The 68,878-nt window shown below is 42.7% G+C and overlaps 1 protein-coding gene across 2 annotated transcripts; it reads right to left on the reverse strand.

Moving 5' to 3' along the window:
- Positions 1-36,319: 36,319 nt before the first annotated feature.
- Positions 36,320-60,476, reverse strand: LOC127636695 (MAM domain-containing protein 2-like). 2 transcript variants are annotated; one of them, XM_052117369.1, is made up of 14 exons: positions 60,353-60,476; positions 59,959-60,078; positions 53,040-53,290; positions 52,399-52,483; positions 50,532-50,669; positions 50,065-50,321; positions 45,104-45,197; positions 42,391-42,537; positions 41,862-42,124; positions 41,085-41,181; positions 40,333-40,488; positions 39,944-40,197; positions 39,064-39,148; positions 36,320-37,161 (listed from the first exon to the last, which is right to left on the reverse strand). In XM_052117369.1, the coding sequence occupies exons 1-14, from the start codon at positions 60,381-60,383 to the stop codon at positions 37,100-37,102; spliced, it is 2,040 nt and encodes a 679-aa protein (XP_051973329.1). In that variant the 5' UTR covers positions 60,384-60,476; the 3' UTR covers positions 36,320-37,099. The 2 variants fall into 2 exon arrangements, with proteins under 2 accessions (XP_051973329.1, XP_051973337.1); XM_052117377.1 differs by lacking the exons at positions 36,320-37,161; positions 39,064-39,148 and having other exon boundaries at positions 40,005-40,197; positions 40,337-40,488.
- Positions 60,477-68,878: the final 8,402 nt, after the last annotated feature.

Genomic DNA, 68,878 nt, shown 5'->3' on the forward strand with positions numbered 1-68,878 from the left:
CATGCTTGCCCGGGCCGCCTTGAGCGTGAGGTTGGATTGGAACCCTCCATCCTCCCCACAGCCTTCTCGGTTGGATGATTGGTTCCTGGGGGCAGCGCGCCGTTCGCGGCCTCGTATCCCCCCGGTCCCTTTCTTCCCGGAGGTGCATGATGAGCTGACGTCTACGTGGAGAGCCCCGCTCTCCGCTCGTCTAGGTGCCACCCGCTCCACTCTCTCCACCCTCGACGGCGGAGAGCGCCACGGGTACGACACGATTCCCCAGGTCGATAGGGCAGTTGCGCACCATCTATGTCCCGGTAGCCCTACCTCCTGGCGGGGTCGCCCCGTACTCCCATCCAAGCCCTGTAGGACAACATCCTCGCTCAACGCGAAGGCCTACACTACGGCTGGACGCGCTGCCTCCGCCCTGCATGCGATGGCCCTCCTGCAAGTCCACCAGGCCAAAGCTCTCAGAAACATGCACGGGGTGGACCTGATCCTGATGTGCTGCAGGAACTGCGCTCAGCGACCGACCTCGCCCTGAGAGCGACGAAGGCCACAGCGCAGGCACTCGGACAGACGATGGCCACCCTAGTGGTCCAGGAACGCCATCTTTGGCTCAACCTGGTCGAGATGCGTAAGGCTGACAAAAACCGCTTCCTGGACGCACCTGTCTCCCAGATTGGCCTTTTCGGTGACACCGTCGAGGACTTCGCCCAACAGTTCTCCGCAGTGAAGAAGCAGACGGAGGCCATTTCGCACATCATGCCCCGCCGCAGACCTGCCGCTACAGGCCCTGCCCCGTCTGCCCACCGAGGGCGTCCCCCTGTGAGGAAACCAGCTCCTGCTCCGCCTCAACCCGGGCCCAGCTCTCAGCCCCAGCGTCAAGCACTCCGCAGGCAGCGCACGCCCCCTGTCTCACGAACCCCCTCCAGGACCCGGAAGGCTCCCAAGCGTTCCTGAGACAGCCGACCCAGAGCCGAAGACGTTAGCTCCGAGGTGGTAAGACCGCTCCGTCCCCGGTGGAGGGCCGGGAGGAGAATCCTTTGTTTTTTCATTTGCCACACCCCTGACGGGGCTGTGGTACCCACATTCTCAATAAAAGAGCTATTTCCTTTGCCTCTGGGTCACCTGGCCCGCAAATGCCATTTTCACGGCAATGTGCTTTCAGATCACAACAGTCCCGGTACACCGGACGCGGCGATCCCGCCTTCCGCCTGCCCACGACTGTCCCCCGGCCGGCCGGTTCAGACGAGTCCAGAGGACGCCAACATCAGACCTCCTCCTCAGTCAAGAACCCGGCCCCTGCCGGGCGCGCGGAGCAAGGTAAGTGCTTTGAGTCTATTCTCAGCACCTCAGCCTCAGGCCGCAACGAAGCCACCCGACGCTGCATTACCTGTTCCGCCCCGCTGTGAGGCCCCGCCGGGTACGTCCAAAATACTCGTCCCTTCGGTGCCCCTAGCGCAGAGCTGGGAAGCGTGGCTTTCGCTTCCCAACGCATCACGCTGGCTGCACCGGACCATTCGACTCGGTTACGCAATTCAGTTTGCCCGGCTCCCGCCCCCCTTCAGGGGCGTCCACTTTTCCGCAGTACACGGCGAGCAGGCCAGTTCCCTGCGCACGGAAATCGCGACCCTCTTAGCCAAGGGCGCGGTAGAGCCCGTCCCTCCAACCGAAATGAGGAAGGGTTTCTACAGCCCTTACTTCATTGTACCCAAGAAAGGCGGCGGCTTACGACCAATCCTGGACTTGCGAGTTTTCAATCGGGCCTTGTTAAAACTCCCGTTCAAAATGCTCACGCAGAGAAATATTCTGGCTGGCGTTCAGCATCTAGATTGGTTCGCAGCGGTAGACCTGAAGGACGCGTACTTCCACGTCTCAATTCTGCCACGACACCGACCCTTCTTACGGTTCGCGTTCGACGGCCAGGCGTTTCAGTACAAAGTCCTCCCCTTCGGCCTGTCTCTGTCCTCTCGCGTCTTCACGAAAGTCGCAGAGGCAGCCCTTGCCCCGCTACGAGTAGCTGGCATCCGCATTCTCAACTAACTCGACGACTGGCTCATCCTAGCACACTCTCGAGAGTTACTATGCACACACAGAGACCAGGTGCTCCGGCACCTCAGCCGCTTGGGGCTTCAGGTCAACTGGGAAAAGAGCAAGCTCACTCCGGTTCAGAGCATCTCTTTTCTCGGGTTGGAGTTAGACTGAGTCTCAATGACAGCACGTCTCATGAGCGAGCATGCTCAGTCGGTGCTGGACTGCCTCACTTCCTTCAAGCCAGGCACAGTGGTCCCTTTAAAACTTTTCCAGAGGCTCCTGGGGCATATGGTGTCCTCTGCGGCGGTTGCGCCGTTGGGGTTGATGCATATGAGACCACTCCAGCACTGGCTCCAGACTCGAGTCCCGAGACAAGCATGGCACCACGGCACGCATCGGGTAAGGATCACCCCCGCCTGCCTCAAAACACTCCGACCCTGGACAGACCTCTGCTTTCTACGGGCAGGAGTGCCCCTGCAGCAGGTGTCCCGATGCGTTCTGGTCACAACCGACACCTCCCGGTCCAGGTGGGGTGCCGTATGCAGCGGGCACGCAGCAGCGGGCCGTTGGAAAGGGGCCCCGCTGCGTTGGCACATCAATTGCCTGGAGTTGTTGACCGTCCTTCTTGCTCTCAGGAAGTTCCTCCCGTTAGTTCGGGACAAACATGTCCTCGTGAGATCGGACAGCACCACGGTGGTGGCGTACATAAATCGCCAAGGTGGCGTACGCTCCCGCCACATGTCACAACTCGCCCGCCGTCTCCTCCTATGGAGCCAGCAGCGACTCAAGTCACTGCGTGCCACTCACATCCCCGGCAAGCTCAACGTTGTAGCGGACGCGCTATCACGACAACGCCTGCCCGGCGGGGAGTGGAGGCTTCACCCCCAGTCGGTCTAGCTGATTTGGGAACGGTTTGGCAAGGCCCAGGTAGACCTGTTCGCTGCCCAGGAAACCTCCCACTGCCCGCTCTGGTACGCCCTAACAGAGGCTCCCCTCGGGACAGACGCGCTGGCACACAGCTGGCCCTCGGGGCTGCGCAAGTATGCATTTCCCCCAGTGAGCCTTCTTGCACCGGTGCTGTGCAAGGTCAGGGAGGACGAGGAGCAAGTCACGTTGGTGGCCCCCTACTGGCCCACTCGGACTTGGTTCTCGGAACTCAGGCTCCTCGCGACAGCTCCTCCCTGGCGAATTCCCCTGAGAAAGGACCTCCTCTCTCAGGGACGGGGCACGCTCTGGCACCCGTGCCCAGACCTCTGGAACCTCCACGTCTGGTACCTGGACGGGACGTGGAAGAGCTAGCCAGCTTACCGCGACCGTTGTGAATATAATCAACCAAGCCAGAGCCCCCTCTACCAGGCACATTTACGCCCTAAAGTGGCGCTTGTTCACAGATTGGTGTTCTTCCCGAGCCAAAGACCTGCAGAGATGTGCGATTAGGTCAGTGCTTCTGTTCCTACAGGAGAGGCTGGACAGGAGGCTGTCCCCGTCCACCCTCAAGGTGTATGTTGCCGCTATCGCCGCCCACCACGATCCTGTAGACGGCAAGTCTTTGGGTAAGCACGACCTGATCCTCAGGTTCCTGAGAGGTGCCCGGAGGTTGAATCCCTCCCGGCCAGGCCTAGTTCCCTCCTGGGATCTCTCAGTAGTCTTGGCAGGACTCCAGAGACTCAGTTGGACTCAGGGCCCTCTCTCTTAAGACGGCCCTGCTGATCGTGCTCACCTCTATCAAGAGGGTCGGGGACCTGCAAGCGTTCTCTGTCAGCGACACTTGCCTGGAGTTCGGTCCAGCATATATGTATGTGATCCTAAGACCGCGACCGGGCTATGTGCCCAAGGTTCCTACCACACCATTCTGAGATCAGGTAGTGAACCTGCAAGCGCTGCCCCGGGAGGAGGCAGACCCAGCCCTTTCGTTGCTATGTCCAGTGCGCGCCCTGCGCATTTACCTGGACCGCACACAGAGCACCAGGCGCTCTGAGCAGCTCTTTGTCTGCTTTGGGGGATGGCAGAAAGGGAATGCCGTCTCCAAACAGAGGCTCGCCCACTGGGTTGTCGACACCATCACACTGGCTTATCACACCCAGGCCGTGCCCCTACCCTTGCGGGTCCGAGCTCACTCAACAAGGGGTGTTGCGTCCTCGTGGGCACTGGCCAAGGGCACCTCCCTAGCAGACATCTGTAGAGCCGCGGGTTGGGCAACACCCAACACCTTCGCGAGGTTTAACAACCTCCGGGTTGAGTCGGTTGCGTCTTGTGTTTTGTCAGGTCCGAGCCAGTAGAACTCGGTAACACGTAGACCGACCAGCTGGGTGGATCGCTTGCGCCCAGCGCCCTTTTCCTGACGTCAAGGTTAAGTAGTGCGCCTTTTTTCCCAGGGCGCCCCACTCCGAGTCGGGACCCTGGTTGATTCCTCCCCAGCCCTCCGTGTCCGTGGTTCAGCGGAGGAACTCGCCGACCCAAGCCACTGCGGGTACCCTGATGGCTACCCTGTACTGGTATAGGTGCTCCACAGGTAAGGCCTCCTGCTCGGACTCCCCCTGTGTGTATTTCCACAGTTCTGTCCCCTTACGAGCGGACCCCCGTGTCTCCCTTAGGCAGTTACAGCTGCCCCGGTCGCCGTGCTGTAGCAACTCCCCCCTTTCGAGGCTGGATCTACCACCACACCATACTTTCCACACGAGCCCTAAGACGGCCGTGTGACGTGTCTACCACTTTTCCTCCCCAAGAAAAAGGGCAGGTGTGGTCTCCGCAGGGTCTGGGTAAGACCCCCTTCCCTATATGCGTGTAAGGGCCCCGGCCGTGATTGCTCTATGCGAGAAACATAGAGAGAAAAGAGGCCCAGCCAGGCTGGCCCGTTCCCATGTTGGCAAACATCGCCTTGTTCCCCTCTCAGGGTAACTAGAAGGATCCCGATGTTCGTATGGGGCATTGGGGAAGGGTACGTGCAGCCGGGTACAGACGACGCATGGCACTGGATGAATCCCTGCCTGCCTCTGTATCGGCAGTTCACGTACAAGTTTCAGCACATGGCAAGATTGGAATGGGTCCCCTAGTGTCGCTTCTCCGACACAACGTGGAGAGAGCGACAGAAGGGGAACGTTTGGTTACGTATGTAACCTCCGTTCCCCGAGGGAGGGAACGACACGTTGTGTCTTTCCTCTGCCATGTCGCTGAACCGAGCCACTGTTGTGGCCGGACCATTTCCGGCTCCTCAGAAAAATCCTGACTAAACTTCTGTATTTGCCCCGCTTAAATACCTGTATGTCCGGGGGCGGGGTATGCAAATACTCACTGCCAACTCCCGTTGGCCCTTTTCAATAGGTCAGAGGTGAATATCGGCGCTCAAGAGAGACCCCTAGTGTCGCTTCTCCGACACAACGTGTCGTTCCCTCCCTCGGGGAACAGAGGTTACATACGTAACCAAACGTTTTTTACATTTCTAGGGTTTGCATATATATTCATATTTAGGCTTAAATCTTTCTTTTTAAACAAAAACTAGAATGATAGAAGTGACAAGTGATTACCTGGTTTATGTTTTGAATATTATACCCCAGAATGAATTTGTGACTGTGTTAACTTAATTTGAACTGTAAGGAGGGGGTGGGGGGGCTCTTCAGCTCCAGCAGAACAGACAGTCTCAGACTTGTTTTAATATTAGAAACCGGTTGTGGTTCATTATTTCATTTAGGTCTCAAAATGCATCTGATAAATGTAGAATAAAAAAAGCCAGCAATCTATTAAATTTGTTTCACGAACCACGCTGCAATCCCACTCTTCGTATGGAAAAAGAGAAAGACCAAGAGATGAGAAAGCAAGAGATATAAGGGGTGGAGTCAGTTGGAGATGCCAATAAATGTTAATTTATGGGCAGAATATCCTGCGATGACTTCAACCCTCTGCACTTCTCCTCTCAGCACCAAGCCCCCAACCCCAATTCTAAACCTCATTCCTATTTCGCAATAGCTTAATAGCCTATCAGGCCCACACAGCTCAACTTTTTTCAACATGGCCACCAAAACTTAGATTTAGGGAGGAGTGGAAAATGACCACCGCTTTTCTGCTTGATGCCAGATTCCCTCCAAACAAAAAGATGAAACAGCTGAAAATGAGAGCATAGTGTGATTACAAATTTTCACAGGCACATCTGGCCAGGGCTGTGCACTGCGTGTGAGCTGTGGGAAAGACTTTTTTAGCTAATCAATGCAAAGTCATGGTGTTCTCAGATAAAATGTTAGAAGTCTGGTAGTGGGCCAGAATGGCAGACACTGCCTTGGTCTACAACTGGTTTCCTGGCTTTTCTAGAACAACACCTGACTTACTCTGACTCTTGAGTGGAGGACTTAGAAATAGACTGGCATAAAGATCTTTGCTAACTTCTGTGAACTGTCTCTTCCATATGAGGAAGACTGAAAGAATATACTAAGAGAGTATTGAGAGACAGATGCAGGAGGTAAGCTAGTCAGTGTTAAATATCTAATATGTGGAGGCAAACCAATTTTGGGGAATCAAAATTGGATACATTCTCCTTTGTGTAATTTTAACCAAATATTTACTACACTCTTAGGTTTAATAAAAATTTTAAGTAGAGTTTATAACAGCTTCTAGCACTACAAATGGGCCTAGGCCCTCAGCTGTTTTCCACGTAGCAGAACAATTTAATTGGAAATTTTGTTTACACAAAATCAGTGTAGATACATAAAGAAGCCAAAGCAACACTCTCATAATTTACATAATGAGAGAAATGGGAATTTAAAACCATGAGAACACAAGGGCATGAGTAAGACAGCCTCGAGCCCTAACCTTGATAGAAATAGATATCATGGGGTAACATCTCTAGGGAGAGTCTCCTAAACTAAAAAAAAAAAAAAAAAAAAAAGTAGGAGTAGGAGTAGGAGTAGAAGAAAAACATTGCATGACTGAATTCATGACAACATTTGGCTGAGATTCACTCATAAAAATGTAAATATAATCATCTTCCTTGTCATAAAAATAAAGGTTAGACAAGTGATGAGAGGCAAAGGGAGTTAGGCATGCCTGCCTTGCTTACATGAAAAGAGTCTGTGTCTGGAGTCCTACAAATTATACCAAACTGACTTTAGTATGGTTTTGGCTTGATCCAAATTCGAAAATGATCTGGAAACAAAATGCCAATTTAATGGACAATTTAGGGGATGAGTGCCATCTTGGCACCGCATGACAAAATAGCATGCACCAATCTAAACAGTGCTTGTTTAAAAAAAATATTTCAGAAATAATTGGGGCGTATCAAATACCACAGGCAATACTCCCATAGTCTTTTTGCTACTGCAGAAAGTTTTTCATGCATTAAACACATTACAGTAGATACATAAATCCTGAGGCCTGCTGTCATAGATTATTTTGTTTTTGGGCCATCATTTGTCTCCTCACTATAACCACTGCCTCAACCATGCATAAGAATCTGCTATAAATCTGTTTTGGGGGGCCCCAATTACACACCAAACACAGTGAATAAACATTAAAATCAGGCCTCTGAAATCCTTTTCAGATTGAGCATAAAGCCTGTGAAATCCTTTTCAGCATTAAATGCAAGGTTTCCCAATCAGGACAACAGTTCAGTTTTTGGAGCGATAAGCCATGCTTACTTTCTCCATTACAAACTGAGTTCTTCTACTACCCACACCTGTATTGTACCTGAGAGTACTACTCTATAGTACACTCTCAGGGTGAGTAGTAGAATTAAGATAGCAAAAAAGTTAAATGTAAACAGGTTTGTGACTGTTACATATTTATCCCCTCACTTGAAGTCTTGACATGTCCATGGCAAGGCTTTAGATTCTGCACATGGTAAGTATTAATATATTCCGGGTCAGTAAGCAAAGAAACATAGTAATTCACAGGTCCTAAACATTTAATAACTTTGGCTGGTCCCTTCCACCTACCAGACAGTTTAGCCATGAAACCCTTCACTGCTCTGGACAATTGATGAGCCAGCAGCTAGACCACATCTCCCACCTGATATTGGGTTTGTTTGCAGCGTAGGTTGTAATATTGCTGCTGTTTGCTTTGTGCTCTTTCCACATTCTCTTTTACAAGGCGGATGAGGTTATGATGTCTGCAAAGGGCTGAATAGATGGGGTTATTTGAACCTGGCATGTTGTGGAGTTGTATGACTCTTTCTAGTGGTCCTTTTAGGTTTCTGCCTAATGCAATCTGTGCTGGGGTATGACTGGTACTTTTCTGCCTAGCAATGTTTATTGCAAAATGGAATTCAGGCAGCCACCGTTCCCACTGACGATGCTGATCCTTCACATAAGATGCCATCATTGTTTTCAAAGTACGGTTGATGTGCTCATTGAGATTGGTTTGTGGATGGTAGGCTGTGGTATGCTTTTGGACAACTCCCCATTGCTTGCATACCTGGCAAAGCAAGTTGGAAGTAAATTGAGCCCCCTGGTCAGAGGCCAGGTAGGCAGGAGTGCTCCATCTATTAAAAACCTCCTCTACTAGAATCTTGGCAATATGTGGTGCCTTGGCCTGCCTCAATGGATATAATGCCACCCACTTAGAGCAATAGTCAACAATGACTAATAGGTGTTGGTTCTGCCTAATGCTTTTTGGAAAGGGTCCCATGAGATCTATTCCAAGCATATTACCTGGTTCAATAACATATGTGAATTGGACCAGATGATTTTCAGAGAGATGGTTTGTATTGTTGACGTGAGATATTCTTTGCTGTGCCTCCATATGTCCAATCTTACGCTTGGCCAGTATAAAATTTCTGGTAGTCTGAGCAATATTTTGAGTCTGCCTAAATGTCCACTCAAAGGATTTTCATGGGCATAATGCAGGAATACTTTGCACAGATATGAGGGAATGATGAGGTCGAGTTTCTGACGTATTTGTTTGTCTGGTGTGCTATGGAACAAAAGACCATATTCAATAATATAATGAACATGGGAAATGTCCTGACACGTGTGTGGTTTACCTTCAGCATGAGCTCTTGGATTTCTGGGTCCTTTTGCGGTGCTGAGGAGATGTTGGATATGTCAACAGGTAGGTTGGTAAGTAGAATGCTGGATTTTGAAGCTCACATTAATGTAGTGATGTCTGATAAGAGGTGTTCTGATGACCTGGATAATAGATCTGGCACTGCATTGCCCCTCACGATATTTGACTGTGAAATTGTAACCTTGAAGACGTATTGTCCAGCGGTTGATTCATGATGAAGGCTTTGGATGTTGAAACACCCAGGTGAGTGCGGAGTGATCAATGATGATCTCGAATGCTCTCCCTTCTAGATTTGGCCTCTACTTTGCCCAGACAACTGCTAAACATTCCTTTTCAAATACTGAATATGACTTTTCTGCTCCTCGCAGTTGTATTGAATGCATATGAAATTACTCATTGTCCATCTTCCAACTCTTGAGTTAGCACTGCACCCAGTCCCACCTCACTTGCATCTGTTTGTACACGAAATGGTTTATTGAAGTCAGGTGGAATGAGAACTGGTGCTTGAGTCAAGTCCTGTTTTATGGTGCTGAAAGCTTGTTGCCATTCTTTTTTCCAAATATGGGTGACTTTATTCCTGTTTGAGTGCATGTAAAGGTGCTGCTTTTGTTGAAAAATTGGGAATGAAGAGATGGTACCATCCATCTAATCCTAAAATATATTATGTATTTCTTTGAGAGATTGTGGAGTGGGAAAATCGTTGTCAGCGGACACTTTGGTGGGATCTGTTTTTACTCCTGCTGAGACTATGTGACCTAGGGAAGTGGTGGTGCGTTGTATAAAGTTACATTTGTCGAGGTTAAGTGTGAGTCCAGCATCACGTAAACAACAGAATACCTGAGTGAGATCGTGGATGAGTTCGTCTTCGTTTTTGGAGTAAACATCTACATCTTCAGTATACACCAGACAAAACGTGCCCTTGATGTCTCTCAATACATTTTCCATGAGTCTTTGAAATGATGCAGAGGCATTTTTCAGGCCAAAAGGTAAATGGTAAAATTCCAACAAACCTGATATCACAAATGCTGTTTTTTGTATACTATCGTCTTCCACCTCAAGTTGCCAATAGCTGCTTTTTGAGATCTAGCGTGCTAAAAACTGCAGCTCTGTGAAGAGACTCTTGTATTTCCTGGATATGTGGCATGGGGAAAGCGTCAAGATGCGTTTTGGCATTTAAACCTCTATAGTCAATGCATAACCTGGAATTTCCATCTTTCTTGGGTACAACACCAACAGGAGATGCCCATGGTGAAACAGATGTTTGTATGATCTTTTTGTTCAGTAGTTCTTTCATTTTAATGTCAACTAATTTCTGTTTGTCGATGGAAAGTTTTTATGCTCTCTTTCTGACCGGTTATGGTTGTGTGGTCTCAGCTTTCTGTGTCAGCTTGTGAATGGATACAAGCACTGCATCATTAATGGTACAACTAATTTTGGGTGATACTGGCATGGACATTAGCGGAGCAAGAGATTTGAACTTGGTGACCTACTAAATATTTTATCCATCTGTGCATAAAACAATAAGGCAAACGTAAACCTTATACTCTGAAAGGTGACTTAAAATCAATCCACCATATGTAAGTAAAGTTTGCTTACTCAAAACAGTTCATTTGTGAATTATACCCTTTTATCTCCACACCACATTGAAAAACAGAAACCATATACACAATGCAAATCAGCAGTATGAAAGAAATGATCAAATAAAATAAAATCACTTTATTGTTACACTACCATGTACACAAGTGCAACAGTAGGTGAAAGTCTTGTGTGCAGTTCCGAGCAACATAGCAGTCATGACAGTGACGAGACATATACCAATTACAATAAACAACATATATACAAAACACAATTTACATATCAAATGTACACATACTTACACAACACAATATAATATACAATGTACAGTTAACAATACACACAATATAGAATACACATACAATACAAAATATAAAATAAATAAGAGTATATAAAATATATATATGCAGTAGTTGTATTGAGGGGAATATATTTGACAGTCCAGTGTGAGATAATAAGATGAAGATTAAGAAGATTAATAAAGTGCAGTGCTGATTGTTGATTGTGAGAGATCAAGTGTTCAAAAGTCTGATTGCTTGGGCGAAGAAGCTGTCATGTAATCGGCTGGTGCGGGTCCTGATGCTGCGTTACCGCCTGCCTGATGGTCGCAGTGAGAGCAGCCCATGACTCGGGTGGCTGGAGTCACTGATGATCCTCCGAGCTTTTTTCACACACACCGCCTGTTATAGATGTCCTGGAGGGACATGTGTCTGGCAGTTCACACCACCCTTTGCAGGGCTTTGTGGTTGTGGGCGGTGCTATTGCCGTACCAGGCGGTTATGCAGCCAGTCAGAATGCTCTCTACAGTGCTGGTGTGGAACCGTGTGAGGATGTGGTGGTTCATTCCAAACTTCCTCAGCCATCTCAGGAAGAAGAGGCGCTGGTGAGCCTTCTTCACAACGGCCTCAGTGTGGACGGACCATGTGAGTTCCTCAGTGATGTGGACACCAAGGAACTTGAAAATGCTGACTCTCTCCACCGGTGCTCCATTAATGGTGATGGGGCTGTGTTCTCCGTCTTTCTTCCTGAAGTCCACTACAAGCTCCTTGGTCTTACTGACGTTGAGGGAGAGTTGTGCTCCTGACACCAGCGTGTTAGTGTGTGCTCCTCCTCTCTGTAGGCTGTTTCATCATTGTCAGACTTACCACCATCGTATCATCAGACTTACCACCGTCGCATCATAAGCAAACTTAATGATGGCATTGGAGCTATGGGTTGCCACACAGTCATGTGTGTACATGTAATACAGGAGTGGGCTGAGAACACAGCCCTGCGGGGCTCCAGTGTTGAGGGTCAGTGATGAGGAGATGTTGCTGCCCATTCTAACTACCTGACATCTGCCTGACAGGAAATCCAGAATCCAGCTGCACAGCGAGCTGTTTAAGCCCAGAGCCCAGAGTTTCTCATCAAGCTTGGAGGGTAATATGGTGTTGAATACTGAGCTGTATTCTACAAAGAGCATTCTCACATATGTGTTCCTTTTTTCCAGGTGGGAGAGAGCAGTGTGTATTGTAGATGCAATGGCATCATCAGTGGAGCAGTTGTTGTGGTAGGTAAACTGAAATGGGTCCAAAGATGTGGGCAGCACAGAGCAGATGTGTTCTCTGATTAGCCTCTCAAAGCATTTGCTGATGATGGGGGTCAGAGCAACAGGACGCCAGTCATTTAAGCAAGTGATTTTGGCTTGCTTCGGTACAGGCACAATGGTTGACGTTTTGAAGCATGTGGGGACTACAGACAGGGAGAGGGACAGGTTGAAAATGTCCGTAAAAACACCAGCCAGTTGGTTCGCGCATGCTCTGATGACATGGCCTTGAATTCCGTCTGGACCCTTTGTAGTCCGTGATGATGTTAATTCCCTGCCACATACTTCTAGAATCAGTGGTGTTGAACTGTCCTTCAATTTTGTGCCAGTACTGGTGTTTGACTGCACTGATAGTGTTACGGAGGGCATAACTGGCTTGTTTATGCTCCTCTGCCTTCCCGGAATTAAAAGTGGAGGTCCGCGCATTAAGTGCCGCGCGAACATCGGCGTTAACCCATGGTTTCTGGTTGGGGTAGATCCGTATTGTTTTGGTTGGCACAACGTCCTCTACGTACTTCCTGATGAAACATGTTACGCTATCAGCGTAAGCCTCGATGTCATCATCAGAGGCGGACCGGAAACGTCTCCCAGTCCACGTGATCAAAACAGTCTTGTAGCGCAGAGTCTGATTGGTCCGACCAGCACTGGCTCATTCTGAGGGTGGGTGCTTCCCGTTTCAGTTTCTGCCTGTAAGCGGACAGAAGCAGAACGGAAGAGTGATCTGATTTGCCAAATGGTGGGCGGGGGAGGGATTTGTAGCCATGGAAAGGAGAATAGCAATGGTGCAAAACCCGGTCCCCTCATGTGTTGAAGCTGATGTGTTGGTGGTATTTTAGTGCGATTGTTTTAAAGTTGGCTTTGTTAAAGTTCCCGGTAACAATGAACGCGGCCTCAGGGTGCGCGGTTTCCTGCTCACTTATACTCCCATACAGTTCCTTGAGTGTCCGGTCTGTGTCGGCTTGTGGGGGAATGTACACAGCTGTGATAATGACCGCTGTGAATTCCCTCGGTAGCCAGAATGGTCGACACAGAAAGACTTGATAACATGTACGTTCCTCTGATCACACCATGATTTGTTGATCATAAACATACACCACCACCTCTGCTTTTACCTGAGAGGTCTTCTGCTCTGTCTGCTCGGTGCACGGAGAAACCTGTGGGTTCGATGGCTGAGTCTGGAATCTTACCAGGTTTCTGTAAGGCAAATAACGCAGCAGTCCCTCGCTCTCGTTGGAAAGAGATCTGCGCTCTCAGCTCACAGAGCTTGTTGTCCAGAGACTGAACATTTGCCAGTAGTATACTGGGTAGCGGGGGTCGATTTGCGCGACGTCTCTTTTTCCTCTTTTCCTTCTGCGTTTCCGTGGCCGGGCAGCCCAGACAAAGGGCTCCACTGGCGTGATTGTAAACAGCGGGTTGGCATTGAGAAATTTGAAGTCCGGTTTACGGTATGTAATTGTAGAACCAATGTCCAAAAGCGTTTGTCTGTCGTATACAATAAGGCATCCAAAAACATCCAAGATAAAAAACAAAAAAGTGTAAACAAAACAAACAATAAACTGCAGTGTTGTGTCGGAGCTCCATCTTGAGTCCAATTATAGTCTTATATGTTTGATGTGAATGATGATGATGATTAATGTCCTTTCGAAACAACACATAAAGAATACACAAGTCCGTGGATGAAATCGTTCGTGTTTGTAATCCAAATAGTTTTCCCAGTGCAAAAATACATTCCTTAGTGCTGTGGTAAATCCAGTCAAAAAGTTCTTATATTCCTAAGTGAGGCTTGATCTACTTAAGAATCCGCCAGAGTTGCAACAAAGTTTGAAAGCCTCTACAGATCATGAATCACACACCCAAACGCTGCTCATTGTCCTCACTATGGTACCGCTAGTGAATAAACATTAAACTCAGGCCTGTGAAATCCTTTTCAGATTGAGCACAAAGCCTTTGAAGTCCTTTTCAGACTGAACATTAAACGCAATGTATCCCAATCAGGACAGCAGTTCAGAGTTTGAAGCAATAAACTATACTTACTTTCTCTTTTACAAATTGTATTAAGTTTTAATGAGAGTTTGGCCTGTATTGGATGTCTGGTCACCCTTGGTAGAAAATGAAACATTTTATAATCCCAGACCATGCAGATTTGCTGATCATTTAATCATTTAATCATGTATTCACTGTAGCAATCTCTTCTTATCTGTCAATGAAGGGGGGCTCAGAAGCCCTTGGTCTGGCCTCATTTTAGGCACATCAGTGGGTAGGAATGCACAGCTCAACAAACCAATGTCTACACAATACACTGAGGGTGAACATTATGGGTTTTTTGGTGCTTGAAATCTCAGATGGCTTAGACTGTGGAAAAAACTATACTATGTGTTTTGCATTCTGTCCTTTGGGATGTTCCCCATGACATACTAAATTTAATCTTTGGTCACCACTTAAAGAAATCACCCAAAAATTCACCCAAGTTCACCCAAAAATTTTAATTCTGTCATAATTTACAGACTTGTATGACTTTCCTCAATAGAACACAGATGTTAGGCAGAATGTTAGGGTCTGACAGCCTCATTCATCATTCACTTACATTGCTTTTCTTTCCATGGAATCAAAGTCAAAAGTGGTGTGGCTATCATTCTCCCCAACATCTCTATTAGTGCTCCAAAAAAAGAAAGCAACATGATGACATAGGAAGTCACCAGGTTAAAAGGAAATCATATGGGTTTGGAAAAACAGGAGGGTAAGTAAAATAATTTAAATTTTTGGGTGAACAATCTTTTATTAACCAAAATGTTGTAATGTGATCAAAGAAATTTTGTGCAAATGCAAAAGATTTGTAACCTGCACTGTAATAACTAGGCCACGCTTCTGGGCCTACATAAATGGCATGCCTCTCTTGCGCACAGATGCAGGGAAAGAGAGATTTATATTTTCAATACATTTCAAGATGCCAGGAGATTCAGGGGGCACATTACACCAGACACTGTGTAACTTAAACATTAGTATTACATCTTCAGCCTCACTTTTTCCCCTGTGTGTGGCAAAGCATCTTCAACAGATCAGCACTACAGTACAAACACTGATGGTGTCATTTCAGCATGGCAACATTTATACCAACTGACACCCAGTCCTTCAGATTCTGATTCATCAAAACATGAGTTCAAGGGGGTTGATGTTTCACTCTGGTGGAGAATGGGAAAGTTAAGGGAAGGAGGAGGCTCTGGTCAAAATCTGCCCTGCTGCCCACTGTTGAAGTGTGAGTATAAGCAGCCTTAATCTGAAAATGTTCTGCAGAAATGACACGTCACCAGTGCCAAAACAGCATGCTTAATTAGTGGGCAGGTTCTGGCCTGACGGGCAGGGCCATGACCTTGCTTGGGGACTAATGAGCCAGGCAATGTTTGGGGCCTCGAGCTGTAGCATCCACACAGGAGCAAGGTGCTGATTGCTGCTTTAGACGTGCTAAACTGACAGATAGATGTGACCGGACAGTGAACCATACACTTAGCACAGGAATGCTGAAAAATGTGCTGCCGTGTTGGGGTTGATCAAATCTCTTGCTTTGTGTCCTTTTGTTTCTGCTTTGTGAAGCTAGATGAGATTGGTCAGCTTTCTCTTTGTTCTCAAGCAAGAGGGGTGCTTTTGAAAATCACAGAACGGGGAATACAAAATCCTAGATGTTTTATCAGCATGGGTTAAAAGAAGCTATCTAAATTATATTTATGAAATCTGGCATGGTGGTGTTTGTGAAGGAATTCAAATGTAAGATTGTCTTCACAGGTTAGAATATCTGTATTTGATGTCAAATATGTTGCAAGTTCTAGAAAATCAGCAGAGAAAAAGGGGTTGGAATGAATTAGAAAAATGTATGAACAATTCCATTATTAAAACTAAAAGAGTCTGTCATATGCAAGGTTTACTTTCACACATGTGAATGAAATGTGCTTATAGTATTCATTTATATGGCTTCATGCAATATACTATTCAAGTATTCAAGACTGTACATTTAAATTCATATTTCACTTTTTTAAAAAGTACAAATTTCACATTTTATCAACTTGTATGATGTCATGCAATTGCATTTATAGTAATGATGCAAGCTGTTGTCACTAATTTCATACACATTTTTAACAACAAAACAAATAATTTTGGAACAATAGTGGAAATAGAATTCAACATATGACAATATTTTAATAATTGTTATGTATATCAGTGTTTCATTAAGTGATCTTACAAATAGGGCTGTCAATCGATTACATTTTTTAATCGAATTAATTACATGGTGTCCCGATTAATTAATCGCGATTAATTGCATATACAAATATTCGCTGAGAAAGCCCATCATACAACAGTAAATCAATATATAGTGATTATAAATATTTATATCAATATATAATTATACATAGTTATCTTTAAATATTTAAAAATGATATATACATCTCTCTCTCTCTCTCTCTCTCTCTCTCTCTCTATATATATATATATATATATATATATATATATATATATATATATATATATATATATATATATTCAGATAATTAAAATGCATTACATTCTTGTAGCAGAAGAGTTCATCATTAATAAGACAATACAAAAAGCGGCTTTAGAATACAATATATTGTTTACTACCATATTATTGAACATAAGTCAATCATTGGCATACAGTTCACAGCAATCCATTTCACAAGTGAATTTGTCAATCAGTTGGAGATTTATTTTGAGGGCTTGTTTAAGGGCCCATCAATTTACACCTACATCAGGCGTCTGTGCTGCGTCATAAACATAAAATGTTTAGGTCACTGTGTCAAGTTAAATATAGTTTAATACTCAATCTTTAAACACATGTTGAGATCTCTTAGATCGCATTTGCGCTCCTTCGAGTGTTTTTCTTCACTGTATAAACTGTGTGTTGCTCATACAGCTCAAATTTCACTTACTGCCCTCTGGAGTAAACAGGTGGTACTACAAGCTTACATCTCTCAGGAATCTTCCTTGTTATGGTCCGTGGACATTGCGATTAATTGCGTTAATTTTTTAAACAAGTTATTTTTTGTAAAATTGATCGCACTGAATTAACGCGTTAAATCGACAGCCCTACTTACAATACATCCTACATTAAAGTTTTGCACCTATGCACCCAATACTGACAGTGACATACAAACATGGATGTTCTACACATATTAATGCATAATAAGTGATTAAAATAGCCTATCCAGCTCATCACAAATTCAGATGTAATCTGCATGCACAATACTCTATAGTAAAATTTGTTTACATCTCTCAACTGAAAGGTTTTGCCCTCGAATGCTCATCAGCCGCTCACTGATCAGCAGTTCTCATTATTATGTCTGAAAGAGACGATTCTCAGTGTACTGGTGTCACGCAAACTGCTGTGACCGACTCAATGTACTTTTGACTTGAGATTTGTAGACTGGATCATCTTCATAAAGTAAAAAATAAACGTATAACATTTATACAATTTAAATTGATAAAAATTCATAAAAATATTTCCAGTATGTTTTATGTGTTAAATTCTCTGTTGTTCAGCAAAATACACCTGAAATATACATTTTGCCCCTTAATCACACACATGCTCAATGTCAGCAGCTCATTGGTTCTCAGTATGTTGGACACCTCCGAAAGAGTCAATTCTCAGTTCAGTGTAGTGTTGACTCGAGAACACTAGCAACTCATTGTACTGTTGAGTCAAGAACTGTTGCGACCTGAGCATTCAGTCCGATTTGAGAACTAGTTGGAGGGGTTAATCGCAAAGAAGAGTTGGCAAAAGCAGATATCACCAGTTCTAGGATCATATTACTCCCGGTTATCGGCTCATTTTGATACAGAGTGTAAGGCACATCCGAGAGACAAGTTAATATAATAAACAGTAAGTTGTGGATCAGCGTTGACTCGAAACACGAACTGTTTCAAACAATTCAGTCCGATTTGTTAAGTTTGTTAAACTCATTCACTAAAAAGAAAAGGTTCAAAAGAATGATCCGTTCACGAACTGGTCATCACTACTTTGCACAGGTTTTTAGCAAATTCCTGTACAGATGCTGCAAGAGCCTATTTCTACTAGTCAAATTCTTCAATATTTACAGTGTTTGTTTAAGTTAATATATTTTATTATGTATTATTGTCTCCTTAAATATTTTTATTTACACATTTATTACAGTTACTACATTGCTCAGTTTTGTTACATGTTTGTTTATAGGCACTTGTACGATTTACATTGATATGTCTAACTACCGCTAAAATGCTACTGTCTGTTTAAGAGAACTGGCAGTTCCTTGAGTAAATGTTTACAGTCTGTTTAAGATTAGATTATAATTAATGTTTATTTTTTACTTTTTTGGCAACAACTGACTGTAAGTAACAGAAAGGATATTAAAAGGGAAATTAAATGAAAATGTAGTGTATGGCTCTCCCTTTTGAACACAAAATACATAGAATGAATCAAAGCTAACTTTACTTGCATATTGTGTACAAATATTTATTGTAAAATTTTTAGAAATCTAATCTACAAGCTCTTGAGGTTTGTAACACTTACATTCTAACAGACATCCAACAGTTACTGGTCTTTATATCAAATTGCCACAAAATCAACCTTTAGACACCACAGGTAAAGATCTCATTGATCAGGAAGATTTTGCAGTGTATAGTGATAAACAGGTGTTTAGGACGTTGCTGTGGTAGTTTTGTTGCCATATAGAGTTTTGGAAGAAAATAAAATAGAGTCTTTTACCCTACTGAGCATTTAGCCCCATTGTACACTAATGTTAAGTGAGAATAGATCCCTAATTCTTAACTTTTCTATAGACCAAAGAGATTTAAAATGGTTTAAGTTGTTAATTTGTTTAATATATTTGTTTCTATATGCACATTTACTGTGTGTAGGTTATAAAAGTCCATACATGTATATTTGAATGGTATTATGTGAATATATACATAAGTATATGCTCCTTTAAGTAACCTGTAACTATAAAGTTTGGCTTCATTTCACTTGCAAGAAACTTGGGTTTTGTCATCACATTGGATGTTAAATTGTTAAGACCTGCCCTCACAATAGGATGTGGGTTGTAATTGGAATTAAGAAAGTGTGATGAAATTAGGGTTTTGTCTTGTGCTTGTCTTTTGTGTGGCTATTATTTTGAAATGATTGTGCATTGTTGTAGTTATGTCTTTGTTCTTGTCTCCCTTAATTGTTCCCATTAGTCTCATTTACCTCATTAGTATCTGTTCATATTAAACTTCTTTTTTGCCTTATGTGTTGTGAGATTGTGTCTATGTTTGGCTGTCTTTTGAGTTTGGGTTGCATTCTTCGGTTTCCTTATTATTATTATTATTATTTTATTTGTGTGCTTTGCTGTTTCTTTTTATTGAAACGCTGCATTTGGATCCATAATCTTCTCAACCTGTGACTCCTCATTACAGAGGATCTCATCAGGCAGGATAATGACTCAACAGAGGAATACACAGGGCTTTTCTGTGCCCTTGCAAGCTGTGTGGACTGGGGGGACGTTACTTTAAAGAACCTTTTTCACACTGGTCTTAATGAGCTCATCAAATCATGTCTGCCTGGAGGCAGATGTGATTTCACCTTGGAGCAATACATAGATTAAGCTCATCTTCCTACACAGTGGGGTACTGCTTCATTCCCCTCATGGCAGCCAGCACTCTCATGCTGGTGGTGGTACCCAGCACTCTCACACCAAGAGGAAGAGGAGGAGGAGGAGGGGAAAACTCCCAGCTACATTGGTGTAGGAGGTCCCCGCGACTGAGGCACATCTGCTCCCAAACTCGGAGGTTCCTGCCTCGGTGGTCCCAGTGGTCTCAACCTTGGTGGTCCCAGTGGTCTGAACCTCAGTGGTCCCAGCTCCTTTGGCCTTGCTTCAATGGTCTCCTGTTGCTCTGCCCTCTGAGTACCCAGCTGCCCAGACCTTTGAGTCCCTGGCCGCCTTGGCCCTACCTGAGTCTCCTGTTGCCTTGACCACTGAGCCCTCAGCATCCCCTGCTGCCCTGACCACTGAATCCCCAGCTGCCCTGACCACTAAGCCCTCTATGTCCCTGGCTGTCTTGATCACTGAAACCACTGAGTCCCCAGCTGCCCTTATCTCTGAGTCCCCATGCTGCCTTCACCTCTGCATCCCCAGCTGCCTTGACCACTAATCCCTCTGGGTTGCCTTGACCACTGAGCACTCTGCTTCCTCAGCTGGCTTGACCACTGATCCCTCTGCATTCCCAGCTGCCCTGACCACTGTGCCCTCTGTGTCCTCAGCTGCCCTGACCACTGAATCCCCAGCTGCCCTTACCACTGAGTCCCCATGCTGCTTTGAAATCTTCATCCCCAGCTGCCTTGACCATTAATCCTTCTGGGCTGCCTTGACCACTTAGCCCTCTGCATCTCCAGCTTCCCTGACTACTGTGCCCTCTGCGTCCCCAGCTGCCCTGACACTGAGTCCCAATGTTGCCCTGACTACTGAGTCTCCATGCTGCCTTGACGTCTGCGTCCCTAGCTGCCTTGACCACTAATCCCTCTGGGCTGCCTTGACCACTGAGCCCACTTCTTATACAGCTGCCTTGACCACTGAGCCCTCTGCGTCACCAGCTGCTCTGACCACTGAGCCCTCTGCATCCCCAACTGCCCTGAACACTGAGTCCCCAGCTGCCCTAACCATTTAGTCCCTATGTTCCCTGACCTCTGAGTCCCCAGCTGCCTTGACCACTAAACCCTCCTTGTCCCCTGCTTCCCCAGCTGCCTTAACCACTGAGCCCTCTTTGTCTCCTGTTGCCCTGACTACAAAGTCTTGTCTTTGTGTATGGCTCATAATTTGAAATCCTTGTGCAGTGTTGTAGTTGTCTTTGCATAGAAATCCTCTTGTTTGCCATAGGTGTTGTGAGATTATGTCCATGTTTTTTGAGTTTGGGTTGCTGTGGTGATGGGGGCATGGTCATGCATCTGTCTGCGGGAGCGAGGGAGTGGTGTGGCTCATCAAGCTGGTTGACATAATTTCTAACAGCTCTTTCTCATTACAGTGATAGCGGAGTGATGTCTTAAAAGAGCTGAACACACCAGAAGAGAGAGAGAGAGAGAGAGAGAGAGAGAGAGAGAGAGAGAGAGAGAGAGAGAGAGAGAGAGAACAAGTGTGCAACACTGTCAAACTGTTTACATTACATTTTGAAGCTATTGAGTGTTTGTGAAGAAGTTTGTTTATTTTTGAGAGTGAATTCTTGAACTGAGTGAAAACCCCGAAAGAGTGTATGCTGCACAGAAGGCAAGAGTATAAAAGCCTTACCTGCAGCGTGTCACTGCTCCCCGTCTCCTCATTTTCCATACAAGGACATGAAGGTCTTGTTACAGTTGAGTTCATCATTTTCCTTGTTTTTTTGTTTTTGATTGCATTTTCTTTTAATTAAAACACTGCATTTGGATCCAGAATCTGCTCAATATCAGACATATTACAGAAAATCAGTCCATCTAGAGAGTTGAGAGTTGTAGATCGGAAAGAGATACTGAACGCTCATGCTATGAAAAATGGGTGAATTTACTGCTCAACAAGCCAGTTTTATCATATCATTTTCCTAAAGAAGTGTTTATATTTTGTTTATATGTTGTTGTGAACTTATATGTTGAAGTGTCTTATCGGTGTCGGTGAAGTGGTGTCCACATGAAATTATTGCTTTAAACCTTCAGTATGCACATTAACTGCTCATCTATGGACAGTTTGTGAGCTGTGTGAGCGGAGTGCTGTGGCAATGAGTGTCTGTATTTCACTGCCTATTATGCTCCTTTAGAGACATGGATGTGCGAGTGGAGAAAACCAGACAACACTCCTGAGTCACTGTGAGGCTCCGAGTTCCTCTAGCTATGAGGGAGAGTGACGCAACACTCCAGATAGTGCCGAGAGTCCCCATGAGGCCCGGAGTTCCTCTGTCAAAGATGGAGGGATGGTAATTTGGCAAGCAATCACATGCTGAAGTCAGACTGTGTTCGTGAGTGCTTTACGGACATTGAATTATTTCAAAAGAAGAGCAGTGTCTTTCTCACAAGGCATTGAGGTACCTTGTTTGCTCATTCAAGTAAAGAGGCCAGTTGTCTGTTTCTAAGGCCACCACACACACGAGCAATGACACAATCCTGCATCAGTGGGTTGTGAGTGAGTGTTTGAGTGTGTGTACCCACATTTTATTGAATCATACTTGGAAGTTGTGTAAAAGGGTTGCATTATAATATTTCATATTAAGTAATATACAGTACATTGAGTTCAGTGTTAATTGTACTACAAGTGAAAAGAGTTTATACTGTGAAAACACTGTTTGCACTTACTGTGAAAGCCCAAAAGCTGAAGTGAGGGTATTCAGTTTAAGTGTGTACATTGAGACATATCCAAATGTATTCAGCGAGTTTGCAATTAAGGATTCTGTGAATGTATGTATTGAAGCATATTTTAATTTATTCACCAAGTAGCATCACTCAAAAACAAATAGTATAAATATTTTTATTGTTTACATACATTATATATATATATATATTGCTTTATTATTGCATATCTTCTTTAAAACTTTAATAACAAAAAATCCTTTGGATTACTGTTTCCTAAAGCTGTCTCATTATATATATATATATATATATATATATATATATATATATATATATATATATATATATATATATAAGTAAATATTACCATAATGGTAGAGTAGGGTATTCATATTTTTTGTCAGGAGACACATTACCTGGACCCAGTCCTCCACCTTAACAGATGGTAGGGGGCGCTACATGTAATTATGGCATAACATGACTCAACTATAGCAGTGGTTAGACACTGTAATCCACAACAACTCAAGAAACACAGCAGCCAAATAAGGTCAGTTTCCTTCAGAGTGCACGCTCACAAGACACAACAGACAGTTGTGGTTCTACAGAATATCCATGCTAATTCATAGGAAAAGGGGTAGTCGTGGAAATGTCCATATAAATCACGAAGGACTATTCTTTATTCTGAGATTGAAAACTTTCAGGGCACTTCTCTTTCTATGATCCTGCTTCATCTGCCATATATGTATCTAACTTTCCCTCTGCAAGGACTAACTCTCCTTCATACCTTAAAACCTGCTGTACTTACATGGAATAGAACCTAAGCCATGTCATCTTTACCTTAAAAAATATCATGCTTAGCAACAGACAACTTGAAAGAATATCAACTGTGTTGAAAGAATATCAACACCAACAAAACAGTTATTACAGCCAGCTTTGAGCTGCAGTGTACAAACAATAATCTATGGAGTTTGGGCAATCACATGATACTTTGAGATGTGGCAGAAGTGCCATCTGCTGGTAGCTCAATTTAGTTACATCCATCTGGGCCTTTAGTTAAAAAAAATTATTTTGACAGGTTAGTTATGGAATAGGCAGGGTTGGGGAGTAACGAAATACATGTAACAGGATTACGTATATAAAATACAAAATATAAGTAACTGTATTCCACTACAGTTACAATTTAAATCATTGGCATTTAGAATACAGTTACATTAAAAAAGTATTTTGATTACTGAAGAGATTACTTTGCATTTTATTGTCATTTGTTTAATTTTAACATTTAGTCCTTTCAGATGGAAAAATGTATACATATAAATGATGCGATCCAAAGTGCATTTGATGCGATCCAAAGTGGTGAAACACTTTCTTATGATGTGTTACATTCATACGAGCAGACAGATAAGTAAGTTTTAAGTACTGTAAGAACGGAGCACAAGAAATAGAAATAAACCTTGTGTAAATTGTCAGCTTTACGCTAAGCTAAAATGCTATTTCTAGGCATTTTACATGCACATGTTACCAGGCAAGATCATGTTTTTATCAAGAAAATTCACGTTGGATCATAATTTCTTTATTCTAGTAAGACCTTTGATATTAGGGCAAAAATCTTATTCTTGATAAAAAAAATAATAATATTGTTTTCCTGTAAAAATCTATAAAACAAGATCAATTTGATTGATCTCGTTTTAGAAACAACAAATAGAGAATGTATTTTTAACGTGCATTTTGTCTTACTAGACTAGCAGAGTTTTTATAGTCAAAACAATTGAAAAAAATCTACCTGTGCCGAAGAAGTAATCCAAAGTATTTAGATTACGTTACTGACTTCGAGTAATCTAACGTAATATTACAAATAACATTTTACAGCATGTATTCTGTAATCTGTAATGGTATACATTTAAAAAGTAACCTTCCCAACCTTGGGAATAGGCACCATTCCTGACAAGGTCAGTTGCTGGCTATATGTTCAACTTAGCACAGAGTACTAAGTGCACCACACCTCTCATACTTCTTGCACCACATCATACCATCTGGCGGCTCCAGAACTTTGTAAGTAGGGTGGCCACGAAGGTTCCAGATTTATTGTCAAGGTGTTTTATGACAGTGTTGCAGCTGCACTGTTAAAATATATCAATATCAATTTAAGTATCAACACTGAGATTGTAGAATCTCGCAAAGGTATTGGGTGTTGCCCAGCCTGCTGCTCTGCAGATGTCTGCTTAGGGAGTTGCCATTGGTCAGTGCCCACGAGGATGTCACACTTCTCGGGCATGACCATTTCTCGGGCACAAGTCTGGAAGGCCAAGGAAATGGCATCAACGACCCAGCAGGCAGCCTCAGTTTAGAGACAGCGTTCCTTTTCCGCCGTCCGCCGAAGCAGACAAAGAGCTGCTCAGAACATCTAAAGCTCTGTGTGCGGTCCAAATAGATACGCAAAGCATGTACCAGACACAGCAACGAAGGCTGGGTCTGCCTCCTCCCAGGGCAGCTTGCTTGCAGGCTCACAACCTGGTCCCTGAAAGGGGTCGGAGGAACCTTGGGCACATGGCCCGGTCGTGGTCTTAGGATGACTTGAGTATCTGCACCGACTGCGTGTGCTCGTTCATGAGACGTGCTGTCATTGAGACTGAGTCTAACTCCATGCCGAGAAAAGAGATACTCTGAACCGGGGCAAGGTTTGCGGTTGCCCACTTCCCGTAGCGGCTGAAGTGGCATTCCCCTTGAGAAATTAAAGCCACGACCATTGTCATGTTCTCTCAGTGAGTACATGAACCATCCATAAACACTGCCTCAGTGTGAACGAGGCAGCGTCTATGACTGTCATTTTTTATCGACTGCATCCAGGAACTACACAGAGGCAGAAGGGCATCTTTAAAAAGACGCGTCCTGAAAAGCAGTGTGCAGAGAAGGAGAAAGCCGCTGGTAATGTGCCGTAGATCCAACAGCAGTGCTCTGCCTTCAGAGGTGAGTGGAACAGTAGTTAACTTCAGCTTGCTGCTGCACAACTGCTCGGCTCCGAAGAAAAAAATCTAACTGACAGATGCACGCCCGCTTTCCTTTATACCTGTATGTCCGGGGGCGGGACATGCAAATTCTGTCTGCCAATTTCTCATTGGCCTTTTCTCAAGTTCAGAGGTACGCAAGGCTCTCAAGAACATCGAGTGAGTGTCACGTTCCTGTCTTGTCTTGTCTGCCCTATGTTCTCTGTTTCACCCATCACGTTTATGTCATGTTTCCGTGTTGTCTGGTCCGTGTTTTCCGGTTCACCCGTCACCGATCCCGTTCCATGTCACGTTTTCCCTGTTGTCCGCCCTGAGTCTCACTGTCCGTGTGATAAACTACATTTCCCACAATTCCTGGCCTCTCTCACTGCCTGCACTCTTCATTGTTCTCACCTGTGTCTCGTTTAGTCTTCATTGTGTTTGTGTATATAACCCTGTTTATTTCTCCATTCCCCTGTCGGTCTTTAGATGTTGTATGTAGATGCTTGATGCCCATGTTTCCGTCGTTGTTCCGTGTTCCTGTTAACTCCTTGTGTGCCTTCCGTGTTTTTGTTTACCTTTTTCCCATCGTGGATGTTTTCCTTTGTTCATGTTTTTGTATTACCCCTTTGTGTATAATAAACCGCCGCTGCAGATAGATCCTCGTCCTGTGTCTGCCTTCATCCATAACCGTGACAGAAAGGCCGACCACCAAATGGATCTAGCAGTGGTTTTCCTCGAACTGGCCCGGGCGAACTTTCCCGTCCGCGAATACTCACGACTCTTCTCCACGGTCGCCATCCACACCGGGTTCGACGACGATGCCCTAAAGACCATCTACTGGGTCGGATTACCGTCATCCCGGCTGGGAGAGGCGCCGGAACCCGGAGACCACCCGTGGAGGGAGTACGTGAGTCTCGGTTTGAGGAAACTCGCGCCTGAGGAACCACCCCTCGTGATTCCGGCTGTCGAGCCTGAGCCCTTGCCTACCCGGAGCGATGAGCCAGCGCTGCCCACTTCTTCCGCCTGGAGGAGGAGGAGAAGGAAAGCCTCCGCTCTCCAGCTCACGTCTGCCACGGTCAGCGAGTCAACGCCCATGCCTGCCACGGTCAGCAAGCCAGCGCCCATGCCTGCCACGGTCAGCGAGCCAACGCCCACGCCTGCCACGGTCAGCGAGCCAGCGCCTACGCCTGCCACGGTCAGCGAGCCAATGCCCACGCCTGCCACGGTCAGCGAGCCAGCGCCTACGTCTGCCACGGTCAGCGAGCCAGCGCCCAAGCCTGCCATGGTCAGCGAGCCAGCGTTGCCAGCCTCGATCGTCCCAGAGCCAGCGCCTATAGCCTCAACCGTCCCAGTGCCAGTGCCTGTAGCCTCGACCGTCCCTGAGCCAGTGCCTGTAGCCTCGACCGTCCCTGAGCCAGCGCCTGTAGCCTCGACCGTCTCTGAGCCAGCGCCTGTAGCCTCGACCGTCCCTGAGCCAGCGCCTGTGACCTCGACCGTCCCTGAGCCAGCGCCTGTAGCCTCGACCGTCCCTGAGCCAGCGCCTGTAGCCTCGACCGTCCCTGAGCCAGCGCCTGTAGCCTCGACCGTCCCTGAGCCAGCGCCTGTAGCCTCGACCGTCCCTGAGCCAGCGCCTGTAACCTCGACCGTCCCTGAGCCAGCGCCTGTAGCCTCGACCGTCCAAGAGCCAGCGCCACCAACCATGACCGTCCAAGAGCCAGTGCCAGTAGCCATGACCGTCCAAGGGCCAGCGCCAGCAGCCAGGACGTCCAAGAGCCAGCGCTAGCAGCCATTACCGTCCGAGGGCCAGCGCCAGTAGCCAGGACCGTCCAAGAGCCAGCGCCTCTCGAGCCTCCTAGGGCTCCACCTCTCAAGTCTCTCGAGTCTTCCAGGGCTCCTCCTCCCGAGCCTCCCAGGGCTCCGCCTCCCAAGTCTCTCGAGCCTCCCAGGGCTTCTCCTCCCTAGCCTCCTAGGGCTCCGCCTCTCCAGTCTCTTGAGTCTTCCAGGGCTCCTACTCCCGAGCCTCCCAGGGCTCCGCCTCTCAAGCCTCTCGAGCCTTCCAGGGCTCCGCCTCTCAAGCCTCTCGAGCCTTCCAGGGCGCCGCCTCTCGAGCCTTCCAGGGCTCTGCCTCCCGAGCCTCCCAGGGCTCCGCCCCTCAAGTCACTCGAGTCTTCCAGGGCTCTGCCCCCCCAAGCCTCTCGAGCCTTCTAGGGCTCCGCCTCTCAAACCTCTCGAGCCTCCCAGGGCTCCGCCTCTCAAGCCTTCCGGGGCTCTGCCCCTCAAGCCTCTCGAGCCTGCTAGGGCTCCGCCTCTCAAGCCTCTCGAGCCTTCCAGGGCTCCGTCCCTCAAGCCTCTCGAGCCTTCCAGGGCTCCGCCCCTCGAGCCTCTCGAGCCTTCCAGGGCTCCGCCCCTCGAGCCTCTCGAGCCCTCCAGGGCTCCGCCCCTCGAGCCTCTCAAGCCTTCCAGGGCTCCGCCCCTAAATCCTCTCGAGCCTTCCAGGGCTCCGCCCCTCGAGCCTCTCAAGCCTTCCAGGGCTCCGCCTCTCGAGCCTTCCAGGGCTCCGCCTCCTGAGCCTTCCAGGGCTCTGCCCCCGAGCCTCCTACGGCTTAGTCTCCAGTGCCTCCCGAGACTTCCACGGCTCCGCCTCCCGAGCCTCCTACGGCTCCACCTCCTATGGCTCCGCCTCCCAAGCCTCCTACGGCTCTGCTCCCAGAGACCCCAGAGCCTTCTAGGGCTCTGCCTCCAGAGCATTCTACGGCTCTTCTCCCCGAGCCTCCTTCGGCTCCGCCTCCAGAGCCCCCTCCGGCTCTGCTCCCTAAGACTCCAGAGCCTTCTAGGGCTCCGCCTCCAGAGCATCCTACGGCTCTTCTCCCCGAGCTGCCTTCGGCTCCGCCTCCTGAGCCTCCTATGGCTCCGCCTCCCGAACCTTCTAGGGCTCCGCCTCCTGAGCTTCCCTCGGCTCCACCTCCAGAGTCCTCCAGGTCTCCGCCTCTAGAACATCCTACGGCGCCACCTCCCTCGGCTCCACTTCCCGAGCCTCCTGAGCCTCCCTTGGCTCCGCCTCCAGCGCCTTCCAGGTCTCCGCCCCTAAAGCCTCTTACGGCGCCACCTTCCTTGGCTCCGCCTCCTGAGCCTCCTATGGCTCCACCTCCCGAGCCTCTTACGGCTCTGCTCCCAGAGACCCCAGAGCCTTCTAGGGCTCCGCCTCCAGAGCATCCTACGGCTCTTCTCCCCGAGCCGCCTTCGGCTCCGCCTCCTGAGCCTCCTATGACTCCGCCTCCCGAACCTTCTTGGGCTCTGCCTCCCGAGCCTCCTCGGCTCCACCTCCAGAGTCCTCCAGGTCTCCGCCTCTAGAACATCCTACGGCGCCACCTCCCTCGGCTCCACTTCCCGAGCCTCCTGAGCCTCCCTTGGCTCCGCCTCCAGCGCCTTCCAGGTCTCCGCCCCTAAAGCCTCTTACGGCGCCACCTTCCTCGGCTCCGCCTCCTGAGCCTTCCTCGGCTCCGTCTTCTGAACCTCCCTTGGCTCCGCCTCCAGCGCCTTCCAGGTCTCCGCCCCTAAAACCTCTTACGGCACCACCTTCCTCGGCTCCGCCTCCGGAGTTTTCCTTGGCTCCACCTCCTGAACCCTCCTCGGCTCCACCTCCTGGGCCTGCCTCGGCCCGGCCTCCAGGGCCTCCCTCGGCTCCGCCTCCTGAGCCTTCCTCGACTCCGCCTCCTGAGGCCCCAGAGCTTTCCTTGGTTCCGCCTCCCTTGGCTCCAGCTTCCTCTCCAGAGCCCCTCTCAGCTCCGCCTCTGGGACCTGTCCCTGTCCGATGGCCTCCTCCCAGGTCCCCTGAACCGGCCCTTGCCAAGTGGCCAGCTCACGGGCCATCTAAACCGGCCTCTGTCCTGTGGCCACCTCCCAGGCCCCCAGAACCGGCCCTTGCCTTGGGGCCAGCTCCCGGGCCATCCAAACCTGTCCCCCTATTGTGGCCGTCTCCCAGACCACCTAAACTTGTCCCTGCTCGGTCGATACCTCCCTGGCCTCCCAAGCCTACCCCTACCCTGTGGACGCCCCCCAGGCCACCTGACCCGGTTCCCTTCACACATCCCCAGAGACTGCTTGCTTGCCCTCTCGGCCTCCCTGTTCTGCCTGTCTGCTCTTTGTGCCCCCGAGGACTGCCTAACTGCCCCTTTTTCCCCCATGGACTGCCTAATTGTTCCTTGTGCCTCCTTGGTTTGTCTCTGTGTCCCTTGTGGGCCCTTTGGTCTGTCTGTTTTCCCCCTTGTCTAGCCCCCCTCTCCTTGAACCTTTGCTCATTTTTTCTATTCCTTTATTAGGACCGTCTGGAATCCGGCCCTTTTGAGGGGGGGCTATGTCACGTTCATGTCTTGTCTGCCCTATGTTCTCTGTTTCACCCATCACGTTTATGTCATGTTTCCGTGTTGTCTGGTCCGTGTTTTCCGGTTCACCCCTCACCGATCCTGTTCCATGTCACGTTTTCCCTGTTGTCCGCCCTGAGTCTCACTGTCCGTGTGATAAACTATAATTCCCACAATTCCTGGCCTCTCTCACTGCCTGCACTCTTCATTGTTCTCACCTGTGTCTCGTTTAGTCTTCATTGTGTTTGTGTATATAACCCTGTTTATTTCTCCATTCCCCTGTCGGTCTTTAGATGTTGTATGTAGATGCTTGATGCCCATGTTTCCGTCGTTGTTCCGTGTTCCTGTTAACTCCTTGTGTGCCTTCCGTGTTTTTGTTTACCTTTTTCCCATCGTGGATGTTTTCCTTTGTTCATGTTTTTGTATTACCTTTGTGTATAATAAACCGCCGCTGCAGATAGATCCTCGTCCTGTGTCTGCCTTCATCCATAACCGTGACAAAAGGGGAACAATATTTACAATGGTTTGACAGAATAAAAAAATCCACATACAGTATATAACAATAATAACAGTAATAGTAATAACAATTATATAGTTTTTCAGTTTAGTATGTGATAGGAATTCTAAAACTTTTACCAGGGAGACCTTTTTGAAAATGTCCATCAATATATTTTCTGAATAAAAGCATTGTCTAATATCATTTAGATATGGACGTTCTATCAAAATATGTTTTACACAAGAAATTCTTACATAGATCACAAACTGGTTTACGTGGGTTGTTAAGAACAATAGCTGTTTAAATACCACTTTAGTGGTAGTATCAATCTTCTTTGGGTGTACACTACCCATAGAACTAATTACACTAAGATGTCACTTTGGAAGGTTAACCCCTTCCTTACCTGCACAAAAGAGTGTTCCCTCTTGGCAAACACCTATTGTTATGCGTTTTGTCCAACTCCTATCTCAAGTTATTCAGCACCATTGTGTCTTTGGGAAAGTATGTCCTTAGGAACATGAGTTAACTGCCTCCCAGTGGCAAGCCAGTTATCATGTTCTTTTAATTCTAATTCTCCCAAGAGGGAGGCTTTCTTTACCACCTTATCTGCTTCCAGATACTGCAAAACAGTTATTCTGATCATCTTAATCTAGTGATTTAATCTAGATTTCATGCAAGAAGCTCTCTCTACTGTCTGTTATAAGGAAAAGTGGCTACTCCATGGGCAAGCCCTTTTTATAATTACCTTAGCTGGTTCCGTTCATGGAAAAACAGTTATTATATTAATTTATCTAGTGATTTATTCCTAGATTCCACACAGGATATTTTATCTTCTCTGTTTATGCAGCGCTTTGTCTGTGTTGTAAATAATCCTGTTAGTCTGTTTGCTTTGAGGAGACCACTTCAAATGAATTAGTATGAATTGTGAACTGATTCACATCATTTTGGTAATCTATTTGACTAATTTAAAAGAGTGATTTGTTCAAAGATTGTACTTCACTATAATTCTTTTCTTGAATAGGAGCAGTTTTCTGTACTGATATCCATCAATTTAATCCTGTTCTTTGTGCATCTGTTAAGGTCCCAGCCAAAGAAAATGTAAGGCTACAGGAGAGCCCCTTATAATGATGCACATTGCGTGCATTCATGTTACATACATTTCTTGTGTCACTTTCATTTATATCTATGAAGTTTAGAATTAATACATGTGAAACCCCCATCTGTCAAAAGCCATCATTATTTCTGTTATTAAATTCTGTAGTTCTATTTTATAATGAGTGATCTACAGGCTGGTTGTGGAAACAGGTCTTACTCCATCTTAAAACAACGAGCAACTTTAAGATCATCATACATGCTTAAGTTGCAGCATTATTGGGAAACCAGCCTTGGTCTGCTTTTTTTGATGGGGGATTCACAAAGAATGACTTGTGCCCGGTAAATGTGCCATTTTTTTTGTATGCGCTCTCTGCATTGGTATAGCTCCCCATTCACCAAAGGATATCAGATGCACCTAGAAGACTCGAGAGACTTGAGAGGGGGAGCCCTGGGAGGCTCGAGTGGCGGAGCCCTGGAAGACTCGAGAGACTTGGGAGGCGGAGCCCTGGAAGGCTCGGGAGGAGGAGTCCTGGAAGACTCGAGAGACTTGGGAGGAGGAGCCCTGGAAGGCTCGGGAGGCGCTGGCTCTTGGACGGTTATGGCTGCTGGCGCTGGCTCTGGGACGGTCGAGGCTACAGGCGCTGGCTCTGGGACGGTCGAGGCTACAGGCGCTGGCTCAGGGACGGTCGAGGCTACAGGCGCTGGCTCAGGGACGGTCGAGGCTACAGGCGCTGCCTCAGGGACGGTCGAGGCTACAGGCGCTGGCTCAGTGGGCCGCGTGGGCTCTGGCTCGCTCACCGTGACATGCGTGGGCTCTGGCTCGCTCACCGTGACATGCGTGGGCGGTCGAGGCTACAGGCGCTGGCTCATTGACGTTTGAGGCTATCGGCACTGGCTCACTGACTTCTGAGGCGACAGGTACTGGCTGGGTGACCGAGGCACGCGCTGGCTTGGGTTCGCTGACCGTGGCTGACGAGGACTCAGGATCACTCACAGTGACATGCGTGGGCTCTGGCTCGCTCACCGTGACATGCGTGGGCTCTGGCTCGCTCACCGTGACATGAGTGGGCTCTGGCTCGCTCACCGTGACATGCGTGGGCTCTGGCTCGCTCACCGTGACATGCGTGGGCTCTGGCTCGCTCACCGTGACATGCGTGGGCTCTGGCTCGCAGACCGGGACAGGCGCGAACCGGGAGGCAGAAGCCCGTCTTCTCACCCTCCTCCGGGCAGACGAAGTGGACCGTGCAGGCTCGATGACGGCAACAGGCGTGGGGGTTTGCACACTGACCGTAGGGGCTGGCGTGACAGGGAGAGCTAGGGACGACTGGAGAGTCACCGCCGTGGGAGGGGAGGCAGGATCCTCATCCACAACAGCCACAGTAAGTGGCGAGCCGCATACCAGCAGCGTCTCCGCCACAAAATCACAGAGCATCCAGCCGCGTGTCGCCGGTGGCAACCGCTCCTTCAGTGAGGGGTTCAGGTTACCCCAGAAGAAAACCACCAAGGCCGAGTCCGGGAAGTCGGAGATGTTTGCCAGCTCAAGGAAGTCACGGATGTGGTCCTCCATCGGTCGGTCCTCTTGCTTTAGGCAAAGCAGCTGGTAGTTCGCTTGCTGAACCGCTGGATCCATAGTGTGGTCGGTCGTTCTGTAACGAATGTAGGAGTGAAGGCAGACGAGGAGGTGCGGATCCAAAAGCAGGTTCTTTATTATAAATCAAAGTGAGGGCAAACAAACAGGAACAAAGAAATATCCACGAGGGAAAACAACATGAACATGAAAAACATCCACAGGCAGGAGAAACAACCATAACATTCACGTACAACAACATTAAACGACCGACAAGGGAATGAAGGAACAAACAGGGTTTAAATACACAAGGACAAGGGTAACAAGGCCAATCAACAAACAGAACTCTGAAACAGGATAACAAGATAATTAACTAAAACCAATGACAAACAAGAACTGAATCAAGGTAATCAAACAATGAACCAATAAAACCCAGATACAAAACATGGAGGGAAAACAGGATGTGACAAAACTAGGAACTGAACAGGACTTTTCAAAATAAAAGTACACAAAAGAACAAAGGACAACAATGAACATGACATTAACTTCTACTAGGGCCTGAAAACAGCTTCTGGGGGAACCTAATAATGCTTGTTGAAATATTGACTTACCATGTACTTGTCAATTACCAAATACATGATAGCTCAGTATAACTCCATGGGGCTGATCGGGGGCTGACCTATAAGGACTGTTGTCATATCGAGCTTGGAACCGCAGAGTTCTGTTAGTTTCATCCCTCCCAAGGTGAAACAGAACAGAGTCATTAATTTTTATTGCTGGCGCATTGGAGGAAGATCCAGTAGAGCTCCAAGATGTCACCAAAAGCTTTATGATTTGTATAGATATCACCTGTAATGAAAGGCTTGGGTGCTTGCTGTCCCTCCACCACTATTGGCCAATGCTGTTACCAAGTCTCTGCACCACCATGCCAATGTCAACCACTGAAGGACATGTCATGCTCCACCGACCGTTGCTCCTCCAGCTCCTCCCAATGCACATGATAACACATGACTGTGTCTAGGCTTTACTGTTTCTATTAAATGTATATTCCCTGCATTACATTTGTCGCAGCTGAGAATTCTTCCCTCTTTTGAACACAAATCCAGATCAAGGGTTCCAGACCTAAGACAATAAAAATGCTCTATCAATTATGAGAAATACTGTTACTAGAGAGGTCTGCATGCCCACAGGACCCAATTAGATTTCATGCGGCATGGAATTAAATTTCCGATAATTCTTAAATTATTGTTGTTAACAATAAAAGAAACATGACGTAAAAATGTGCACACATCACGTGCATTAAATTATCCAATATTTAGAGTAGGCTAGCAGTAGTCAACAGGGCTTTAGAAGAATGGAAGAGAAAAGTGAGGACACGGTGCTATTAAAGGATGGGAAACTCAGATTGGAAAATTGCCAGTTTAGCTTTAAGAAATGAACCTAAGGCAAGTCAGATGGGCATCATGTCACACCTCATCTGATATTAGCAAATAATAGAAAAATAAAAAGTTATTTGTGTGAACTTGTTGGGACAAAACCTAAATAAACCTTTAAATGAAACCTAAATGTATTATCTGAATGCCATTCTGAAAATGACAACTCCAGCTTGGTTCCGGATGACAAAACCATATTTTTTAAGGTCTAGTCCTTCAGTTGTCAGAAGGTCGGCCTTGTGAAGAGAAGCCCAATAGGAGAACCATGCTACCATGGCAGCAAGAACTAGTATGACTCCCAAGTGCAATTGCTGCTGTTGCTGGACGACTAAGTCTGCCCACTCTCTTCCGCTTGGGTGAAGAGTAATGACTCATGGCAACAAACATCCTTAACACTCTTGTTTAAGCACAGCCTTTAAACAAAATAAAAATCTACCATTACCTCATTTGCAGAAGTGGGCAATTTAGGTATACTGCATGTGCTGTGCATAGCTGAAGCTGTAGCTGGTAAGGACATCTTAATCATTTACAGTTCGTATCCACATCGAGCAGCAGTGTATGCCTAGAAGTATGCATACATGTTAAGAAAACTTAAAAGCAAAAGTATTATTATTATTAAAAAATTTTTTTTTTAAATAATTCTTTACCAACAGAACCATAGTCTGCTATACAGAGACCTATCTGAAACATTGCTAACGTGATGTCATTTGGTTCTCATCTGTTCATCATTACTAATGACTAGGGGTGTGACGATACACTTAGCACAAGAGTCGGGTTCACGAGAACGAGACGAGACGATATTTTAACACTATATATATATATATGACTGGTCTTTTATTCGACTTAGGGAGGTGTGATACCACTATTTTCTTTTCGATCCGATACAAAGTACTTTTAGGCCAGTATTTTTACGAATTCTTTGGATAAAATTAGTAACTTAAATTATTACTTGTATTTTTATATATTTATATGCTTTAAGCAGAAAATTATTAGGCTGCTTTGTTTTCCTTTCAAAAATTAGTAAGTATAAGCCACATATAAACCTCAAAATTAACCATAGATATTATTATATGGCTACTAAAACCAAGTTACAATATGGATACTACAGTAATGCTGTAGCAAAACCATGGTTAATTATATCAAAACCTTGGTTAATGCCAAAATAAATAAATACAAATAAAAAAAACAAGGTCACTACACTCGTGGTTACTACTCATGGTTAATACAATATTACTACAGTAAATCCATGGGTAGTTTTAATTAGGGTTTATTAACTAGGATTAATGATCATTATCACTGTTTTAATACCTCTGAATATAAATAAGCCTGTAAAAATGGTCACACAAGTCAATTATAATATATGTCATGTCTAGGTTTGTCATTACTTGGTGTCAATAACTCAAGATGCCTCATTACCTCAGAAAAGCACTGTTCCCTCTTTGAACGAGCGCTGTGACTGAACGTGTGATCGCTGCCTGCTGGTGTATTTCAGCATTTCAAGATGAGCAGAAGAAAAAATAGTTCAATGATATGAATGAATGCAACAATGGCACCATACATCTTAATGCAATAAGCAATGCATCTTTTTAATAAGTCATGCTAAAGAATTCCGTAATATTCAACGAATGAATAAGATAAACTTTTTTTACGTGGTTGTGACGTCGTCGGACAGGTGGAGAGAAAATAACCCTTGACGCTCGTTGTTTTACCGGTTTGTGTGTATCATGGATAATGTAGTTTTTTAAGAGTTGGTGGCACACCGAAAGTATTTTTATTTTATTATTATTAAGTGAAAATAAAAACTCCCAAAACTTAATAAAATTTTTTTTTTCTGAAATCAGTATGTAAATCGTTTGGGAGTTTTATTTTAGCAAATAGTTTTATTTTCCCATACATATACAAAGGTTGCGCTCCTAACTCATAACACACTAATTCCACCAGATGGCAATACATTACATGAAGATGGATGAAAAAAAAAAAGAAAACTGTAGTAACTTCCAACAAAGGTGATGTATTTGCCTAAGTCCAGACGGAATGAAAATTCACAATACATTAGATACAGTAACATATATCATTGTAAATGCAATGAATGAAAAATAAAAAATGTTTCAGGCACGTCCAGCTGGGAGGAGGCCTCGGGGTAGACCCAGGATTAGGTGGAGAGATTACATCTCCACACTGGCCTGGGAACGCCTTGGGGTCCCCCAGTCAGAGCTGGTTAATGTGGCTCGGGATAGGGAAGTTTGGGGCCCCCTGCTGGAGCGGCTGCCCCCGCGACTCGACTTCGGATAAGCGGTTGAAGATGGATGGATGGATTTCTAGAAGCCCTGAGAGCTTTTATATGGGATTGTTTAATAAAAAAACAAAAACATGACAAAGGTTTTTAAATTATAAACAAATTTTGTTTAATAAATGTAACACTGTGAGTGAGAATGTATACAACTGGACACTTGCCAGTGTTAAAAGAAACAAGAAAATGTTCACATCAGCAAAAAGTTAACAATACATTTATGCTACCCAGCAGCATGCTGCTAAGCAATGTCAACCCATTACAGAAAATAAAAGTAATTTCTGATATTCCCTAAACAAAGTGCACAAAAATAAAAACTGACTCAATGCCTGTCCTCAGTGACATGCAAATTAAAACAAACTCCAAGCACTCCGAGGCCTTGCTCAGTACTCAATCTCATTAAAATTCTCAGAGAAGCCTGAGTATGGGATGCTGTCTCCAGGATCTATTGAAAGAGAGAGAGAGAGAGAGTTAAAAGGAATATATATATAACAAATACAAAGTGCTGGGTAGTAGTTATCAAATTACAAATAGATTATAGTTACTTTTTATGGATAACTTGATTATATTAGTCAGGTAACTGCAGTAAACTGTTTAAAACTTATTTTAAATAATTACAATTTTTCATTCTAAAACAGCCTACAGCTGACACGTTTTTTTATTTCTTCAACTATGGTCGCAATTTCCATCACTACCAACATAGTTCAATGATTTGATGTTTCCACTGAGATGAGATGCTAAAAAAAATTAGTTTGAAAAGTTTGCATTTGATAGAAATAAATATAATAATATATAGCTGCAAGCAGCAATTAACGGGGTTCAAGCCTTTAAGAACCTTTAAGTACATATGTAACAGATATTAAGTATTAATTAGACAGTCTGTTTGCAAATAAAACAATTATAAAGTGCCCCAATTTTCAGAAACACCAGGTTAGGTAGCACAGAGATATGGTGTTTGTTTAAATTTCTGAGTGTTATAGCGCCACCAAGAGCCAGAGGTACCCAATGTTTTTCATGTGTCCTTAGATTGACCTTCTACATGTGTTGTAAATGTGGTGATGATCTCTCATTCCATTCAAGAGTTTTAACTATTTAAGAAAATGTGGCCAACCCCACTTTGTAAGTTTTGGCACACTGTTGCAACGGTGCATTCAAAGTTAAAACTTTGTTTGATAATTATTGAGATTGGGACTCCAGAGAACCTGGCTGCAAACACACTGCTTGCAAAATGTAAAGTCGATCGGATCAACGGTTCCATAGTTAGAGCCATATTTAGATTTTTAATTATTATAGCACCACCAAGAGGCAGAGATACGCAATATTTGGTTTCCACAGAAATGTGTACCAAATTTGGTGTTAAAATCTCATTCCATTCAAGAGTTATAACCGTTTTAGTAAAAGTGGCCATGCCCCTTACATACGTTTTGGCATACCTTTGCGATGATAATTTGAAAGTTTGTGAAACTAGTACTGAGTTAAGGATCTGAATACTTATGTCAATGTGATATTTAATTTTTTCTTTTTAATAAATTGGCAAAGTTTACAAAGTTTTGCAAAATCAGTTTTTTGCTTTGTCAATATGGGGTATGGAGTGTAGATGTAAAAGTTGTAGTGTAAATGTATCATCTGTGATTATATTGTGGCTAGATTAAAACATGGCTAGATGAGCAGTTCACCAATAACTAGGTGGAACACCCACTAGCAACTTCACAGTATAGAGACTAGTGACTTAAAGCGATAAAGTCGTTGCATGTATGAACAGGCTTTAATAATACCAGCCAATCCTACTAATCTGCATGTGACATCAAATCAACAAAAATACTGAATACATTTTTTGTCATGTTATATGTAATCAGTACCAGATTACAATTCATAAGTAATCTACCCAGCACTGCAAATGCATTATTCTATGTTTTACAGGGTCCCGTAATACTGCAACCTCTGTGATCCAACAGAAAGAATCAGGTATTTCCAATTACATTATGTAATCCCTTCCACAGATCTGTTGTATGGGAAATGCGGTTAAAAAAACAACTGCTTCCCCCTCTTTCTTTAACTGCACTGCAGCAGTGCAGCCAAGTGACCTCATACAGGATGCTGCATTACATCAAATAAAAGAAGCCACTGTATGACACAAATGAGACCTTTGAAAATGAGGTGATGCATGAGCTACTGACACTTCCCATCATTTTATGTATTTAAATTGATATGCAGACTTCAGCACAGAAGAAGTCATTTGTATAGCCATTCATTTTAATTCCCATTTATGTAAGAGTAAAACAGGAAACTATATTTGAGCAAAACTGAATTGGTGTTTTGGTACCAAATAGTTTTTTTTTTCACTCACCTTTGCAAGGTCCCTTTTTAAACTCAATATCATCAATAGAAATGTCACTCCTTATTGAAGATCCTCTGATGGCTTCAAATATAATCTGCAAACAATTAGGGAGACATTAAAGGAACAGTTTACCCAAAAATGAAAATTATCTCATCATTTATTCCCCCTCATGCCATCACTGATGTGAATGACTTTCTTTCATCTGCTGAACACAAAGATTTTTAGAAGAATTTCTATTTTCTGTTGGTCCATACAATGCAAGTGAATGGGTGCCAAAATTATGAAGCTCCAAAATCCACATAAGGGCAACTAGAAAGCCCTCAAGATGACACATTTGTAAAATCAATGTCTTCTTAAACAGTATGATAGGTGTGGGTGAGGAGAAAGTAACAGAATCTTCAGTTTCACTATTCCCATTCCTTCTTCTCCAGTGTTTGGTGATTCACAGTCTTAATGCATATTACCCCCTACTGGGCAGAGAGGATAATTTATGATTATTGAATATTGATCTGTTTCTCACCCACAGCTATCATATCATGTCAGAACACATAGATTTAAATTCCTTTGTGAGGACCTAAAGTATTTAAAATAGTATTTAAAATATCTTAATTTGTGTTCTGCAGAAAAAAAGTCATGGGTTGGCATGAGGGATAATTTTCATGTTTGGGTGACATTTCCCTTTAAATATTTCAGAGAATTTAATATGCAAAACAAATACCAAGAAACAAAATTGTTCAAACGTGATACTTTGATACTCCATCAGTTGCCTGGCATGAAAGTACCTTCTTCTCAGTGATCAAACTGCCTTTTAAAGTTTTGATAAATTGCTTTGATAAGGTCATTACCAAAAACAATTTTCAACAAGAAAGGGAGTATGCGTGTCTCTAACCCAGTGCCTTGTGAAACACTCATAATCCACCGTTGCCTTCATCCAGGACATGCTTTGTTCCCCTTGTCTTGTCCAAAGCAACCTCTCTCTATCCCCCTTATGTAGCAGCACACTCAGAGTCCCTGTGCCCGAGCCATACATGTGGTAGAAGAAGATCAGACACTGAGGTCCGGTTGAACCCCTGAGTTCAGTGGACATCAGCTGGGCAGACTGACTTGGTAACATGTGGGACGCCTCAATGTACATGAAGTAACCTTGAAGTCAGAGCAGGACAAGACTTAGTGTGTACTGTCTGGTAAAGTCAACAAAGATTATAAAGCATTTCACAAATGTTTTTATGTTAAATTGCAATATCTCTGCATTTGCACGGAAGAAGAGAGTTGACTCACCTACCCCTAAGGTGTGGTCCCCTTTGGGTCCTGTGTAGGAGGTGGGTGTCTGTCCCCTAATCTGTAACCAATGTCCCTTCTTATTTTTCTTTTTCTGGGTGTAGCCACAGTCACCGGTTTCAAAGTTACAATGTCCAGGAGGTGGCTTCAATGGTCCTAAACAGTACACAAATCTATGATAAATGCATAGATCAATCCTATGCATTATAAAATAGAGCAGCAGTTATAAAACTGTTTTAAAGTTATTAGACTATACTCTATTTTCATGACTGTAATCATAAGTGAAAGGGTTAAATTCTTGTCTATTTCTGTCCACCACAGCCGGCACTGCCCATTTAATTTCTACGTTTTTGAGGGCAGATGTTCTCCATTACCATGGAATATATATCTATAAACAGCATATTTAAGAACCTTAGACAAGGGCCTTGCCCATTCTCTAAACCACATTATTTAAAACATGTTCAAAACACAGACAAGTAACTTCTGCTAAGCAACCTCGAAGTAATAAAGCTTACCCTTTAATAGAACAAATGAGAAATGAGACCTTAAATCTTCCATGAATCACAGGTTTCCAGTGGATAAAAGCAAGAAACCTGGGTCAAACGCCATGTTATCATAGGACAATTCTAAATATAGTGCCAAATATAGGGTAACATTTAAGTATGCAAAGAGCAATGAGTTGTTCTATCAAAATGTTCAAAAAACAGAAAATGTTTTCCTACAATTCTTTTACTCTAGAAAGAAGGACATACCTGTAGTGACCTGACAGTCTCCAAGGGTCACTGAGATGTCGTCAAGAGATACAAGTCCACAGTCCCAGAAGTTTCTGCAGATGCTGACAAATGCTATCTTAAAGGGAATTCAATAAAAAAAAGTAAGAACACAAATAATAAGACAAGTAAATTAAGAAAATAACTTATTATTTTCTATCAAAATTATTTGAAAGAAGACACAAATAATCTATAACCAAAGTCATTTGTCTTTAGAACATTTGTAAAATTCAATTTAAAACACAAAACCTTTTATTTTACTGTGGTATTTCTTTGACATTTTGAGAAATTTCACAAATGGGAAAGCTATTTATGGGGTTTTTATGTGCTATGCCAGTAGCCAGACACTGAATTATTCTCACTTAAAATAAGAATCCTTGAGATTAGTTCAATAATTCTATTTAAGTCATTTTAAATTCATTTAAGGGGTGACCCAAAGTGCAGTTAAAGATTTGTGGCTGCTTATAATTTAGAAATGATAAGAAAATACATTATTAAAACAAAAAAGCATTAAAACTCTATTTGTACTTATCATCCTGCACAGTGTCCTTCCATCACCTCCAATCTGAAGAACACTTAAACCTTCATGTTATTTATCATCAGACCGATTTATTATATACTGTACAGTATATCATTTTTTTACTCCACTCAATACTAAAATAAGTAAAAGCAGCCATAAACAGAATGCAGCCTTAATCTATAAGAGCTAAAGATCTCTCATTTATTGACCAACAATTCATCCATCCATTTTAGACTTACCTTGGTAGACATTGGCTTCTGGTAGGTGACTTCCACCTCTGTCCAAACATCTTTAGAATTTTCAGACACAGTCCAGATTTTTTGACCAACATTGTTTTCATCATAGACGTACAGTGCCAAAGCATTATCTATTTTCATGAAGCCATGCAGGGCATAGTAGAACCTGAGGCAGTATTTGTGGTTCCCTGGTAGGTAGGGTCCAAAAAGGCGACCCACATACCCTGGGCGAGAGCTAAAATGAGTATTGGCCAGTAGAAAAGACCCTGTGGATGTAAAGGACAGTTTACAGATGTTAGAGAGATCACTTTCATTGCATTTACTTCTCCATTTAGACAAGATCATTCAGTCTTAGTTCAAAAATAAATCTTTGAGTACACCATAGAAAATGTTATAACTTCTTAACCATTACAAACCATATCACTTCATTGTGTAAGGATTAAGATCCAATTTGATCAAGCTATTAAAAATGTTTTAGGTCACACTCCACAAATTTGGAGGAATAAGGGAAAGAATAGTCTCATTTCCGCACCCGTGCCTGTGGTGTGATCTCCGATGCGGTAAACATTTGGTTTCACAGAGACCCTGTTCCACACTGTGCCTCCAATCTGTTCCTGATAATACTGACACAGTCCATCTTCAAAGTCACAGTTTGCAACAGAAGGATCAAAAGCTGGCTCTGAAATATGAGTCACATGAAACAAACTCACCAACTGAACATCCGCCACTTAGATAGACATTTGTAAACTGGGGCCAGATTCACCCAAAAAATCTTTGTTTTTGAAGAATTTTATATTTTGTGTGTTTAATGTTATTTTTATTTTCAACTTTCAAACCATGTCAATGTTATCACAAAATTCAAACAATAAATGCTGTTTTGAAGCTTCTTAATGTGGTGACCAATCATGCTAGTCAATTCAAACTGATGTGTTGCATTGCACTCTCTCTCCGTGATCTTTATAGTCCATAGAAACATTATCATTAGAAAGCAGAGAATGCCCTTATAATTGCATAAAACTATGACTGTTAAAGTTGTTAACCAACATCTCGCACTTAGGAATACTCTTATGAACTTCTTATAATTTCCTCTAAGAACTTTTATTTTTCTTAAAGGTGCAATATGTAAAATTTTTCATGTGCCAATGTGTTAAGTTGCTTGTAACGCAACTTAAAAAATGAACCCTTCCCGGACTTCCTAGGTTGCCTATTAAAGCCTGTAGACTGATTTTTATGGGAAACCGACCCTGAATTGGCGTTCTTCTTATTGGACAGGAAAGCTTACATAACTGCAAAGCATGTGAAATATAGTGCCATAAGGATTGATCTGTGTAATTTTAGCTCATTTGGTCTTGCCTGCACAGTAACTGTCATAAACAATGATAATCTGTAATTATTCAGCAAGGTAAACTACAATAACACATGAAATGAATGCTAGACAATGTTCAAGATAATGCAAAAAGACCCATTCGCTAGTGTAACGTAACTTGGTCATACAGAATTTATACAATCTATTATTATAAAACAATAGTGCATCGATATATCAAAATGACAGTTGTGATGGAAGCATATCAATACTGAATTGTGTCAACATATTTATAATGTACAGTCTATTTTATAAACAGATACTGTCATTATCCACCAAATTTATCTATCGATATTGATAAAGCTGGCTAGCTAGCTAACGCCAACATAGGCTATCGTATAAATGCAGTCAATGTATCATGCAAGAAAAGTGATTACTTCAAGCTACAGTCTCTCATATTCAGACCTGTATCCACACTGTGTTTTAGCCCTGTTCCAGCACTGGAGATTATATAATATAATAAACAGTCTCAAAGTTTTTAGCAAAACAATCATAACTTTGTTATTTTAATTATGCTACCTCATCTGTCAGCATGATGCCGGTGAATCACGTTGTCTCTTTGTACGTTATATAATTGTTTTGGATGCTCGATCGCTCGTGTCCCTATGGAGTGTGCCTGAGCACGAGCAACAGGTAGCTGGCTGCAGTTAACTTAACGGCCACAGGTGTTATTAATAACAAGGGTTTCTGAATCTTACATACTGACATTTAACAGGTTACACCAGTGGCCGGGAACCTTTTTTCACTAAGGAGCCAATTATACAATTTTTGGTTGATGCATTTTTTTTTCCGAAAGAGCCATACCAAAAACGAATAATTTAAAATTTTCTAAAACAAAGTTTTTAAATTAAATAAAATGTTTATATTGCACATAGACTACTCAAAAACGTATTTTGCAATTGTTCATGAAAAATGTAACTACCCTTTTGGGCTGGGCGATATGTAAAAAATATTTTATTAATAATTTGCATTTAAAATATCACAATATCCCATTTTATGGTCAACCCACAAGGTCGGTGAATATTTTTGCTTTATTGATTTTGCTTTAAAAAAATAAAAAAAATAATTGAAACACAAAAACCTTAAACAAAAGACATTTCTAGTAATTTTTTTGACTAACAGCATTTCTTGTAATTTGTCACTCAGAGACGTCTTACAGGTCACCTGCCTGTTGCGGGTAGATGAGCAAAATAACTTGGGCATGAAAAATATATATGGACAAGGAGCTTGCAAACTAGAGCTCACATTTTGCTTCTAAAAAATAAGATCAGCTAACAGCTAAGATCAATAGTTATTGGGAAATGAGGAAGCACTATAATTGCTCTCGTGAACAGCGGAGCTCACTGCGCACACATATCAAATCAGATGCGCATCGGTGGCTTTACTTTCGTCTGTTCTTTAAAATATAATCATGTTTCGTCAAACGCTCGTCTTTGTGTCTAATTTCTTGTAATATATCACTACAAGAAGTCTTACAGGTCACCTTCCACAGTGGCTGTGCAAAATACTCCACATGAAAAATCTGCATTGGACAGGTGTTCATTTCAAACCTTGTTCACCAGAAGTAGGCTGTATGACAAATTCGGAAGAAAGGAAATCACAACAGTGTCATTGATCTCAAGATTAGCAATTGCATCCACACTTTCTGCTGGAACAGTATCTCTTGAAAAATTTAAACAATCATTTGTGGATCAAAGTGGATCACGGGATTTTTAGCGAGCCATAGGTTCCTGACCCCGTTACACTGAGCCTTGAAGTAAGGCCATAAAAACTTGCTAGTGGTTTAGAACTCTGCACACAGACAGCTGTGTTGTGATGCTTGGGATTAAGCTCAGTTGCATAAGGCATATTATTGCTTATTATGAAACAGCACTGTACTGACCTGTCTCTGTGTGGCAGAACTCTGAGGAAAAAGAGATGTCATCTAGAGCAACATAGCCACCATGAGCACTGTTGAATGCCACCTCAAACACCACCTAGAAAACTAAATAGAATTAAAGCTGCAAGAAGCGATGAACGGGCCCTCACACCCTGGTGCAAGTTGGGGCTGCTGTGCCAGGGGATTGTCACTCCAATTTCTTTTAGCAATTTTTAGCACTTAAATGTTGTTAAGAGTGTATCACAGTGTAAAACATTTTCTGTTGCCAGTAGGTGGCGCTATGACTATAACTAAATATTGTTAAATAGAAGTGTTCAGGCCGGAACTGTTATAAAACATGTGAAGTTTGGAGCAGATTTTAGAGAAAAATCACAATGGATGACTTCCTGTTAAGTTTAGGGCATGGGTCCAAGATACTTTTTTGCAGGTATTGGCATGTTACACATGTGTACCGATTTTCGTATGTGTAGGTGAAACACAGCGTAAAGAGCACATCATTGAAAGTTTGTGGGTAGCACTATTGAGCCAATTTGCTACACCTAATTCTGAAACACATATCAGATGTACATTTTCACCACTTCTGATGAGTGTGCAAAGTTTCAAGAGTTTTTGAGTATGTTTAGAACCTCAAAAATGCAATTAATTTGGGAAAAAATAATAAACTCCTAGAAGATCAATAGTGTCCTCGCACCTAGGTGCTCGGGCCAAAACAATCTAAATTAGATGCATGAATTGACCAACACTAAGAGAACAGAACAGTGGGTCGGAGGGTTTATAATTGCATTAGAAGCAGACAGTGAACTCATCTGTAGGAGAGGATCTCCAGACTCCACTCACACACCCCCACTCTCATTTACATTGTCTGCCAGAGTTGGCAACTCACACTCAAACATGGCAGCCACAGCACTAGTTCTTGACTTTGTTTATATTATTCCTACAGATGATAAACAAACACTCCTTTGTCCTCAAAAAAGGAGATTATGTATGGTCTGAAATAGACTATACTTTGAACTACATTTGGAAATCTCTTAACATCCTCAGTTCAGAATCAGAGCAGTTATGATAACATTTATATAGTTGTGCCAAGCTGTTTAAGTTTTTAGAGGAATTTTTATTTAATTTCATCAAAGCTGATGATCCATTGTTTGTAGTCTTTGATTTCCTCATTGAAAATTCTGCTGTATCTAAATGGTTTTTGAGCATAATTCAGAATTAATTGCATTCCCCTGTTTAAGAGGCAGTCACACTACACTTTGCGCTCCATTCACTTCCATTCAAATGCATCCAAAATGTACAATATAACAAAGATTTTTTAATGCAAGTAGAACATGTTTATTTAATATACTGTATATATATACCATACGCTACCGGTCAAAAGTTTAGGGTCACTTACTTATTCTTTATTTAAATGTTTTTTCCTGTCACATTTTAGAATAATATTAAAGTCATCAAAACTATGTAATAACAATAAATCAAAACTGTGTTATATTTTAGCATCTTCAAAGTAGTCACACTTTGCCTAGAATATGCAGACATGTACTCTTGACATTTTCTCAACCAACTTCTTGAGGTATCACCCTGGGATGCTTTTTAAACAGTATTGAAGGAGTTCCCCTGTTGTGTCAAATGTAGTGACACAAGGGGTCTTTCTTGAGAACCTCATTTACCTCTGATCTTGAGAAAAGGCCATTGAGAAATAGAGCAGACAGAATTTGCATGTCCCGCCCAGACATACGGGTATAAAGGGAAGCGAGCGTGCCTCTGTCAGTAAGATTTCTTTCTTCAGAGAGGTTGTGCAGCAGCAAGCTGAAGTACACTACTGTTCCACTCACCTCTGTAGGCAGAGCACTGCTGTTGGATCTATGACGCGTTACCAGCGGCTTTCTCCTTCTCTGCACGCTGTGCAGTCCACACTCCTGGGTGCTTCGACAGTGCTTCTGTCTGAAAGAGTGCATACTTCTAGAAGAGTATTTTCCCCTCTATAGAGTTTGTTTTCACTCACAAAAGAGCAATACACAGCAGGTGTCGAACGTCATTTTCAGGATGCGTCTTTTTAAAGATCCCTTTCCGCCTCTGTGTAGTTCCTGGATGTGGTTGATATCTCTCCAAAACTGATGGTCATAGACGCAGAGTTTGTGGATGGTCCATGTACTCACTGTGAGAACATGTCCATGGCAGTTTTGTCTTCGTGGCTTTCATTTCTCAAGGTGAATTGCCCCGCTATGGGAAGTGGGCATCCGCATACTCAACTACCTCGATGACTCGCTCATTCTAGCTCAATCTCGAGAGTTACTATGCGCCCACAGGGACCAGGTTCTCAGGCACCTCAGCCATCTAGGGCTTCAGGTCAATTGGGAAAAGAGCAAGCTCGCCGGTTTGCTTTTGAGGCTATGACAGCATGCCTCACGAACGAGTGCACGCATTCGGTGCTCAGGTGCCTCGCTCTCTTCGAGCCCGGCACAACGGTTCCTCTAAAACAGTTCCAGAGGCTCCTGGGGCAAATGGCATCCTCTGCCACGGTTGCTTCGCTCAGGTTGATGCATATGAGATCGCTTCAGCACTGGCTTCAGACTCCAGTCCTGAGATGGGCATGGCGCCACGGCACATATCAAGTGTTAATCACCCCTCCCTGCCATCAGACTTTCAACCCTTGAGTCCCCCTACAGCAGCTGTACAGATGTGTCGTGGTCACCACAGATGTCTCTCAACGGGGTTGGGGCACCATGTGCAACGGGCACACAGCCGCTGGCTCCTGGATAGAGCCCCGGCTGCGTTGGCACATCAACTGCTTAGATTTGCTGGGCTGCATTCCTTGCCCTGCGGAGGTTTCTCCCGCTGATCCAGGGCAAGCGTGTCTTGATCCGTTCAGACAGCACTGCGACGGTAGCATACATAAATCATCAAGGTGGCGTGAGCTCCCGTCAATAGTCACAACTCGACCGCCATCTCCTCCTTTGGAGTCGGCAGCGACTCAGGTCCCGCCACTCATATCCCGGGCAACCTCAACACGACAGCGGACATGCTGTCACGACAGGTCTCGCCCAGCGGAGAGTGGAGGCCTAACCCCCAAGTGGTCCAGCTGATTTGGGGCTGGTTCGGCATGGCACAGGTAGATCTCTTTGCCTCCCAAGAAAATTCCCACTGCCTGCTCTGGTACTCCCTGATAGAGGGCCCTCTCGGGACAGACACGCTGGTACACAGTTGGCCCCGGGGCTGCGCAAGTACACATTTCCCCCAATGAGCCTTCTTGCACTGGTGCTGTGCAAGATCAGGAAGGACGAGGAACAAGTCACCTTACTGGCTCCTTACTGGCCCATTCAGAATTGGATGGATCTCACGCTCCTCGCGACAGCACCTCCCTGGCAAATTCCCCTGAGGAAGGACCTTCTTTCCCAGGGAAGGGGCACCCTCTGGCATCCATGCCCAGACCTCTGGAATCTCCACGTCTGGCCCCTGGATGGGATGTGGAAGATCTGAGAGACCTACCACCTGCGGTCGTAGACACGATTAACCAACCCAGAGCTCCTTCTACCAGGAAGCTTTATGCCCTAAAGTGGCGCTTATTCGCAAATTGGTGTTCCTGTGCTGTGCTGATTTAGCGCTTAGGGACTTTTTAGACACTTTAGGTGTGACCAGCTGTGAATATGTGTGCAACACGTCAATGAAATTGACCAGAATTTATAGCCTATGCTGGTGACATCATTGGATGCACCTGTAGCAGGGCTATAAATAGATGTGTCACAGGTGCACTGTTAGATCTTTTGTCTTCAGATCACTCTGTGTGTGTTGTGCTTCATGAGCCTGTCAGAAACTGTCTACTTTCCACTCTTAGGAGTTAGATTTTGTTAGGCAGTGCGCCGAAACCTTTCTCTATTTAAAAAAAAAAAAAAAAAGAAAATGACTGAAAGACAGAGCAAGCAATGTGTGTTCCCTTGTTTACTCTCTATGGCTGAGAGGGACACACACCAGTTTTGTTTTGTATGTTTGGGGGAAGAGCATGTTGCTCTTGCGTTGGGGCCGGGCGGGTGCGAGCATTGCAATCTGTTCTCAGTCAAAATGCTTCGCACTCGTCTTGCTTACTTCCGAGAGTCAGCGCCCACACTTCCATCGTGGGGCTCTCGTATGGATCTGGCTGAGGAGCGAGAGACGGGTCCGTCCCTATCGCTCGCTCTTTCTCCAGATCCAGCTGGTCCTTCCTGTGATCCTGAAGCACGCTCCGGCGCCTCTTCGTTTCATGAGGGAGACCATGAATCTCTTGAGTCTGCAGACTTTGAGTTACCCACCTCCGAGCATTCCGGGCATGATAATAAATCATCTGAGGAATTACTCGAGGTGATTACTCATGCAGTGGCCACGCTTCAATTAGACTGGCCATGCAAACAAGAGACCCCAAAAGCTCCAAGTTGGAGGACAGATTTCTGTCTGGTGGCCAAGGGAAGGGAACGCCTCATCAGTCCCATCCTTTCTTTGATGACCTCCATGACGAGCTTGCTCATTCATGGAGGAAACCTTATACTTCCGACGAGGAGGCTTTCTCCATTGATTTCAGTTAATTAATCTGAAGGTAAATAATGTACATTTTTATAGACAACATTGTAAAACAGACAGAGACCGGCTGTGAGCAACTAGAGTCTGTTCTTTCTCAATTATAGAGTATCTCCAAGTGCTAAAGTGTGATGTACAGCCATGTTCTGATGCCTGTATACCAGTGCCTACTGTGGTAGGATTTACCATTTAAATAAAAATGAAGACATGCAAAAGCACAAAGGAAGCTTTCAGATATTTAATACATCATAAATATGGATTGTTTTTAGCAGCTTATGTTAACACCTGAACCTTCCAGTTGGAGCATTAAACCTTTCATAGTCATCCTGCTCTATGTATTAATATACTTCAGAATGTCTGATCAACTTTGGGACACATACAGGGGGACATTATTTTTATTTAAAAAAAAACTCACTGACCTCTAAGGAATGTGGTGCCTTAATATCCACTTGTACTAATTTCCAACTTGATGTTGCATACACATCAGGCCTCCATATCTCTTCATATTGGCCCAGCTGGTCCTTAGTGAAGACGGAGAAGAAATTTCCAATAGCTTGGTCCCTTTGATAGTAAAATGACAAGCATCCTGCCATTGGAGTGGTAGTCACTGGCGATACCAACTTGGCCACCTCCTGGAACCTTTTAGCATAAACTGAGTCCACATACATGTAATGACCTAGTTCAGAGTGGAAAAATAATACAAAGGATAGATTCACACAGCATATTCCTCGGGGTAGGAAAGTAAGCAACTTCCAAACTACGAGAATTTGGGGTTGGGAAGATGTTGACAAAAGCTATGGTCTAGTTGGAAAGCCTGGGTCAGCATGATACATTCCAGCTTTTGAGTTATTGTACATTATGATGCTGTTCTTTCAGCCTAAATTACCTCTCTCATTGTTCATAGTGTGGTCATCTGGAAGGTTTGACTGAGGGTCCCGGGCCAAGCTCCCTCCCACATACCAGTTCACATTGGGATTCCACTGATTACTATAGCCACACAAGTGGTGCTCCTCAAAGTTACATTCTGAAACAGACAGAGCATTAAAGGAATAGTCCACCCAAAAATGAAAATTCTATCATAATTTACTCTCACCCCTAATTTACTCGTTCCAAACCCATATGACTGCTTTCCTAAGCCGAAGACAAAACAAGACATTTTGATAAAGATCCCACTCCATCTTTTCAATATAATGGCAGTGTATAGTGTCTCATTTTAGAGCTAAAGGATTAGTTCACCCAAAAATGAAAAATCTCACATGATTTACTCACCCTCATGCCATCCCAGATATGTCTGATTTTCTTTCTTCTGCAGAACACAAATTAATATTTTTAGAAGAATATTTCAGCTCTGTATGTCCATACAACCCCGCGACCCTGTACACAGGATAAGCGGTTGACGATGGATGGATGGATGGATGGATGGATGTCCATACAATTTGAAGCTCCAAAATTCACATAAAGGGAGCATTAAAGTAATCCATACAACTCCAGTGGTTTAATCCATGTGTTCAGACATATTATGATATGTGTGGGTGAGGAACAGATCAATATTTAAGTCATTTTTATTATAAATTATCTCTACCCAGTAGGGGGCAATTTGCATTAAGACTGTGAATCACCAAAACAGAAGAAGAAGAATGGGAATGTGAAACTTTGAGATTGACTGAGCAGGGAGGATAATTTATTGTAAAAAAAAAAAAAAAAAATAAACATATATATATATATATTAATTTGTTTCTCTGGAGTACTTTTATGTTGCACTTATGTGTATTTTGGAGCTTAAAAATTTGGGCACCCATTCACTTGCATTGCATGGACCTACTGTATAGTGCTGAGAAATTCTTCTAAAAATCTTTGTTTATGTTCAGCAGATAAAGAAAGTCATACACATCTGGGATAGCATGAGGGTAAGTACATAGATCATTTTCATTTTTGGGTAAACTAATCCTTTAAAAATTTACCCAAAAGTTTAATCCATGTGATTAATGGTTAAAAACTTGTTAAGAAATAAATAGTAATTTTGAAACATACTGTATGTATAAAATCATGACCACGCATGAAGAGTTATATCAGTAATCTTAGAAAAGTTATTTTATTCCACATGGGGCAGGGGCACCTCATGAGGGCAGTCATATTAACATCACATGACCAGCCAAATACTACTAGATTAATCTCAGTAACTACACCATTTTTGGACACTTTCACGCATGGATTAAATTAATCCTGGTTTACTGGGCATAGTAATTTCTACAATGTCATTGGTAACTGAAAACTACTGTGTTTGACTGATGCACCTTCCAGGCCACTAAGTGTCAGTATATGAGTGTAAGCCAACGTAAGCCACTTTGACATACTTCAAAAAGTTACTGAGTACACCTTTAAAATCTTGACATCCACAATTTCTTATGCGAATACATGTGCCACTGTAAAACGAGCTCTTCTCATAGCACTCCTGAACGCACAATTGACATCAATGAACGGACCACGATATTCAACAAATCACCTCCTTTTGTCTTCTGCACATGAAAGAAAGTTGACATGAGGGTAAGCAAATTATGAAAGAATTTTCATTTTGGGGAGAACTATTGCTTAAAATATTCAAATCATTTCCTGAGTGGAAAGTTTATTTTCATCAGCATAACACTGCCTTCCTGCACAACTTTGTAGATTTTGTAATGCATCGGAGATGCTGTGCTCCATAATACGCATGACATTGTACCAGTTTAGAGTAAGTATAAAACTAGAGGACCTACCAATACAGTATCCAGGGACGATGTGTATTTCAAAAACCGCAATGCTGTTTCCTATTCCTCTGCTGGGTTTACCCTCAAATAGTAGCTGAATGTAAAATAAATAAACAAAGATGAATGAAATTGGGCTGTTGGCAGGGAATGGATTAATTCAACTAGTCAACATTACTTTAACATCTATTCAACTGACACGAATAATGTCTATTTGTCTAACTAAAACCTAGATGACAATCTTTATATCTATGACAGTCATTACACAAATGCTCCATGGCCTAACACATCAATATTCAGCATATATGAACAGGATGAGATGTGACACATTCTAAGCTTAGATTGAATATAACATTAGAACATTTACATCACACACCTCAGGTCATTTTTTTTTTCAAGTCATAGCACTTGTTAGTAAACAAAAAATTTCTATTCCTTTATTTACAATGGGCATGGATTACACTCAGTCTTATCTTCTCAAAAGTAATTCCCACAAAAAAGTGGGAGTATATTCCACTGTAGTATTTACAAAGGCTCTTTTCTTCAACTCCCCTCAAACCCTCTTTATGCTTGGAAAACTATGACTTGTCAGACAACATATACATATACACAACCCCTATGAATCCTGTCTCCGTGCCATGTCATGCAGATACCTGGTAAGCCCCAGACATATTGCGGAGGTCCACACTGGCAATATGCCAACTGTCTGAGGGTTTCTCCGCAGTCCATAAGGTGTAGTCAAAGTTCTCCCCCTCGGGTCGTAAGTGGAGTTGAAGCGAGCCCGAGCCAGTGATTTGATAGACTAACCGCACACAACTCCAGTCACGGATCTCCAACTCTGGGCTGACCAGAACATACTTTTCTTTGTCACCAACAGACAGGGAGTCTGCTGTGATGAAGCGACCTAAAGGAAGAGGAATCATTTTAGTTGCATGCATTAAAAAATATTTGGGGTCACCTACTGTTCATTTCTGCGTGTGTATGTTTTAACTGTTGATTTAATAAGTTTATGTCGAAAGGCAGAATAAAAAATAAAATAAAAAAATTGAGAAAGAAAATGTATGATTGTTTAAAACAATCAACTCAAGTGCTACAGACAAATCAATCAAGTAATCCATAAAAAACAGATATCTGGGTTACACAGGGCTAGCAGTAATGAACAGAAACAGCTTCACAGATAAAGTAAATTAAATGAATGGGTGGTCCCTGATGTTAAACTTTGTGTCAAAAACAGGTGTGATCCATATCAGCCTCACAAAAATGTAAAAAAAACCACTCCCTTAACATTCCCTTTATTGTCTCCATTTTAACGGAGAGACTGTTTAGAGAAAAGAAATAGACTATTTTCACATTTTAACAGATTAATTAAAAGTTTGAGAAGAAATATCAATTGTCAGAAATAAAGCAATCAAAGGTGTTGTGCATTCATCAAATTTTCACTTATTAATATGCATAAAACTTCCACATGATGTAAAAGTGTTTTGCCGCGGTTAGCTTTAGCATCTTCTTTGATACCTCCAGATGTTCCCATGGGGATTCATTCCAGGTGCCAGATGAGAGCTATGTCTCTACTTTTTTCTTTTCTCCTCATGCCTTCTTGCAAATACTCACTAATTTCCTACACTTTGGTTTGGCTCATTGTAGGATATTTCTTATGTATTTAGTCCATGAGCAAAATACAATCCACTTCTCAGGCCAAGACACACAGGAACATCTGAGCTTAAAAATGGTGTTTAAAATGGTGAAATCATGTCTCTTGTAAATATGATGAAATTCAGTTACCACAAAGCAGTGTTAACTACAACGCACATGATTGTTTTAGCATCGACAGAAGGTCACCAGACAGTTCACTTGAGCTTTCAAACCTAGCACAGGCACAACATATTTCATGCCCACAATAAAGGAGGAAAAAACTGATGTCATTGGCCTACATAGTTTATTAAAGCCACATACAAACATTTGCTGATTCAGTTAACAAGGTCTTCTGAACTTTTCAAGACAAAAAAACTGATAGCCCCAATGGACAGTGGGAATGATGCATTACATTTTCATTTTTCGTGAACTATTCCTTCAATGGCAAAATGGCAGAGGATTCTCTCTACAAACTTACAACCCCACTGCAGCAGCTGTTTTTCAGCTATTGCACATTGTGTGGTTTTAAGTAGCCCACTTCTATGCATCCATATAAGGGTTAAAACTCTATGGATGTCTGCTGTACTTCTCCAAATGCCTACAATGATTTCTACAGCTGTCTGAAAACGACTGGCTGGAGGCATACGATTAACAGATCAATTATCCAGGTCTCCAGACTCTTCCTCTCTCTCGTTCTTTTTCACTTTCACTCCGTCCATTTTTTTTTTTTTTGTTCCTTGGCTGGCTTTACATTCAATCAATAAATTAAAATAAACATTCTAAATAATACAAAGACAGGCAATCATCATCATCACAGACAGCCATAGGGACATTTTTATTATGTAACAAATATTTATATTTTGGAAAATCTGACCAAATTAATTAACAAATCATTTATCAGTAGTCTATTGCTCCCACTTTCCTAAAACTAAGAAGCCTGATTCTACTGTTTCCACCACAAAGACTGTGTTGTCTAGGAAACCAAACAGAGACACACATTTGAAGCCAAGTCTTTTATAGCTCTATTTATTGACATGTGGGCAAAAACTAGAACACACAATCCATGCCCAAAAGGTTGAGACAGGGGCGTCATCTTGCCAGTTACAACCATCCAATGTAAGTTCACAGGATTATACTTCATTCATTGCACTTCAATTCACAGTTATTCAAAAGAATCTCATCTATGTCCCCACAACAGCTGAGCCCAACAAATTGTTCACCAGATATATTATTTAAATTTTTTATGGCAGAGGCCATTAAGAAAAGTAAAGCAATGGCACCAAGGCTTATTTTTGGAACAGGTCACATTTAAGCCAAAACGGTTGTGGAAAATGCATTTATAATTATAAAAATTATAATACAATATTATACCTACCTCTTCATGTTTTTATAATATATAATTAAAATAATATAATTAAAATATTAAAACATATGGTCAATGCCATATTCTATGCACTGGAAAAAAGAATGTTAACCAAACAAATGTGCTTCATGGTAGCATCTTAACTGGTTTATTAATTCAAGACACAAATTTGACTTAACATCACTGAATAAACCTAAATACATTAGATTACTCCTCTCAGGGTCCTGTCACTCTGTCAGTCTGGGTTTTTGTCTGTCAGGACAGTGGCATCATCGTCTCATGTCTGTCTCGTATTTCGTTGTCTGTCTTTGTGTGAGCGCACGGTTTCGGTTGTATTTGGTTGCCATGAGCTCTTCGGTCTGTCTTGTTTCATGTCCGGAGCATTGTGTCTGGATCCTGATCATGTTGCATTGCAAACCCAGGTTGCGTGCTGTCTTCATGTTGTGCTGAGGTTTGGTCACTTCAGTCTAAGGTGTCGGGTGTGTGTGTGGCCGAACTCTCGGACAGGTGTCCTATCATGTTTTTGATGCATGTTGCGTGCATCGCGTGACGTTTGCCTCGCAATGTACGCTCAGGTTTCGTTTAGTGTTAGAATGTGTGGCATCGCTTTGTTTTGCGTTGTTACGCATTCTCTCGTCTTGTTTGTTGGTTGGCATGGGCGTATATTGCCTTATTGTCTTGGCGATGTGCGCTCATGCCATTCCAGTGTTTTGTTGTCTTGTGAGAGCACGTGGTTTTGTTTCTGTGTCTCTTTGTCTAACATCATACTCTGCCTCCTTGTTTGCCCATTATTGGTTTATTAGTCACACCTGCCCTGTCTTCTTAATCTTTTGATTTCTCTCCCTATTTTAGTTTTCTTGTGTTTGCTGTCCAGTGCCAGTTCGTCTTGTTTCCAGTTTTGTTTGTTTTACTTTGTCGGTCCTGCCAGTCAGTCGTGTTGCTCTTTCCCTGGTTCCTGTTTTCCAGTCAGGTCAGTCCTGTTCCCCATTTCCCCTGTCTAGCCTGGATTATTTACTTTGTGTTTTTCCCCTTCAGGTAGTTTATGTTGTTTTTCCCCCCTTGTGAGAGTTTGAGTTTTTTCCCTTTATTTTTTTGTAATCAGTAAATTCCTTTTTTGAACTCTGCTGTTGGGTCCTGCCTCTGCATCTGTGACAACACCAACAAAACTAATTTGGAGGGTTAAATTATGTAGAAATAACTCCTTAAGGTTACTTTTTACAGTGTCTGTGTTATCGTGTGATTTAATGTATTACACTCTTCAAAGATGTAACCATGAATAGGTATTTTTATATATTCTAACTATAGTTACAATTAACCTACTTATGAAAAGACTGTGGTTTACAATCCATCCATCCATCCATCATCAACCACTTATCCTGTGTACAGGGTCACAGGGGGCTGGAGCCTATCCCAGCTAACATTGGGCGAAAGGCAGGGGACACCCTGGACAGGTCACCAGTCCATCACAGGGCCACACATAGACAGACATACACTCACACTCACACTCCACCTCCACATCTAGGGCAATTTTTTTGGAGACACCAATTAACCTAGCCTGCATGTCTTTTGGAGGAAGCCGGAGTACCCGGAGAGAACCCACGCAGACACGGGGAGAACATGCAAACTCCACACAGAAAGGCCAGGGCAACCAGGGTTTGAACCCACGACCTTCTTGCTGTGAGGCGACAGTGCTAACCGCTGCACCACCGTGCCACCCTGTGGTAAGTGGCAAGTGTAAAATACCTAATTTCGAGGACCAAATGAATTGCAAGATACAAAATGCAGAATCTTATGATAAAATACAATTACACTAAAATTCATTTTGAGTGCAGAAATACAAAAGCCAGTTGCATTTTCTCCACGAAAATGTGAAGTCAGCGCTTCATTTCGTGCACAAAATTCTAAACCAAAAACTGTTCTCATGCACGAAATAGAGACAAGTTCCTTGAATTTACATTTTATTAAGTGGAAAACAGAAAACACAATGAACTCAGTATGCCACAAAATGCAATTTGTTGATGAAAGCGGTTGTCTGGATCTGGGTGGATGATTTCTGTACAATCAATTTCGTGATCAAGGCAACTCCTTTGTGGACGAAGGAATGCATTTTGTGAATGAATTCTTCAGCATGACACAAAATGCATTTCATTCACAAAGTGATTTTTGTAAAATAATTTTATTTTTTTTAAATCCAAGGAAGAAATGCATTTTGTGATCCCGACAACTCATATTGTAGATGTACTGAATAGACATGATGAATCATGAAATGGAATTTACAAAAATCATTTTCTGGACAAAATGCATTTCGTAACATACTGAATCTTAAACAGGAGTTTACAAAACTAAATTTGTAGATGACACTTTGTTATCCAAACAACCCCTTTCATGGACGAAATACATATCTTATTCACAAAATGAGCATTTTGTTGACAAAATGCATTTTGTTACATACTGGGTGCATTTTTTCCACAAAAGGCGAAGGACAAGTCTCAGTTGCCTCCACTTCTGAGACCGTCAATCCACACATCTTATCACGTAGCTCGTCATGCATTACACCGCAGAGACTTACAGCATGTGGAGGCTCATGCTACTCTCTGCGATTCGTGCTCAATTTACCACACGCACCATAGAGAGTACACTTGTTTTTTTTATTTCTTTTCAGACATGGTCTGTGATAACCCCATGTTTATGACATGTGTCATAGTAAAACCATGGTATTTGTTAAAGTACCTTGGAGTATCATGAGAGTATCATGAAATATGAACACAATCAATCATTCAGTACCATGGCATAAACCTGGTAACATGGTGCATGGTATGAATGTCCCCGTTCTGTGCACGTCAGTGACCCAGACCAATATACAGTCAGGGGCCAAAGATTTGTTGCTACAGCCCTGCTAATCTCCACAAAATTTAAGGAACTTTTCTCAGTTTTGTGCACAAAATCAGCTTTTGGTTGAGCGTATGTTTTGGTAAAGAGCAAACTTTACTTTTTCGTACAGGACAAAATGCAACTGGCTTTTGTCTATCTGTGCACAAAAAGCATTTAAGTGCAGTTGTATTTAGTCATGAAATGCATTTGTTTGACGTCATTAATTAGGTCCACAAAATTAGGCATGTTACACTAAGTACAGGCATCACTGAAAATTATGGAATGATATTCCGGACATTATTCAAAAGGAATTGCAAATTGTATTTGCAATTGCGTTTTCAATTTGTGGACGCATAAAATGTGACATAATCCAAACGCAATTGCAAATCGCGCATTACCGTTTGCATTTTCGTTTAAGCGAACGCACAGTGACTGCCAAATTTAAAATGGAAAAGCAAAGTCCGTTTGCAACTGTGTTTCCCATATCTTACGAAGTTTTGGCCCTGTCATATTTAAATAGCAATTTCAATTACCACGTCTGCTTTTTCACTTTCTCAGCGTCGCGTATGTAGCCAGCCAAAACTCAAATGGAATACTAATTCCCTTAGTATTTCCATTTCCGATGCCTTACACGGAAACCTGTCAATCAGGGTCAAGGGTGGGATTATGCTATGGGGCGTGTTTGTCTTGGGAAGTGACGTCACTCACAGTCGACGGTCAAGAGGTGATGCCCTGAACAGATGCCGGTTTATCAAATCAAATCACTTTATTGTCACACTACCATGTACACAAGTGCAACAGTAGGTGAAATTCTTGTGTGCAGTTCCGAGCAACATAGCAGTCATGACAGTGACGAGACATATACCAATTACAGTAAACAACATACTTACACAACACAATTTACAAATCAAATGTACACATACTTACACAACACAATAATTATATACAATGTACAGTAAACAATACACACTATATACAATACAATAAGTAGGAGTATATGAAACATATATATATATGAAGTAGTATATTGAGGAGAATATGTTGACAGTCCAGTGTGAGATTATAGATTAATAAAGTGCAGTGCTAATTATTGATCCTGATAGACTGTGAGTGACGTCACTTCCCAAGACAAACACGCCCCATAGCATAATCCCACCCTTAACCCTGATTGACAGGTTTCTGTGTAAGGCATCGGAAATGGAAATACTAAGGGAATTAGTTTTCCATTTGAGTTTTGGCTGGCTACATACGCGACGCTGAGAAAGTGAAAAAGCAGACGTGGTAATTGAAATTGCTATTTAAATATGACAGGGCCAAAACTCGTAAGATATGGGAAACACAGTTGCAAACGGACTTTTCTTTTCCATTTGAAATCTGGCAGTCACTGTGCGTTCGCTTAAACGAAAATGCAAACGGTAATGCGCGATTTGCAATTGCGTTTGGATTATGTCACATTTTATGCCTCCACAAATTTAAAACGCAATTGCAAATACAATTTGCAATTCCTTTTGAATAATGTCCGGAATATCATTCCATAGAAAATGTCATGCAACTCTTTTAAAACAAATTGTTTTCCAATAATAAACTCCTTTGCTGTCCAGGTTTTTGCAACCTGTTGCAATTAAAATTGTATGTCAAGGATGAATGCATTCATTCTCATCTGATCAAATAATAAACTCTACAGTAAGAAACCTAGTTTATAATACCTTCTTCGTTAATGGCCCAGGCAGCGTAAGCGGGATCAGACTTGTAGCCGCAGCCGTCCAGTTCAAAACTGCAGGATCCGCTCAAGAGCTGCGGCTGAGCTCTCATTACAAGTGCGGCAACTGGCGAGGGAATAAAATATCACACAGTGTTAAAAAAATTGAAAGGGGCACCTCAAGAATAAGTAACTCGCATGTAGAGTGGTCTCTGCGCTGACACTAAGGTGAATAAAAGTTGTCTATTCCGCACCGACGGATAAAGTCCACGTTGATGAAACGGCATTAAATTCATCTTGCACAAAAGTATAGAAGTTTGCAAAGAACCGATTTTCAAGCCAGATATTCAGATCAATCGAGCGCTTACATATCAAGAACTTAAGGAAAAGTGATGACTTACCCAGAAAAGTAGATAGGTGAAGCAAACTCATGGCAGAAGTTGCAGATGGATGCTGAGTGGAAGAGTAAATGTCCACTAACGCAGATTGCGTACGGTACGACGTTACTGTTACTTTTACTTGAACTCTCCATGCTTCGACTTTGGCTAAGCTGAACAGGCTGTGGGAGGGGGGAGTGGTAGGCTGTTGAGTTTTCTATTTCAGAGCAGGCAATCATTTCAGTAGCCTAACTATTTTTTTAGTGAGGAGATCATTGATTAAGTGGTGTTTAAAAATGAAGTGGCTCTTGCAATGAATGATTACCAATTGGATAAAACCATTGCAGTTTTTAGCTACTCTCAGTAAAATAATGTCTGTTTTATGGCATGGATTTTTAATGCTTGGATGTGGTGTCTTCAATGTAACAGTAGACCTACAGACAGTACTATACATACATACTGTAAATATGAAAATATTCTCATGGCACCATGTGGTGTTCTTTAGATGCCACACTTGCTTAACCTTCTGTAGAACCTTCTAGGTACTCTTTAAATTAGTCTTAAATGCATTGCTTATGTAGGGGAACTTCAATATTTATATTAGTGCCTTGAAACCTTTCCTTTATGATGCTATTATCAGAGAAATCTATTATATGCACAACACGTTTAACACTGTAAATCCTCTAAAGATGTTAAATCAAAGTTTTTCCAGAGCTGTCACCCATTTTCCTTGGAGTAAATATCAATTAGGATGAGATCATGGAACAAAAACAGGCTTTCAGCTTTTATTGGTGTAAACTAAACCAAACCTCTGGCATGGTCAGAGAGTGCCAGCACAGGAAAGTCAAACCCTAAGTGATTTCATAATGTGTTGGTGGAAGTAAAAGCACACAAAAAGCTATTCTGTTTAAAACGATGTACAAAAGACACCAAGAAAATGGGATCTCTTCAATGTTTAGGACCATTTAAATGTATAGTGAAACATCTAAAAGCAGAGATCCAGCTGCTTGCTTTAAACAAATCTATTGTTCAAGAGGTTATTGGTCTTATTATTCTTGCAGGCCCAAATAGATCCTTAGAGCAGCCAATCCATTTTACATGCATTCCACGAGGATTGTGCATTATAACCAGCTTCATAACTCACCAGGATGGCCACATGGTGAAGAGGTTTGCACATCTAATAGGCTATAACATGGAGTGTCATGAAAGAAAGAAAGAAAGAAAGAAAGAAAGAAAGAAAGAAAGAAAGAAAGAAAGAAAGAAAGAAAGAAAGAAAGAAAGAAGATCTGTTTTGTGCAGTGACATAATTCACTGTATTTATAACATGGGTAAAGCTGTGATTTTTATTTATTTTTTTCCTATGTCTCTGCATTTTAGAAATATTGAACATGTGTGATTTAGCATGTCAATATATTTTCCAAGTCTTGCAAAACTTAGCAAATATAGGAATATTTCTCCATGTTAAAGTGTGTCCTTTGAGCTGTCATGTCTCAGCTACACCATTTGGCCCCTGCCCCAGAACTGACTTCTGTTAATCTGTTCGTAGAAATAGACAAAGCATTAATTGTTCAAATATGCTCTGTGTTGATGTTAATATTTTTTTTACTTCAAGGCACCCCAATGTTCAAGACATTATTCAAAGCCCCTGACCTCTCATACTTCCCTTGTAATGATGACAAAACTGCTTGATTTGAAAAGTTGTTTACATAAACTAGGCATTTCCATAGATTAAAATTATTAAAGATGATTCATTTTGTGATTCCAGAAGTTTTAAGAGCTGTGTTTAGAGTTGTTGAAGGAAGATGGACTCAAATGCGAAATATGATGTCAGTTAACCCCACATCTTGATTTTATGCATTTCTAGCCATTTGTAGTATTTTTTTTGTTTTATTTATTATAACAAGTTAGATTTTTTTTTACTATATAATAAGCTATTATTATTAGCTTATTAACTTATTATAGCCTAATTAAATCGCTTAATTTTGTCATTTTAAGTCCCCCTGGGTAGTTTTCTGGGTCACCCTAGTGGGTCACATCCCCCTGCTTGAGAACTACCGGTCTAGGTTAGTTACAATTAGGCTAACGGTCTTAACAAAGCACATGAAGGATGTGATTACAGATTGATGGAAGATGGTCAGTTATGGTCCATATTTAGCTGATTTAATTGTTGTTCAAGCATTATTATCCAAGACTTATTATTACTACAGTATATTCATCATTTTTATTATTTTTAATAGAATGTTGGCATACTTACAATAGACTACTGTGCACAAAATTTATTGAATACATGCTGCTGAGAGGCCATGGAAAATTATTTATTATAAACTGCTATCAGGGATAATGTGTCATTTTTCTCTATCTACTTGATCCTTCCCACGCACAGAGTGAGCTTGGACTGTGTTCTGTAAATTTTCCCTCATTCAGGAAGCCCTCTCTCAGACAGTCCTGTGTTAAGATCTTAGGTTTTCACTAACCATGTGTTTAGCTTGGAGGACTGCACTTTTCCACACACAGCCCAGAGAATGGGAATGATGGGATTGGTAAAGGATGAATTGTCCACCAACCATAAAAATCCACAGATCGTGGTTCAAGCGAACAACAGGAAATAAAAATAAAAATAATCTTCAAATAATAGAAAGTGTTGTTTGAATACTCTAGAGGTTTAAACCTTTTCCGTCTTTAAACTGTGGAAAGGCACACGTGATTTGAATGTATTACATAAGTACAGTACATCATTATGTTTTAAAATGGGTAAATCAGCATTGACATCAATGAAGCATTATCTCTTCGTAAATTGTTTGAAAATGAAACAGATGTGTCTTCATGTTTATTGTGTTTCCACTGGCAGGTATTCACATCAGTAAAGAAAAGCATGTGGTGAGGATATTCAGTCCAGTGGTACTGACCACTGTAATTAACTTCATATCTCACTCTCTGCAAACAAACATATTTTCTTTTTCTCTTTTTTCTACTTCTTGAGTCAAAGAGCAGTTTTGACACAAGAGATCAAGAGATGTATAGTTCTGTAATGGCCAAGAATGTTATAAAACAATAAAATTTACACAAAAATTCTATGAACTTAACATTTCAAATATGCCTGAAACTACAGATATTGACTTATATATTAAAGGTGGAGTAAGACATTTTTATCCAATATGCATTTTGTCGAATTCCACAAATACTGTTTGAATAATACACTGTTCACTGTCCACTAGCTGTCCGTTCTGCGTGTGTGCACTCAAAAAAAAATCAGGTGTTTGTACACTGCCCTGGCTCTGTGAATGGGAATATATATACAAAGTGGACCGGACCAATCCACACAACACTAATGCTCATTCATGAATTTGGAGGCCGGAGCTTCTGAAGGAGCACTGAATAAAGGGGTGTGTTTGTTTGTCTGTTGAGTTCAAATATCAACAGACTTTCTCAGGAATCACATACTCCACCTTTAACTACAGGTGAAACTCGAAAAATTAGAATATCGTGCAAAAGTTCATTAATTTCAGTAATTCAACTTAAAAGGTGAAACTAATATATTATATAGACTCATTACAAGCAAAGTAAGATATTTCAAGCCTTTATTTGATATAATTTTGATGATTATGGCTTACAGCTTATGAAAACCCCAAATTCAGAATCTCAGAAAATTAGAATATTACATGAAATCAATAAAAAAAGGATTTTAAATACAGAAATGTCGGCCCTCTGAAAAGTATAATCATGCATATGTACTCAGTACTTGGTTTGGGCCCCTTTTGCATTAATTACTGCCTCAATGCGGTGTGGCATGGATGCTATCAGCCTGTGGCACTGCTGAGGTGTTATGGAAGACCAAGATGCTTCAATAGCGGCCTTCAGCTCTTCTGCATTGTCTGGTCTCATGTCTCTCATCTTTCTCTTAGCAATGCCCCATAGATTCTCTATGGGGTTCAGGTCAAGCGAGTTTGCTGGCCAATCAAGCACAGTAATACCATGGTCATTGAACCAGGTTTTGGTACTTTTGGCAGTGTGGGAAGGTGCCAAGTCCTGCTGGAAAATGAAGTCAGCATCTCCATAAAGCTTGTCTGCTGAAGGAAGCATGAAGTGCTCTAAAATGTCCCGGTAGGCGGCTGCGTTGACTCTGGACTTAATAAAGCACAGTGGACCAACACCAGCCGATGACATGGCTCCCCAAACCAACACAGACTGTGGAAACTTCACACTGGACTTCAAGCATCTTGGATTGTGTGCCTCTCCATTCTTCCTCCAGACTCTGGGACCTTGGTTTCCAAATGAGATGCAAAATTTGCTCTCATCAGAAAAGAGGACTTTGGACCACTGAGCAACAGACCAGTTCTTTTTTTCTTTAGCCCAGGTAAGACGTTTGACATTTGAAGCCCATGTCCAGGACCCGTCTGTGTGTGGTGGCTCTTGATGCAGTAACTCCAGCCTCAGTCCACTCCTTGTGAAGCTCCCCACACATTTGAATGGCCTTTTCCTGACAATCCTCTCCAGGCTACGGTCATCCCTGCTGCTTGTGCACCTTTTTCTTCCACACTTTTCCCTTCCATTTAACTTTCCATTAATGTGCTTTGATACAGCACTTTGAGAACATCCAACTTCTTTTGCAATTACCTTTTGAGGCTTTCCCTCCTTGTGGAGGGTGTCAATGATGGTTTTCTGCACAACTGTCAGGTCAGCAGTCTTCCCCATGATTGTGAATTCAACTGAACCAGACTGAGAGACCATTTAAAGGCTCAGGAACCCTTTGCAGGTGTTTAGCTGATTAGAGTGTGACACTTTGAGCCTACAATACTGAACCTTTTCACAATATTCTAATTTTCTGAGATTCTGAATTTGGGGTTTTCATAAGCTGTAAGCCATAATCATCAAAATTATATCAAATAAAGGCTTGAAATATCTTACTTTGCTTGTAATGAGTCTATATAATATATTAGTTTCACCTTTTAAGTTGAATTACTGAAATTAATGAACTTTTGCACGATATTCTAATTTTTCGAGTTTCACCTGTAAGTAGTCTATCCACATTAAGGATAGTACCCAAAGACACAAAGGCCTTTAACACTGCTGTGAACTTATTTATAATATGCACTGAGATATCTGTCTTAATTTTGTAGATGGACCCATGCTAAAATAAATAAATACAATCTTCATGAAGAATGAATTTAGGTTGAAGACATAGCACACACCTATGTCTGCATGTTACCTTACATAATTACATAATGGTATACTATGCCGGTGACCCTGGCTTCTTGTTTGATCATTTAGCATGGAAAAGCTTCTCACTCAAAGAGCAGTTTGTAGAACAGGCACAGTTAAAATGGCTGGAGGCTAAATCTCTTGTAATTTATTGTTGACAAAGCATTAAATGAGCTTGAATTGCTGGGTATATTTGATTCAGCTGCTGAGCTCACCAGTCATAGCAACTTACCTGTTCATGACATCATCAGACACATATTCTTCCTATGATTTGTGAAATAACACTGTAAAGGGGTTAATGGAAAGGAGGAGACGAGAACCGTCTTGATGATATAAATAATAGTTTTAATATAAAACTGAACCAAAAGACACAAACACACACATATGATGGACAGCTGCCCGTAAATGCCCTCTCTCTGTCGCACCACTGTCCATAGTCGGCCTTTATCCCTCTCGGAGGCTTGATTAGCCTGATAAGGGGCCGGGTGTGTAGAATCACGACCTGACCCCGCCCTCAGCACTGTCACATTCCTCCCTCGTCCTCTCAGGCCAGGGAGTCCCCGGCATGACGTACACCCCCCCACCCCATTCCCTGGGGGAGGGCATGACTTACGCCCTGTCTGCCAGCAGGTCATCCCTGCCTTCCTGAATCTGGGAGGCGACAAGGGGAGGGAAACAATAATGATTATAATAGGGGGTACTCCCTGTAACAGTGCAGTACCCCCAACAAAAAAAACACTGTAAAATTTAAAAGAGAGGGAAAAGGCCAATGCGGAGTAGCAGTGAGAGAGAGAGGAGAGAAAAAAAAAATGTACACTCTGGTTCTCCGATACGCCATAGCTTGGTCCTCGGCCACTCCTCCACCCACTAACAGACGACAGCTGCACCTCCCCATGCGGATCGGAGGCAGTCCTCTGCCCCCTGCCTGACGGAACACCCCGCCGCGTTCTCAGGGAACAGAAGGGGTCTCCCCTGTCCCTGGCAGTGGTTCTCCCACTCCCGTTTTCGTTCTAGGCGGTCGGCTAGGAGCCCCTTCTCCCCTCGTGGTCGGTGGCCGTTCCTCCGCTTCCAGGCAGCCTGTTTTATGTTTGCTTGTTGGCCTTTTCTGAGACGTGTCTCTTGCTTCTGAACCTGATGACCAATAGATCCGTCTTTGTTTTAAAGCATACACTGATGGTGATTAAATGCATTTTTGAATGGTTTAATTGAGTACACATAAATCTATTTTTACAAACAAAACAAGCTTTGCATCTCTAAATTTCAGGCAGTTTGATCTCCTGTGAGACCTGTGATCCAAGAAGTCAAGCGATTTCCCTTTTGATAGGGAGTTTTTTATGGACAATATAATTTAATGTTTGCTTTATGTATTGTTTGATATCTTACAGATACCTGCCTTTCATTTGATATTTATATTTATGAATTTGTTGGATATTTAAATGCTTTGTTTGGCAGTTTAACATTGTGACCCTCTTGCTGAGGACAGATGAAGTTACATGTGCTTCCAAGAGAAGCGCATGCATTTAAAAAAAATTACAATTTTAACATAAAGATTACTTTTGAATATTAAGACATGTTTTGTCCATTATCTCAAAAATCAGTGATCTTAGATAAGGTGATCTTAGAGTAATAAATAAGATAAAATAATAATTGTGAGTTCCTTGAACTTCTTTTCTTTAAAATCCATAAAATTACAGTTTTTCATTTGGCACATTTACTGAAACAAATTTACAATGGTCAAAACTCCAAGTACAATCCTCACACCACGTGGTACATTCAGCACACCACTCTATGTGACCTGCAAAAGGTGATTACACGATCAAAAGGATTAATTCATGTTTCAAATGTAAATAAATCCATCATTGAATAAATCACTGGCATAAAAACCTTCCTTCCCATGCAAAGACATCTTGTCAAATGACAGTGTACTCTGAAAGTGTGATAGTTAAATGTAATATTGTCCATTTGCTTACATTGTAAGTCATGGCACACACACTATACTTTCAACAAAATATTTATTCAAACATTTCTCATCATTGTATGTACACACTCTACAGCCAACCGAAAATATGTATAGAAAGTTTGTACAGACAAAATATATACAAAAGCAAAATTCAGGAACCACAATGTGTGCAAGAAAAAAAAATATGCTGCAAGTTCATCAACCTCATGGGTCTTCCAATCTCTCCTCTCTGTCTGACCACAACATTGAATCTACATAACACCTGATATCCTTCTTTGCAATGCAACGAGGGAAAAATATTTTGGGATGACGCAGCAACCCCCTACAACAATCTGCTGTGATAGCTTAACAACCAGCATCCATTGAACCCTGTAAGGACAATTGGTTGTGAGGACGGTGATCATAGACCTTCCATCTCCATGCAGAGTTTGGGATTTAGAAATGGGGAGTATGATGGGAGAAAGTCCATCAAAAAACATTGGTGGACAACAAACAATTCCCTGACTGTATTTGAACGATGGAAACTTACGTTGTCACAAACTATAACATACATTGGCAAGTCATTTCTTACCAACCCCCTCTCATTCTCAGGAATGAGATCCCTGTAAAGAGTTTCCAGGATATTGAGGAGACAATGTGTGTTATAGGGCCCAATGATGGGAAGGTGGCTGAATACACCATTCCCACATATGGCAGCACAGATTGTAATGTTCCCTCCATGCTGGTCTGGCACTTCAACACTGGCTCGGTGACCAATAATATTACAGCCATGTCTTCTGAATTTGCTCAAGTTGAATCCTGCCTCATCAACATACATAAAAATGTGTGGGGATTCATCAGCCTCCAGCTTCATCACTCTCTATAAAAGATAGTAAAGCAATTTAGCAATTTAGGAAATAATTCCAGTAGATATTGTAAATCATACAGTTACACATATCCTACATTGTGTAACATGTTCTACATATACAGGATGTACTTGTCAATACTGAAAGACATGGAGATTACAGCACTGTGTAGTGTACAATAATGAATTCTTACCAGTCCACATTGCTCTAAATTGTGAGGAAATTGAATTGTTCCCCATCTAGCCTAAGGCTATCCATCTGACAACTATTACAACAATACCACATAACTATTATGTATCTAATATATGTGTGACAGGTTATTGTGATTGTTGCTTGTTCTATTTAGCATGTAGGGATTTACAAAATGAACATGTGTATAATTGCATTTGAGAGTAATATCATTCAATAGCAAATAAATGCAAACTATTTTGATCTGCAAGCCTTACTCGATGCATTTTGTGCCAAATCAATTATAAATGATTATAGTCATGTGAACAAATGACCTAATGTTCATATAGTTAGTCATATAGTTTGACAAAGTTGCAT

Source organism: Xyrauchen texanus, chromosome 4, assembly GCF_025860055.1.
Source record: "Xyrauchen texanus isolate HMW12.3.18 chromosome 4, RBS_HiC_50CHRs, whole genome shotgun sequence".
NCBI lineage: Eukaryota > Metazoa > Chordata > Actinopteri > Cypriniformes > Catostomidae > Xyrauchen > Xyrauchen texanus.

Excerpts from the sequence above, each read along its gene's own strand:
- LOC127636695 (XM_052117369.1), bottom strand. The coding sequence starts at position 60,383 with ATGAGTTTGCTTCACCTATCTACTTTTCTGG. Across the intron at positions 42,538-45,103 it reads GTTCTGCCACACAGAGACAG|AGCCAGCTTTTGATCCTTCT; the intron begins GTCAGTACAGTG and ends CTCATATTTCAG. Across the intron at positions 42,125-42,390 it reads AGATCACACCACAGGCACGG|GGTCTTTTCTACTGGCCAAT; the intron begins GTGCGGAAATGA and ends TTACATCCACAG.